Source organism: Amphiura filiformis, chromosome 1 (assembly GCF_039555335.1).
Source record: "Amphiura filiformis chromosome 1, Afil_fr2py, whole genome shotgun sequence".
Classification (NCBI taxonomy): Eukaryota; Metazoa; Echinodermata; class Ophiuroidea; order Amphilepidida; family Amphiuridae; genus Amphiura; species Amphiura filiformis.
In genome coordinates this window covers 72,095,261-72,150,664 of record NC_092628.1, presented here as the reverse complement: position 1 = coordinate 72,150,664, position 55,404 = coordinate 72,095,261, and the positions used below count along the sequence as shown (strand labels likewise).

Genomic DNA, 55,404 nt, shown 5'->3' with positions numbered 1-55,404 from the left:
AATGATGTTATGAGTGCTCTGAATTTTTATATGGTAGTAGTATCTTCACACAGCCTGCAATTGTCTTGACTTGATCAATGCCTTGCAGACATTTCTGGCATATCCAGTCATCTGAATTTATGAGCATGAACTACTTGACATAAATCTGACAACAATTATATGCAAGACATATCATATCGTATCATACAATGATTTACAACCCCAACCCTCTGCTTTTAAAAATGGCACCAACAAAATTACATGACTAGCTTTTTATTTATTTCTCATCTCGTCAAACAGACCATTCTCATTTCCACCACAGCTGCCTTTGGTAATACACATTGTCGGTATACAAGACAGCTATGATGATGAACTGGTACCCCTAGCTAGTGTGCTATAAGCATCAACAACAGCAGTGCATGCTTAGAATTTAGAGTAAATTGCATGCAGGACACTTCTAGTTTTGAATGACCAGGTTTTATGCCTCATATTTATACATTGGTTACACAAAATTATAGCTAACACAGACAATTAACTAAAAACAAAAAAGGAACGAGCATTGTTACCTGCATTTTTATAACTACATTGGTACATCATATATAGAATTTACTCTCTGAATTTTTGGATGGAGGATGGGGTTGTGTATGATAGAAATAATAGCTAGTACATAAAATCTGCTTGGAATCAAGTTTCTACTATAAACTACACAAGTTAATAACAATTATAATAGCTCAATCACATTTTTAATATGATCAATATCATCACTATTAGACATTTCTAAAAGTTGTGGAATATGCTTTTTGTGTCTATATATATGTATATATAATTCATAGGCCTAAAAATAGGATATAATTTTTGATGTCAGTCATTGAATTTCCGACAATTTTTTTCTCTGAAGGATTGTTTTTGTTTTTAGTATGCACATTTTGATTTTGTCCCTATAACAACATGTGTTAATAGACCATCAACCATCTCAATTGTTCACGTTGCAAGCTTTTGACTTGCAAATCACAAATAATTGCAATTATATTTCTGCTATTTTTAGGCCTTCTTAAAATTTCAATTCATTAAATAAAATATCATTACATGCCAAAAGGAAGAAAATGTTCTCAAAATAAAAGTTGTAACCAAAACGTGAAAAAATAATGATTATGATTACAATGATATGCCGGCAGTTTCAGCCTTTTCTATGTATACGGCAGTCCTTATCAAGACTTCCTATATTCCTAATCCCCACTTCTAGGAATCAATTCTACTGATTTGGTTAGGTCCGTTACTTTGCATCAGAACAAGTCATTCACATTGATATCTCCACCATCGCTAATTATACATTTTTTTTGTTTTTCGTTTTATGAACATAATACGCAAATTACACTTTACAAGTTGGATGTATCTATATCATAAACCATTCCAAACAGACAGACAAAAATAGGTTTTATAATAAGTCACATTCATGAAGTTCTCAATTCGGATTTGACCTGTAGTTATACTTTGATCAGTTGTAAACCACGCAGGCATCCATCTTTTAGTTCAATCTGTGCTTATAAATAAGCCAGATTAATTCAGTATTAAAGTAGACAGGTTCAATACATAACACAGCCTACTTAGCGATTTAGCCCGAGAATGTTTAATACAATCCAATGCTAATTACAACTCATCAAAGTATATTAGGATTAACTAGATTACACATGTACATGGAAATCATCCTTGTCATATTTGCCTATAAAATTGACATCACAATATGTATATATATAATATATATACTGGACATTGTCACCATTATTTGGTACTCACCAGCCAGCCACTTCATTTCCCCCTCAAAATTGGCCACAAAATTTCATTCTACCACCTTTTCGGTCACACTTGATTCATAAGGAATGTAAATTATAAAATAAAAGACAGATAAGAGGTATACTCAATATAATTTACCTAAGATATACTTGAGTGCAGTATAAATATTATTTGGTGGGTTGAACTACTGTTTGAAATGTCTTCACATTACTATATTCTAGTATCTAATATTGATTTTTTTTGTGGTGTGAACACCATTTTCTGATATTGTGCTGGGATCAGTAAGACAGTAACAAGATTTTTAGTGCAAATATGATAACTTGGGTAAACACCAAACTCAACAGATCACACACTATATGGTGCTTTTTGTTGATCTAATGCTGTAACAAGTTACCAATGCGGGGAGGGAGATTACATGACAATAAATGAAAAAACATGCAAACAAACAAAAATATCTTATGTCGTTTTACAAGTTCATTCCCAAAAGGTATAGCCTGCCAAAGCATCAACAATAACTAGCCGAGGCGCAAGCCATTTGCCACTCATAAACATGTTAGGCTTTCTATATTCCCTGATAGCTGCATCTACTACTAGGCCAAATGATGTGGTCAGTTTTCAAGTGGTCACTACTTGCATGATCACAATATCAACAAAAAGCATTTACAAAATGCATTGATTCATCGTTAAAGTTTTTGTACATCAAACAAACATGTTCCAGAAGGAAACAATATTTTACACTGATAATTCACCTTTAGTACATTTTACAAATACTACTTGACTAAATCTACAACTTTATACACTACTACTACTTCTAATACTACACTCTACAGTTTATATTTTCGCTATTATCTACTTGGAAATGTGCGTATCACGGCTGACTGTACAAAGTATCAAACCACAATTTGATCCATACTTTGTCACTTTTTTTCCCATTTTTTTTTCCAATTCACAAGAATTGATTATTTTTTTTTGTAAGAATGGATTAATTACACATAATTATGTTTATTTTCTTTGTGATGGCAAATTTGCGATACATACAGCCATGTGAAGAAATGCAGTATGGTTATAGTTAGGATGTTGACATGATTCATACAAAAAAGGAGGGAATAGGTTCGCTCCGTCTCCGAGCGTATGCACAGCCAAACTACACTTTCCGTCAAAAGTTAAGCATATCTTTGGCACGATTTCCATCGGTTTACTGAGTATAACTAGTGAGCTGGTTTATTTTTTGTTACAAATTGTTTTTTTTTTCTTGACTAAAAATCCAATAACAAAATACTGTGGATACCATTTTCACAAGTTCCACTATAATTTCTCCTGGAACTATCCAACCAATCATTTATTTCATCACTCTAAAAAGTACTAATTAATCATTGTAGTTTGCTTTTGTTTTAGATATTTCTCTCATCTGTATCATCAGTAAATTGAATAGTACCTACCTACAAGTCATTGGCATTGCCTACAGTTAGCTCGCAAATCTTATATACAAAGAGCTAACTTAAGTTTTATTAATTCATGATTGTACAAGGAAGCCTAAAAATGGTCAGGTCGGAACATAACCATTGACCTGACCATAATGCTGAATGAATGCAAGGGATTGAGCCTATGGATTTATAATGCTGGAACAAACTCCACAGATAAGAGTCGGCAAATTTGCTATATGCATAAATGTACATAGAAGCAATGAGGTCTTTGCATGTATACCAAAAATACAATTAAGTCAAATGTTACAACTTCCTTTTAATACAAGATTTCATTATGACCCACATATATGGCAGTAATAGAGGCAGCTAACTTAGAATTCTATACCTACAAACTTAATCTCTTTGTTTCTTACTAAAAATAAGTCATGCAAGCATAAGACTGCTGACAACTTACTCGGTTGTATACTCACTTATATATCTAATGTAACATCAAACCAACTCCAGTGAGTACAAAAGGTGATTACCAATCATTTGTCCAGATATCCCAAATTGACTTATCAGCGAAGTACTGAGGTAGAATTTTCTCAATACTGACTTGACTTCATTTTGAATATTTTTTGTTTGCAAGTACTTCACTATTTGCAATGATTTGTCCACTGATCAGGTGCTTTGTTTGGTTCATCATACATGTTTAGTGCTCATGTTTCGGTGATGCTGGTGTTTCCATTCATCCTATTCAACCCCAGCACCTTGATACCATTGTTATCTCTGTGACAGGTGGTATATTTGTGACCTCATCATGACCCACTCACACCCTGTGACAATATCCATCCATTCATCTCATAATATATTACATCTCTCATAATTATATACCAGTGAGTATAGTCATATCCCTCCCTCGTAAATTGGTACGACAAGTCTACTACAGATTAGGAATGACTTTTAACACTTCTTTTTTTTTTCAAACAACTTTTAGTGGCTGGTTTTGAGTGACCCAACATTGTATACACATTTTGAAGCATAGTTCATCTGATAGCTTTTATCATTTCTTTGTATAAAATATCCCAATTTTTTTTTTCACTTAAAAGATACTACTATATTCACTTCCTATATATTATTATGTTGTGTGATCACATGCCGTAATATTGTTGGCCACCAGGTGGCACACCAGGTGGCATACCTGGCATGCCCATACCGGGCATTCCTTGGGGTGGAATAGCTTGTGGGGGCATTCCCATGCCTGGGCCTGCTGTTATCATCAGCTGGGGCTCACCTGTAGATAGGAGAGAGAACCAATAACATAGTGGTTATCATTGGACAATATCATCACCAAAAATACAAGTGTGAATGAGAGAGTACAATACAAGATGTATATCAGAATGTCCTGATTCTGTGCTTATCTAAAGACTGCACAAAAAGCAACACAGCTGTTATAAATATGCCTATAGCGTCAGAACTAATAATTGTGTTCACAATATTTCAACATAGAAAGAAGGATGATTTATTTACGCGCAGCAGTGTTTTAAAAGAGAAATACTCGAATTAAAAAGTTGCAGCTATTTGTATTGATTCAGCGAAGATAATGGAGGGTGTTACGTGCCACAATGCTTGCGTAATAACCACGATCGCTGTAAACTGCAACTTTTAAATTCGGGTATTTTTCTTCAAAGGCGCTACAGTGTTGTTAATATTGAACGAAATTTGATAAATGGGGTATCAAAATCGTCCTTCTTTCTATGCGGAAATAAGTTATAGGCGCATTTATAACAGCTGCGTTACTTTTTGTGCAGACTTTATGTCTAATACCTGTGCTAATTTCTTAGAACCAAGCCAAAATTCATTATATTTCTCAATGTTAAGCAATTATCCTTTCCACAGACTAAAACAGCCTTGTAGCATTTTAAGTAATATGGTATGCAAATTGATTTAATTTATTTAAATTAATTGAATCTCATCAGCTTTTAATTAAAAACAGAGAATTTTGTGAGCGAGTACTTACCATAGACTAAGGGTTGGTTTTCTAGTGATTGCTCTTCTTCTTTCCTTTCTTTCTCAGATTCTGTTAATTTATCAACCTGTAAAACAAGGGCAACAATTTGGTTTAGTTGTTTTAATATTGTTATCACAACTGCTTATCATAGGACAAAATACAACATGTGTAGAATAATAATAATTTAAATAATCAAAGAACTTTGATGAGGTAAAAGTAATCATTAATGATATTAAAATGATAAATGAATTGCAGTAATTATTCATAGTTAATCCCAGGCTACCCACGTATCATCAACACATGCCATTTCTTGAGCTGGCTTTATGTTGTTCCCAACTCTACAGATCTCACAGAGCCAATCAGGATTACTAGTGCGCATATGTGTGAATCCCATCTCTCCTTAGTTATCTGGTTCACAAATTCAAGACACATTCACTAGGAACATCTCACTGATGCAAAAATACTTGAATGGCATATTTTTACATCTAAAAAGTTACAATATTTGAGCAAAATACCAACCCCAAAATATTTTTAGTTGTTTTTCCTACCAACAGCAAAGCTAGGCTGTATAAATAAAGGAGGCTTCACAAAACTATGCGAAACATATTTCTAGGCCTCACCTTTGAAAGATATTCTCTCATAACTTGCACCATATATGGCATGGCAAAGTCCATGATATTGTGTCGCCATGACAATTCCAATATAACATCTGGTCGCAGCAGATCGTAGCAGTTGAACAGAGTAGCGCTGAAGCATTCAAAGTTGTCTTGCTCCAAGAACCAGGCTATTAGCTCCTCAGCTATCTCGATTTGTCTTGATTCTGAAGCATATTGCATTGCATCCTGGGTAGGTAATAACAAGAGCAGAATTCAAGAATCATTTACCAAGTTAAAGAATATAACTTCATCCCCAATCAAAATCTTAATCACACACACTTACTTAATTAAATTGACAACATTTGTGAACATGTGTGTGGGCCTGTAAGAGTCAGTGATACCATTTTACAATGGTGGGTACAACATAACTTTGTACATCACTCAGTTGATCGATTGATCTTTACCTCCACAGAAGACACCATCAAATTAAATTCTGCACAGACTTCTCTTTTGACTGATATGTACCAACATTCCTTCTTAATTATGTAAGATACCAAATACCGTATTGTCTGTAACAAACACTCCCCATTGGGAATTTTAACCCGATTTTGAAGTTTTTCTCAATGACAATTCACTTCTAATAAACGCCCCCTTTTGGAAAAATGCAACACCTGGGCGTTTATTACAGACAATATGTTAGTTTTCAAACTAAAATATTAACAACCCCTCACTCACCTTGAATAATTTGTCTTTCTTGCACAGTTCCACAGCTTGCTTCCAGCGATTATTGCGCTTGTATAAGTATGCAGCAATGCGACGGAACTCTATCAGTTCATGTTTCTCTAGCTTCTGGGCAAGTGCAATGTTGTCAAAGTTGTCGAAAGCATCTATGGAGGCACGCAGGCCTTGGTAGTCTTCCTCTTCTATCAGTAAGGAGTTCAGGGCATCATTGATGGCTTTGTTGTTGTGACTCTGGACCTGTCAACATCAATGTAACCAGTAGGGTTAGCATCAAGGCCAAAAAGTAAAGGGTCCACTTAGCTTAAATGAAGATTAGAAGTGAGAATTAAGATCCTCATCATAAGATCCTCATCATGATTGATCCATGGATTGGACATGCAATTTGATTTGAAGTAATTAAGTATGCCAAATTCTACAGCTATATGATGCACACCTATCCTGCAGAAGTCCGATAATTTTCTCTCCATTGTAAGCGATGCATTATTTATCAATTTGTTCATAGTACGATATTGGTCGTTGTGTCGAAACTGACGCATTAATTACTTGTCACTTACGCAAAATTAATGCATCCAAAGTGTTCTTTAGTGCGTCCAGTATGCAAAAATGCAGCTTAGCACAAAGCCTGGTAACCAGATGAAAATTGGGTTTGTTTGAATGCAGACAATAACTGTTCTGATCAGTCAAAATCCACAAGGTGAAAACAAGGAGGCAAGATGACTCAAGTTGGAAGGAACCAAGAATTAGTTCTTCCGTAATATTTTAACATGACTGTACTCTTTTGCAAAGAAATTTTGAAAAACTTAGTTGAGCTTTCTTACCTGTCTAAGATATGGCTTGACAAGTTGTAACTGTCCCAATTTGCCAAATAGTCCTACAGCTCTGGTGTGGTCCATACGTGGAATAAGTACCGTCAGTAAATCATTCAATAACATAGGCTTGTAGTCCAGGTAGAACTGAATGGCTTTGTAGTACAACTCTATATTGGCAACCTATAAGGGGCAAATGTAACAGAATGTTATGCAAAAATGTAAAGGAATATTACCATGGCAGAGGACAAAATAGTTAAATCTTCAATGCGAGCTAATTTGTAGCTTGATCCTCAAAGGACTAAGTCAACTTAAGAAGGGGTATGCCAGTGCAACAGTAAGAGCTGACTCATCACCGAAGCTTGTGGGATCAAACACAACTTTGGCCTGTGGGTAGTGCTTCAACATAACACTTTCCATCACCTTGTGAGAAAGTTTAATGTATGGTAGTTCAGCTGTCTAAATTATATAGATAAAAACCCATTTGACCTATTGTTAACTTGAGCCCCCTGTGATAACCTTTGATAAAACCAGCATGTTTGATACTCTTATAAAAACTGTTTAGTGTTTGTAGGGTGTAAATCGTTTTCACTCTCCCACAACAAGACATTTGACTGTGCTTTAGTAAAGGGCTACATGCTTGAATACTTGCTTACCTTTGTGATAACATCTTTGAAGTGACCTTCTCTCCAGGCATCAGTAGGATGTGCCATCATGGTTACTATGGCATTATCATACTCCTCATATTTGTCATAGAGGAACACAAGCTCGGCCCACAAATGAGCTTGCTCGGCTGCACGAAGTACCTGAACAAAAACAACGGAAAGATTTGTGTTATTGGAAAAAGCTTGTGAATGCACTATGAAGTGATACATTCTCTATGATTCTCTCATCATATTCTGTCAGTTGGAGTGCTATCATAACTTGGCGGCTATTCTGTGGATTTCTTCACCCTCCCTCTGACACTGGAGTGAATGATTGTTGTTACAGTGAATGGGATAGTAAACAAAATTTGAAACAGCAGCCTCATCTTTTCATGAAAAAGTTCCAACTTGTAACATATTGTCCAGTTTAGTATTCTCTCAATTTCTGCTCAAGAAAATGTTAATCCCTTGTGTCAAACCGTAAGAATAAACTGAAAGTGTGCACTCCAATGCAAAGTTTTACTCTAGTGGCATTCCAGATCCGGAAAGTAAGAGTGATAGATGGAGCAAAAGTAGATATTTTCTAAGTTAATACGACAGAGTCATGATAAATTGTTCTCAAAATTGCTGACTACAAATATGGACACTACCTATGGAATAGGACTTGAAAAACAACCTACCAATGCTGTATTGGGGTTAATATAACTCAAGTAATAAAACTTACTTCAGGTTAAATAATTTGTTTTAAATTGAAATCTCCTTACCTTTGGAATGTTAACTCGAGACCAGAAGAGTTCCAAATGCTCTCGCATCTTTGATGGCTTGTATTTGGAATAAAGTATAGCCAACTCTGTGAACATGCCCATATGGGCTCTCTCTAGACCTAGCGCTGCCTCAAGCAGCTGAATCAGCTCCTCAAAGTAACCACGATCCTGGTAGTAATTGATTAATTCTTCTAATTCATCAGCATGCACAACTATGTGAAGACCGCACATTTGAGCCAGACGGAATTCTTCTCCATCCACACACGAGAAGCAGACCTGTGGGTGGGGACAAAGAACATGGGTACACAATGAGAAATGATGTGATGGCCACGCTTTCACCATGACAAGTTTGATATTTGTAAGAAAGCATTAACATTGAATGCTATTTGTTTACTTTCTACATAAATCATGTAAATGAATCTAATAAAGATTAATAATAGATTCTTGATGGTAAAGATAGTTTGTCACCTTATCAACTGTTTTCACTTTTGTTGCAGGTAAATATCTTTAATATGGTAAAAGCCAACAAAGCATTTTTATCATTACAACATACCATCTTTATACCTCTCATATACATTTGAATACAAGTATTACCTCACCTCTGGTATGTAATAATATCCACAACTGTAAGTAGTACACTTAAAGAGTCATTCATTTATCTTTTTCTGAAAAAGAATACAGAGTTGAAAGTTGACATACCTCTTTCCATGTGCGTGTGCTGTTGGCCTTTCGCGCACTGTCTACAGCAGCCTGGTACTCTCCCAAATGGACCAATGTTGATGCTAGTCTGCCAAAGTTGGATACATTGTTGTACAGTAGTTTGGCTGCTTCATACATGCCTTGCTCATAGCAACGGTCGCCAACCTGGAAGTAGAAAACAGTGACAGGTTTAGAAAACCACTCTTATCTGCCACAAGTTTACAATTACAGTATAAATTTATAAAAAGACTCTCCTATGTAAAAACTTTTTCAAGGCTACTGAACATCAGTGCCTCAGTTCAGTTGTACCAGAATTGTCCCCGCTTTAAAACAAGATGATGATATTCATCAGAAAACTTGGGTAAGGAAATCTGATCAACACAAATTAACTCACTTTCTGGTAAGATATTTTAAAACTATTGCTGAATTGGAACAAATGTTCAATCCATGTGCAATCATCTAATTCCAATATCATACTAAGAAACGCAAAGAGTGTAGCATTTTAGCATTTTTGCGACGGAACTTCTGTGGCTTTTCAGAAAATCAGATATCTGATCGGTAAGTCGCTTGCAAGACCTAGCGTGAAATCACAATCAGTTGACTTGAAGGCAACTTTGTCGCTACATCGCTAGCCACGACTAGACGCTCAAAGCAACTGATCATACGCTAATGATCACTAAAGATTTTTAAATCACATGCTGCAATTGCTTGTATGATATGCCGGGATTATGCCCTGAAGGATTCAAATGTCCTGATGGGATAAAAAACCCATCAACTTTGACACTTAAACCAGTTCTACAGAGTAAAGTGTTTTAATTCATGTTCTTTTCCTAAAATTATACCTGTTGAATCTGTGCATGATTTGGTCCTGAGATGAACTCCTCCATGTCAGCTAGACGTTTTGTTTTAGCAAAAGCAAACACCAACTCGGTTTCAACGAAAGCATCACGGGCCTTCTTCCTAGCCATCTGGAGGTAGCGGACCAGGTCCTCCCAGTTACCTGTGGTATAATTAAGATGATGTATTAGTACATAGTGGAGGTAAATTAAAGCAAGCAGCTTTAGACATTTTGTACTGATTAGCCACTAGAATTTGATTCTTGTGAAATAGCAAGTACTCAACCCCAACTGGTCCACGACTATGGTAAATGGGTTCACATTATAGATTTCTTTTATTTTGCTGAAAATAGGTTGATAGATAAACAGAGGCAGATTGGATCAAGAAAGATAGAAGAATTACAATTGAATAAAATTTTGACATGTCCATCTTGTCAAATGTGTAATTCCTTCATCAAACTAGGATTTTGGTATCAGGAAGCTCATATTGTTACCCCAGTAAAATTCAACACCCGAGATATGTCTCATTTAGATGTTGTGAACAAAAACGTGGTGGACTGTGGTAACCACGCCAGAAATGTATGTACTACACAGTAACAACTTTTGCTTTTCTAATCAAATCTGCTGGAGCAATACAACTAAGAATTTGGAAACACATTGTGTTTATGGTAGGCCTCAATGCAAGACAGAATACAGAACATGAAAAGATTGGACAATGAGATAACCAGGCTGGTACATACCAGATTTGTGTGTAGCTTCTACAACATCCATATACGTTGATGGATCGTCTGCTTTGATGTAAGAATCTATAGCTTCCTTCACCATGCCTGCCTTCATCTGAGCCATGGCTAGCTGACTCCATACTGCTGGCTCATTGCAACGCTCAGCAAACTCATATGCACGGTCAAGGTTCTGAATATGCTCAATCAAAACCTGTTGTGGGAAATACATTGATAATTAAGACAGTGCAGCAACAATAAAAACTCAAAGTACATCACTTGTACAGCTTACAATTAGCTTTGAAAAAATACAGAACTAAGCTCAGACTGTCCCCCACCCCTATCCTGTTGGATATTCACAATAAAAGTATATGCAAAATAGACACTAAGGTAGTTGTTGTTGAAGAACTGAAATTACTGTGATTGATATTAATCCATAGTTAAAAATGCCACTTTGGTCAATGAATATAAATGTTTGAAAGATGCTCTACCAATACACCGTAGAAGTGACGTCATAATCGGATTAACTACCATAGCAATAGATGAATACAATTTTTTAATAGACCGCCCTGCACTACAAGCAGACTGTACTAATCACCTGTGTATGTCAGCAAACATAGATTGAATACAATACCGCTCTTTTCAAAGATACTTATCTAAGTTTCTAACAGGTGCGAGTGATCAGCCTTTCTTTGACATCTATGGTTCAATGCATCGGTAGCGCGTGAACCTTGTAGTGCATGGCGGTATAGACAAAATTGTATTCATCTATTGCTATGGTAGTTAATCCGATTAACTACGTCACTTCTACGGCGTATACAGTTAGAAAGATAGATGCTTTTCTTCATTTATTTGCTTGTTTTGAATGTTAAGAGGTGACTTAATCATCTAGATTCTGAATATATCCGAATATTTGAATCTGCAGCAGGAGTTAAGTTAACACAACTGAGTTTGTGAATCAAGTAAGAAGGATCTAATGATGATTGATGATCCTACATGGAACAGAGTGTCTGTTATCTGACATCAGGGCCTCGATTTCGTCTTGGTTTGCGAGAATCAAAATCCATCATAGTCGCAACACTTACTGTATGATACAATGAGTGAAGTTGATTCTCCCAACCAAATCTTACGAGAATCATTGTGAGAATCGATTCTGTGAGTCTCGTCGAAATTGAGGCCCTGGATATGATCTCTGAAATCAACAAATACAGTACATTTCCCTTCCACTCAATCTAAGAACATTAACCCAATGAAGCACTCTCATACTAACCTGAATGGCAGATGTGTTGACATCAAATTTCTTAAAGATGGCAAAAGCTTCTTCATACAGTTCACTACCAATAGCTATGTTGGCGATATCAGGAGCATCGTAGTTGTCGAGTCGGTTGATGTATTCCATGACGCGTGTTCTATCTGCTTTGATGGCTGTCAAGATCAGCAGATTCTGAAGGTTTCTGTGGTAATAAATCAAAGCATCAGAGATGAAAATCTTGACATGAGCCTAATATTTTGAACCAGATTATTGTGTAAAACTGTATTCTTAACATTCCCTGGCTTGATTTATTCACTTTCAGGTAAGTATTGTATCCATGCAAAATGCATTGCAACTCATAATCCCTTGAAGACAATTATTATGACCAAATAATAATTATTTTCATATATTGGAACTGTCATGACAGCATAACATCATGGAATATCCAAATGAAAATAAAAACCCAGAATACTAAAGAACACTGAAAATTCTTCAATTTTGCAGCTTTTTGAAATTTACATTTCTACTCTATTTTGATTTTTGAAATGAGTTTAACAATTATCTGTGGAATTGTCCTGAGTATCCAAGGTCTTACCTGAAGAAATGAAATGAACCTACCTGTGGTCACTGAAGACAGAATTTTCCAGGACAATTTTCTCCAATAGCTCTATTAGCTCATTAGGTAAGTCAGCTGTCATGAAAGCCTTCACGGTCACGGAAATATCCTCCGGATCCTGGGTCTCGGACAATGCAGTCTGAACAACCTGTGACAATGACACAATAAGATGAACAGTTAGTCTTCTACTGTAGTACTTGAATGTTATTATTTTATCTAAAAATCTTAAGATATAATATGTTATCAGAACACTAAAGGGGCATCTTACTTCAACTTCAAAAGTCAATTTAATTTCATATAGGGATCATTAATTTCAATCTATCCAGCTATCTATGGTGACCCCAGTTACCAGGTCACTTGTGTCTGACTTAAGTTTCGTCAGCAATATCTCCCAGATTTCAGCTGCTAATGCCTACCATATATGGTTGACATAAAAAAATACTTGCAAAGATTTATCACAGGGTGGCCATTCTACGGACTTGATACACCTATTACAAAGTGGTCATGCTGACCATATTTCATCATTTCACCTTTGACCCATTAAAAAGTCACAACACGCCAAGTATTTGTTTACAATATTTAGGTATACAAATGGAAAGCATCTTACTTGATCAATAAGTTGTCTTCTGTACGGGTTATCCTCTTGCAAAACTTCAGCCCACAGCTCGATATCACGGCGACGCACCAGGTAGCGCGCCTCGCTCTTGAACAGGGAATTCTCATTGCAGACTTTGACAAGCTCGCGGTCACACTGCCCTCGTTCATAGGCAACGCAAGACAGGTGGGGATCTCGTTTCTCGCAGTATTTGCCTACCACAAGACTGTCGTAATACTGGTTCTCCCTGGAAAGTAACATCAACATTAAGAAATGGTGATTAAATGTTTTCACACAAAGATTGGCAGTTATATAACAAAGAACATAATATAGGTAATAGATGAATAAGACGCAGTAAACATGAACAATATGGTTGCTTTGCAGCAGTTGATTGATATTTCTTTGGAAATTATTTCAGAAAGATTTTATGTGCGGTAAACAACAACACACCAACTAATCACACACCGGCGACAGTACATTCGATGATGGCATGGTGGTATGATGGTCACAGCAATCATGCATCGTGTTGCTCTTTCTTGACACAGTAAATTGATGGTGTCCACGGCATGGTCGAATAAGCATTCAAAATGCCAGAAAATGATTATTTGAAGATGTTTGAAATTCAAGAGATGATCAGTGTTTTTTGTAAGTCCTGAAATGGTCTATTGAGAGATCAGCACTCCTTTTTTTTTTTAATGGTGAAGGCCCTTCTGCAATTTGACTATCAACCTGTTATACATCACTCATCCCATCACATGATTTTGACATTAGGCGCCCCCAAAAAAGGTTTGTCTCAAAGCTCACAAGTGGTTTGAAAACAAATGCGAAATGCATTTTGTTTTTTTTGACTTAATGTAATTAATTGTAAAACAGCAATAAAAGTAATAAAACTAATGTTGGTAATTTTGCGAAACACTGTCCAACCAAAACCGAAACAGCATTTGTCTAAAACACCACATTTTGCTCTAGGAGCTGACCATGCTTTCATCTCATCAACTGAAAATGAAAGTCATTGGTTGCTCCATGAAGATTGAAAGCAAGGGAGACCAAATTGAGGCACAGAAATTAAAGTTGTTTTCTTGCATTTTTTTATGCATTTTGAATTCACAACTAATCTGCTGAAATTTCTGTACTGACGCGAGCATAGTGCCACCCTTTTTTGGGTGAAAATGACCCGAAAATGGGGGGGACTTTACATGAGGATTTGCTAGTTAACAAGGTGCGATTTTTAACATTCATAACAGTGAATACCGTCAAGGTCTCCAATATTCGGCACCATAAGCTTAAAAAAGTAGTCTCACTTGAGTTGTAAAAAACTCATATTTTCCCATATTATTGGGTGGAATTTTAGCCTTACCTTCACTAAATACTATGTTGGGAATATTGTTGATAAAATATGTCCATTTCTTTGTAAGAAATGACATGCAAACTATCAATATTTTAAATTTATTTTACACCTACTCTGACACAAAATCTTGCCGTGTGTCGTGTGTGTTACTACTGTAGGCGGCCATCTTGGATTGATATCCGTCTTGTTCACTGCAAGTTTATTTTCATTGAATTGGACTTTATTTTCTCACATCATAATCCTTCAAAAATTCCAATATAATGTTTTCACGTATTCATGATTTATGTAGATCATTTTAAATATTTAGGGTTGATTTTGACAACAAATATGAGACAGAAAGTAAACAAAATCAGCGGAAGTGGCTACTTTTTGGTTTATACACAAAATAATGACAACTGATTTTCCATTTTCCAGCGAGAGTAATGTGAAAGCTTGATATTTTGTTGAATTTATATCATCTTTACAACGATGTTTCAAGGTAAATAAATAATCTAGCAATGAAAATTAAGCTCCATAGTCACAAAATTTTTTTTTTTTGAGAAAAATTCTGAAAAAAAAAAAAATTTTGAAATAAAAAAAATGTCCACATTTCTTTTTTTTCATGTCGCGCGATTTTACAAATGCGCGCGCAAGCTTTGAGACAAACCATTTTTTTGGCCTTATGAATATGTCAAAATAAACCAACCAAGCTTTGCCTTACCTTAGGAATCTTTCTGGATTGTTATTGCTGTCAATGTAAATCTTGGCTAGAGCGTTGTGAGTGGCTGGTTCTGTGCTTCCCTCGTGAATGCGAGTTTCTAACCATGGCAGCAATAACTTCAACCTGCGTGTAGCAAATAATAACAAATGGAATACATATTTAGAAATTCCTGGCCATAATCAATATCTCATCTGTATATCACTGTGTATATTTTTGTTTAAAATTTAGAGGCCAGATCATTTTCTTCTGAAAATTATCAGACTGTAAATTCTAAAATGGTCATGCTGTATTCTTCAAGTGTTTTCAGTCAGAATAACTTCTTCTATATGTAAAGGGTGGCAATTACATGCATCTCCAAGATCAAGTTTAAAAAGAGTACAATCTTAAGACCTCTAAAATGCACTTTGAGTCCTGTATAAATGTATAAATAAAGCTTCAGAATCAGTAAGAATCAGGGGTGTGATTGGTGCTTTTTGAAAAAAACCCCAAGGCAATGAAATTGCGAAGCGGAGCGAGCGAAGCGAGCGGAGCTCTCGCCTGTTGCGGCCGGGGTCCAGGGGCCAACTTAAGGGCCCCTGGTGGGAATCCAGGGGCAACGCCCGGTCAGGGGAGGCGAAGCCCCTAAAGCCAGAGGGTTTTACACACTTGAGCACGACTGGAGATGCAATTTCATGGGGTAAAATGCAAAAATGAGAAAACATTTATTATCTGTGAATACATACTTCCAGTATCATATCATTCACATACACATGAGAAATTGCATCACCATTTTGCACAGTACAGTGTGTCTATAAATCATCCAGTCAGGGTTCTAAGGAATTTTCATTTTAAAATTGGAGATTTTCTCATATCTGGAAACTGAAAATTCCGGAAATGTGACATCTCTGTTAAGCATTTAGCTCTTGGTCCAGGGCCACTCCAAAAGCGAAAAAAAAAAAAAAAAAAAAAAAAAAAAAAAATTTTTTTTTTTTTTTTGAAAAAACCGGATTTTTTTTTTTTTTTTTAATCCCAAAAATCCGGAAAAATCCGGAAAAATCACACCCCTGAAGAATTGTAAGGAGCTTCTATAACCATGTCCTATTATATAGTAAGCACATGGTCTCAAACTACCCCTATTAATCTAGCAAGGCATACAGGAAGGTAGCAGGTTATTAGAAAGAATCTGATCCTGCTGGTTAAACCTTGCAAAATTTATACCTACTATTCCATCTATGTGCATGTAGCTCGAACCCTCCTTAAAGCCATATCCCATCCCCAGGACCTCCCCTACCAACCAATGTTGATAGGCTCCAACAATGTGGATAACCATATGGCTCCAATTAACTTAGTACATTGGTCCATTAATGCGTACGACTAAAGTGTCCTAAAACTCTTTTCCATGATTGTAGATCTACTTCCACAATTCAAAGCATCGTTCAGAAAAGAAAACATCACAAACGACAATTGCATTTCTCCTTCTGATCCTATATAGTGGCAAATTGTGACCTACCTATTTCTCTTTTCTACTTCTTCTACAAGTTCATCAGTTGAGAATTGTCCTCGTACCACCATAATCAGGCTCTTGATGACGTCCTCAGTACAGTCGACATCCAGGAGCCCACCAATCACTACAGGCAGACGGGATGGGTTCACCTACACAAAGACAAGAAGAAATAGTTTCATAGTAACAATTTGATGAGAATTGTCTTTGATGGGTACTGACATCTTAAGCTATGGGGCTATAACCCAATTATGTACTCGTATCATAATTTATTAAATTAGACACACAGGTTGGCAAAACTAGTTGAAAAGCATCAGGCCATCTAAATTTTGTATTTGTAAACTTTTATTTCAGTAATTCAAAAAGCAGAACTTCTTTACCATCCCCATTCAAACCTGTATTTACAGCGAAAATAAACAATTCCATTGAATTTGATTTGAAAAATGCAACTTCCTTTTAACAATTTCCATAAAATCTTTTGTTACTTTCACTTTCCATAATGCTATGGAGTCAAAAAGATTATCACAAAATCTGTCATTTACCACTCTCTAATACTATTACATAATTCTCTATACAACTTCATAAATAATTTTCATACATGTTATAATTACCTTTTGTACATAAATCTCAATGTATTTCTGCAGATTGTTGCGATACAAGTAGAGCACCAGGTCGTGTACAAAGTCAAATCGATCGCAGACAATGATGAGTGGCAGCTGATCTGTCAACTTGGCTTCCTTCAGGAAACTCTTGACACGTTCCGGGTCATAGCAGTTGCTCTCACGACAGATGCGTTCAACCTCTTTAATCTGACCAGTCTTGCACGCAGACTGTGAAAAAATTAATATGTCATAGTTAATCAAGAAGTTCAATAATATAATGACAAAATCTCGATTTCATTGCAACTTTGTGGAAAAATTATCATATTCTTGAGAGCAGTGAATATCACAAGAATAAGTGTAGTTAAAAACACATGGGTGAAAGAAAACAAAACAGAATACTAAAAATTTCTTCCGGACAAACATGAACTCAATTTGAAGCCTCGCATTGCAACACAGCAACAAAACTAACAATTGTTGGTAATTTTGCGAAACACTGTCCAACCAAAACCGAGACAGCATTTGTCTATAACACCAAATTTTACTCTAGGAGCTGACCATGCTCTCAACTCATATAACTGAAGATGAAAGACTTTGGTTGCTCCATGATTGTAGCAAGCGAGACAGAATTGAGGTGCACAAATTACAAAGTATTTTTTTTGTGCATATCAAATTTTTGCATCTTGAATTCACAATTGACTGAAATCATTTATTACATGGACTGCAAGGATTATCCACTTTTAGTCCAAACTACACAATAAAGTGCTCAAAGATTTAAGAATGGTCTACACTTCTAGTCCAGGCTATGTATTAAGCGATCAAAGATTCACGTAAAAAAAGGATGACATGAATCTGTCAATATGTTACCTGGATATATTTGAAGTGAACATCTTGATCCTGACTGAAGTTGACAATAGATCCCAGGAAGTAGAAGAGACCCTCATAACTCTTGAAGGACTCAAAGATATCAATCAGTGATGCGGTCTGCAGCTGCTCATGGTACTTAGTGGCTACTTGCACACAAATTTGTAGGTTCTGTCGGATGTTGGCCTGCAGCATGGCCTTGAGGCACTCCAGGGAGTCCTCTACTGACAAGGAGCCAAAGTAGTTGACCAGCCACTGTGGGAAAAGAATATAAGCAAAATGATTATTTGATTGATTGAAGTTATTGCATGCAATCACTTAGTAGTTATATTCACTTAGCTTTACTATAAATACTATCAATAATTGAGAACCACAGTCATACAACTTTGTTCACTCTCACAAAAACATGCATTTAAACACTGCATAAATGCACCAATGCAAAAATTCACCCATTCAACCAGTGTTCGAAATATTTGCCTGCCCAATAGCCTATGGTAGCAACCCTTTTTATAGGCTGGTAATGTTTCTAACAAAGTTTCAATACACATCTCACATCACTTTATGATAATTCTCATAAAAGAAAATCATAACTGCATTCATGAGGCTAGAAGGTCTGCTAAATATATATTATTTGATGCAGAAAAAGTGTTTCGCATACTTGACAAATTTACAGCACCATACAGTGGGTTGTCTGCATTGAAGCTTCACATCTGAAAGCTGTAGAAGGTTTGGGATGGTAATGTTTCAGAGGCTGTTTCAGTGGCTGCTAACTTTTCGAACACAATTCTACCACTGCATACAACTACCCAGCCCCACACATGTATGCATGCACCTTTGCACACACAACATGGCTCAGATTTGACAAAAGGTAAACATTCCAGCAATTTATTAGTAATGCCATAACATCTAACAGTACAACCAGTTTACTCACTTCTGGGTTCAGCAGGTGTGTGTGTACCACTGCTCTCTTGATATCGTATAAATCTGTGTAGTGTTCCAAAGCCTGCAAAACAAGAACATGGCAAAGTGTGTCACTTTTTTTCTTCAAGCTTCAGTTTTTAAAACTTTTGCAAAATAAAATAAAAGCCAGAAACCACATTGAATTCTGTAAGTGATTAAAAAGTATAGATGACATTTTTAAAATTAAAACTTCCTCTTACAATGTTTGACAGCTTGACAATCAGTATCTCTTTAATTGTAAGGAGCTTCTATAACCATGTCCCATATTAAGTACATGGTCTCAAACTACCCCTATTAATCTAGCAAGGTATACAGGAAGGTACCAGGTTACTCATAAGAACCAGGTCCTGCTGGTTAAACCGTGCAAAATTTATATCTACTCTTCCATTTCATGAAAATAGCATGTATTTAGAGGAAACCCTTATTTCAGGAAGCATGATGGCACTACATCACTTTGAAAAGACCTTTCGCTCTGCCCAGTTTGGTGCAGTTTATGGTGTAAACCTGAAGTCTGGTTCTGATTGGCTAATTGAAGCACATCATCATCACTACATTTGCTGATCAATCTGCGTAGCATCACATAACGCAGGTATGATTTTACGCAATCGGTTGGACAGTGCGATAGATCTTTGCAAAATAGCGTAGTGTAAAAGAAGAAACTTGTGTACTTTCGACCCCCATCACTTACCCTTTGAAGAAGTCCAGCCTTCTCACACAGCTGGGCAATGTGTGCACGGTCATAGTGGGTGAACATCTGGTTGCCAAGGATAGCATCTGCCACCTGTGGTGCAGACATCAGGTTCATCTCTAGCAGACGGGTCTGTAGATGACCTTCAGCTGGCCTGTTGTTCTTGAGGGCATCCAGGAGGAATGAGGTGCATTGTTGGACCATGTTTTGCTCCATGAATACATCCACAATCTGTTGGTTTGTGAAAAAGCAAGCACATGTGTCAATGTCAAATGATAAACAAGTCATCTTGAGATGAGAACAGCAAGCATCACAAGAATAAGTGCAGTTAAAAAACTCATGGTTGTAATAAAATAAAACAAATACTAAAAATATTGTCAGGCAAACATGTCCATGAATTTCAACCATTGCAGTGAAACAGTTACAAAAATATAGAAATGTTGGTAATTTTGCGAAACACTGCCCAACCAAAACCGAGACAGCATTTGTCTATAACACCACTAATTACTCTAGGAGCTGACCATGCATTCATCTCATCAACTGAAGGTGAAAGTTGTTGGTTGCTCCATGATTCCAAATTGAAAGTTGAACAGGTGATTAAAGGTCCGTTCATACTACCACCGCATTTGCGATGCGTTGCTTTGCGATGCGGTGCGTTGTCACACCGCATCTACTGCATTGCGATATCGCAATAAAGTTAAATACATTTTAACCTGGAAATGCTACGAGTTGCGTTGAGTTGCGGCAAAAGTAATCGATATATCGGCATCGCAAAGCAACGCATCGCAAATGCGGTGGTAGTATGAACGAACCTTAAGGCATCACTTTACGATATTATAAAAGAATCATCCAACTGCATTGACATGCTTAACTTCTGATTTATGCATATGATTTAATGGGCAAAAGTAATATGTATACTTGGTGTGTTGCAACACAACAGTTTTCCAACAGCCTACAGTTGGTCATCTGCAACTTCATTATTTGAAAAGCTCTAGGTTTAGGATGGTAAAGTTGCAGTTTGAAGATGTTAAGATTAAAGAACGTCAGCTTGAATTCAATTTGAGTTTGTGTTAAAAGGCCATAATTTGTGTTCTATGGTGAAGCCTGAATATAACATGTACTGTCTCAAGTTAACGATGTTGGATTTCGCAGTGGCAGATTAGAATCAGTGTGTTTACGCCACTACATTGGCAGCATACACACAAATGGCCCTTTATGTCTGTGTATACACCCCACAGGATTAGGTTAGCTAGCAATTCGAACGTGCCACTGCAAAATCCAACATGGCGTTACTCTCAACTTGAGATGAGACAAGACTATAGTTCCTCTATCATGCACCTATTTCTGAAAGAATATGATTTGACCTAATTAAAAAGATCTACCTGTTCAAACCCAAATAGAGGTTGGATGTCACTTGTCTTCCAAGCATCCTGTTACCAATTACATAGCCATTACTTACTGAACTGATTTCAGCTAGTGGTTCTTCATCTGCCACCAGCATCTGTGCGAATCCAGAGCCTTGTTCAGGGTTCACTCTCATCACATTTCGCAGCAGGAAGATGTAGTCTGGCGTGTAGCCAACCTTCTTGGCATACAACACAATCTTCTGGAATTGACCAGTCTCGGCAAAACATTGAATCACCTGTTTTAAGATACGGACAATATAAATGATTATGTCATCCAATTATATTTTCCATTATAAAAGTGTAGGTACAGAAATTGTCCTTTCACATTCATAGAGTTTCATATTACACTCAAGATACTTTTGAGTTCCATATTACTAGTAGACCTATGCATGGGAGTTGAAGACCACAGTTTGGAGTTTATGAGACCAAGATCCACATTGAGTAGTGTAATTTCTTCTTGAAGATATATGCAAAGGTTGCACAACTGAAGATTAAGTCACCTGTTTGTGTGCTCATACACCATTCATGTCTTACCTTATTTGGTACATTAGCTCTCAGGTATACAGACAGGGCAAGAGTTGGATCATGAGCCTTGACCAGATCACCAAGCTCCTCACTACACTCAAGCTGAAAGTAATAAAAAAAAACACACACAAATACAAGTGATTATCACAGGTTTTTGGGACAAAACCCTATTTATACCAATTATAACAAATCATTTTGATCCCTGAAAATCTTTTGAGCAGAACATAAAACAGAAAGTATATTTTGAAAAAGTTTTGTTTAGTGCTTCTATCAAGATCTTTTCTAAGTTGACATGTCAGAATAAATTAAACTGAACATGATGTCAATGTATTTCTTATGGTGCAGCCTTGCAGGTTTCATATTTGATGAATGAAAAGAGCAACAACCACTGCCTATGGCTAATTTATTGCAATAGCCCCAGAATTGTGTCAACTTTAATTGCTTTGAACTTGTGTTTCATACAGTAGCCAGGAAATGTGATGAACATCAAGTTGAAGTTTAAACCAATTATTTTCTCATATTTTGTCAACATCCCTTGGTGTATATCAACATAATGCCAACATCGCATGTGTCAATGACATCACTGACAATTTACAGCACTAGAGATGCCACTTAGTACCACTCAAAAAGCCTGGAACCCGTGAAAAAGCCGGAAATGCCACATACATTTGAGGCAAAAAGGCCCGTTACAGACTGAAAATATGTGCGGAAATTTGCAAGAAAGAATTCAGGCAGAAGGGAAAGTGGTATCTCTGCAGCACCCTTAATAATTGTTATTTGTTCAAATCAAACCATTATTCAGCGATTTTATTATTAAGAATATATATTTCTTTACATCACTTTAAATAATAACCTTGCATTGTTCCTTACCTTATCTTCTTTGAGCCATTTCTCTAGCAGCTGCTTACGTCCCTGTTGGAGTACAGGACGACACAGCTCCAATGATTCATATTTGTTGAGTTGACCCTGGTCCAGCAGGATGCCAAAGTACTGCAGAAGTGGTGAGGTGCTACCAGGTTGAGCAGGCACCTGTTGGAACCTCTGGATAGTCTGAGGGGTACGCAGGATTCCCTGTAGGTAAAGGAAGAAAATCAAATGAAGGTTGGTGTTATTTTTTGAACATCAGACAAAGCTTCACATATCCTATGTTACAGATTATAATCCCCTACCAAAGAGCAATAAGAACACTGATCATTTGAGAGCTACTATTATCATTTATAATGGCCAATTTTGCAACTAATCTGTAACAGTTTAGAGTCATGAATTGCAGTCAACTATTGTTAAAAGAATAAAAAGAGCATTTGAGTGCCATGACCATGATTAGTTTATTATGCATTTTTTATAGAATAAAATGCTTGATATGGAATATTAAATTCTTAATTCAAGAAGAATTTAAAAAGTGTAAGGAGTTTCTATAACCATGCACTACATGAAGAGCACATGGTCTCAAACTACCCCTATTTATCTAGCAAGGTATACAGGAAGGTACCAGGTTACTCATAAGATCCAGGTCCTGCTGGTTAAACCCTGCATTATTTTATAATAAATCACAAAGAAACATTTTTTGCAAACAGTCTCATCTTAAATAGCTGTGCAATGTTAATTTCTAACATTATTGATGAGGAAAAAGAATCCTGAAACTTGTTAAGTGGTTTTACAAATGGTCCCTTGTAAGGCAAGACACTCAAGAACCACTACCCCACTGTAGATTAACAATACCACTTACCTTGGGTGCATTAGCAGCCACCTTGGCAGCCTCTCCATAGTTGCCCTGTGCAAACAGGTTGTTGAACTTGCGCACAAATAGCTCCTCTGCGCCGGACAAGTTGTTGCGTACGGCGATGCGCAGAGCCAGGTCTGGGTTCTGTAGCGTGTTGGTGATGTGTGGGATTATGTTTTCCTCCTCAACGCTGACAGACAGGACCTGTAAGTACACAACATTGTATCAAGATCACACACTTTCAAAAATCTTGCAGGAACTCCTGATTGTCCTTATTTAATGGTGGCAATCACGAAGGTTTATGTCCATAAGGCGATCGAAAAAGAAAACCCTGTTCTACAGGCCTGACTGACCCACATTTTGAACAAATCGGGAAAAAAAAAATTCTTGTACAAATGAATGCCGACCCAAATTTCGGAAATTTCAGGAACAATTTTTTTTGTTGTATTTTCTCAAATTGCAAATTATTTACAGATTTTGGTGGTTTCCCAAAAAATAAAAATAATAAAAAGACCGACCGACCCTACTTGAAAGGTCCGGGTTTTTTTTGTCGCCCAATGAGGATATTTATTCTTGATCAATACAATGGTTGCCTGAATTACAAATTTCTCACAGAAACTGTCAGGACACAAAAACTAGGTCAATAATCCTACCTGTCCTTTTCGGTTGACACCAATGATGCCGTAGGTGGGCTCATGCAGAGCTGTGACAAAGATAGTTTCTCCGCTGATACGATTCATGTAGATGCATGTGCCAGTCTCCATGTCGTACAAGTGGATGTATCCGTATTTGGTAATCAAGAAGATTACATCGTGTTTATTGTCAGCCTGGTGGTAAAGAGAACAAATAATGAGTATTTTGTAAATAATGCACTAACTTTGGTGTGGCTACCAAAGGCAGCACACAATGGGAAACAAGGATAGGGCTTTTATTGGTCTCATTATTTTGTCACTTTGCTGCCCGTTAAGCCTGTCATTTGGTTGACAGACAATGATGATTAAAACATCCAGAGGACTAATTGTAAATGCATAGCACAGACATATTTTATCTTTTTTATGGTATCAAATGGAACATTGGGTCACAGTAATAAAACACACAGCTGGATTTTATGGTGTAATCTCATAATTGCAGCTGAATTGAACTTGTGGTTATACTGATACTAGTATCCACGTATGGAGTTTCAATATTACCATGTACTATTTTCAGCACATGGTCTCGAACTAACACCTATTAAGCTAGCAAGGCATACAGGATGGTACCACATTACTGGTGAGAATCGGATCCTGCTGGTAGCACCTTGCACATCATCATAAACATTTCAAGTGCACACAGGGGTGTGTCTCATCTGCATCCTTAAATTATGAAACATGATGATTTGTATATTTACCTGCATTGCCACTGGGAAATCATTCTGAGCTTCTGGTGGAAAGAACACATCTACAGCTTTCTTTTGGAATGGTGTGTTGCCCTGTGGTGGAGTGCCGACCTCGATAATGTGAAGCTGTAACCAAAAACCAAATATAATGGTGAACAGGGTCAAAAATAGAAACACAATCATACACAAGTGCTAGCCTGATTGAAATCCCTGTAAGGAGCTTCTATAACCATGGACTACATAAAAAGAGCACATGGTCTCAAACTACCCCTATTTATCTAGCAAGGTATACAGGAAGGTACCAGGTTACTTATAAAAACCAGGTCCTGCTGGTTAGACCTTGCACTTCATAACTGAATTGTTATTTTACTACAAGTAAGTTTCAAAATAGGTTTAAATGTTTTATCATTACAGTCACTATAAAAATACCACTACATTACATCGCATTGAATCTTGTCTAGGTCACTGATAAAACTGAACTCAGTAAGTTCTTGTCAACAACAGTAAATCACCCATCAAATTCTTCAACACTTTTACCTTTCCTCCTGCTGTTCCACGTACACGAAGCAGAAGAGAGTTGATGGTTCTGGCTGGCCTTCCATTTTGAAGGTACCGAAGCAGGCGGCATGGCCCTCAATAGGCTGACTGACTTTGCGCTCGATGGAGTAAAGCTGCATGGCCCCTACTACTCGGTTTGCCTACAAGAATGGAAAATTGAGATACAAAGTTCAAAACTTGTTAGTTATTTGATTTAAGGTTGCTGAATTTGTTAGTAGTAAATCCATGCAGCATATTGGGGTTACTTTCCCCTTGAGATTGAAATCACTTTGAATAACAAAAGTTGATATTATCAAATCTGTTCTTTTTTTAATCGAGTCTATTAATTTTTGATTTCCATGGTATACAAATACTATATGGCTCAAAGGGAAATAAGGCAAACCATTTTCCATGAGGTACTGGCTACAAGCATATCACCCTGAACCCATAGAGTGAGGAGTGATAAGCCCATACCAAGGGAATTATAGTTGTCCTATTTCCCAGATAGAAACCATGTAGTATTTGCTTTATCACACCATACTTTGACTATGGGGATGAGGTTGTAGGAAAATAGTAAAAAATAACACACACGGGTAAACATGGGTAAATGGTCTGCGTCGTTTGCGATTGACCAATGAATTGGCATGATTAGCTTATGAATATATGAGGTGTAATAATATCTCTTATTGCTTTGATTTCACTCCACTCATAATCAGTGATTACCACTCATTCTTTATACTTGATTATGATTTTTGTTGTCAGCTTATAATTAAGATTGTCCAAATGATGAGTGGATTTCTTTCATTACTTAGCCGATTTCAATCTCTTGCAAAATAATCTGTGGTCCGACTCCAATTAACCACACAATATTTTCAACACCAGTTGTCTTGCATCACATTTTATGATGGCCATCCATCAATCAATCAATCATCTTACAAAATGCCTACTGATTTCAATCAAAGGGTACCTGTTGTTAAACATATCAATCACCACCAAAATCAGTGGAAGCTAGAACAAATCACTAAACGGAAAAGAAACAAAGCAAAAGAAATGTGGGATTTGAAACACAATCCATGGGATTACAGCGGCTGGGTGGTGGTATCAAAAATAAAGCATGCATTATTTCTATCTTAGTGTTCTCTCTGTGGAACTGGATAGTACATGTACTGGAATGTAATATCTGTTCATTGTTACAGAATTAACAAAACTGTTCAAAAGATGAGGGTTTTTTCCCCTTCAGCACAAACAAATTCAATTTTGTTATAAAACTAGACCTCATGTATATATATTGAATCCAATATCTACAACAAATTTTGTCTATGGTCACCCTCGTGGTTTATGTTGATATAAACATGTGTTGGTAGTGAACCTTAAGTAACATTTACATCACATAAAATTATGGGGGGAAAGATATAACAGCTCGCATCGTTCATCATCAAAGCTCTGCAAATCTAGGAAATTACACATTTATGATAGGATATAAATATTTCCCATGCTCATTTTTAAAAGCTCCCCTCTTAAAATGCATAATCTATTTGAACCACAACTTGAAGCATAGGATGAAGTGTTCGAAGCTGTGCAGCAATGCTGATTCGCCGTAGAAGTGAGGATGTAACACGATTAACTACCATAGCAATAGATTAATACAATTTTTGGATATATCACCCTGCACTAAAATGTTCACACAGTATTTATGCATTGAACCAGATGTCAAAGAACAGAGATAAAGACCTGGATCGAAATTCAAAAGAATATTTATATCATGCTGATCACTCGCACCTGTAAGATTAATATCTTTGAAAAGAGCGGTATTGTATTCAATCTATGATTGCAGACATACACAGGTGATGAGTGCAACCTGCTTGTAGTGCAGGGCAATATATTCAAAAATTTTATTCACCAATTGCTATGGTAATTAATCCTGTTATCTCATCACTTCTATGTCGAATATCTACTTGTGGCAGGAAGAAGGTACAAGGAATTCAATGAAATCTACGCAGATATTTTAGGGCATGTCATTTGCAAGATGCTCCCACTTTACTTGACTATGTAAAGAATGTTTTGTTACAAACATGCTGTTATGTCCCTAGTCTGTATAACAAACTTTGTTTGTACTGTCAATCTAACCCTGTTACATATATATGTACATGTATGTGTTAGTTCTGTTATTTTGTAAAATTCTCTTTCTTGTGAGCAGTAAGCATTTCAAGTGTCCCAGCCAGCAGATTTGTAAAAATAATTAGAAAACCCAACTGATAAATGTCCACAATAAGTTAATGTACAGAAGGTAAAGTTGTTTTCTTTAAACTTCCGTGGTCCGGGTACGCGCTGGTGAATTGCGATCGCGTAGAAGTGACAGGCGTACTCTCGCCGCGCCAAAGACCAATGGGTCAGCCGGCTTGTTGTCAAGTGCATTGATCAGCCAATCAGCGTGATTGTTTATTGCTTTTGTGTTTACGCTCGTGTACGCGATACGCACAGGCACGACCACGGAAGTTTAAAGAAAACAACTTTACAGCCTGCTAACAAGAACTGTAGCTGATCCATGTGTGCCAAATACAGCACATCGGGTATACATACATTGTATGCTTTCATGTGGAAAGGGGGATAACAGCATGGTTTGTCTCTCTGTGATAAATGTCAGATAATCACAGATATGTGTACAAAAGTCCCTAGTTTGTTGAAAAAAGTGTTTATAAATGCTTAGTTGATACATATTGTTATGAATTTGGTTTTTGGTAAATTCATGTTAATTGTTATGCATGCTTTATTTTTGAATTAGAGAACAAGGGATCAATGCTTCAAAAGATGGCAGCATGTCAATCTTTTAACGGTTATATTTGTCGACCGTACTGGGATGTACCGCTCGCTAACCCTGTAAGCCGCCCTCTTAGGTTACTTATTACGCTGTTATCACCTGATCTCTGTTAAAAAATGATATGCTGCACTCTATTTTGTACAGCATCGATCCCTTGTTCTCTATGTCTAATTAAAAAATAATGCATGCGTAACGTGAATTTACCAAAAGCCGAATCTGGATTTGGCTGTCTGCCGAATTCATAACGATATCATCAACAGCTTACATTGCATAATTATATTCCTGTGTACCATCTGCAATGATGGCCCTTGCATGTAGGGGTGTGAGTGTGTGTTTGTTTTCACCTACAAACATGGACTTTGGGTCCACACTTATGTAGTGAAAAACCACACATTGGGAACCATGGACGTCCACAGTCATAAGACAGTGGCAGAGGGTGCTATACAGCATATACCTTTGCATATGGGGTAGGGTCCTCTATCGTAGGTGTAATACCAGGTCCATGGTTAGTTGATTAACTTCCATAATTTAATACAGAAGTCCACGTTTGGATTATGATCTGTGTGTGTGGGTCCACGGTTTCGCTGTTAACAACCACACACACAATATGGGTCCACGGGTGTCGGTGAAAACGAGTAGGGGTGTGTGTATATCAGATTGCTTGAAAGGCAACAAAAGCACCTCAATCTGCTTATATTTTGTATATATTTGTATCCAGTTTACAGTATTAAAAAGCCATCCAATAACTCATCTCCTCACCAAGATGAACCTAACATGTTATATGTTAATATATTACAATGCATATAGTTTATAACCAACTGGTAATGTGCAATGCTGTTTCAATTGAGAGAACACCAATCTACGGTAGCATGCCGCAATCAATGCGATTATTGGCTCAAAACTATTACCTGACCAGCACCTTGACCATTGGAGGCGCCCGTCTAAAAAAAAGAAAGAAAAAAATTATCACGGGCCAATCATTAATCTGTTAGGGGAAATGAGGAAAGGAACAAAGAAAGCTGTGTGCTTGAGGTGAGGGGGAAGAAGGAAAATGACAGATGTACAGTGAAATAGGAGAAGCATCTAGTTTCAAGGCAAACAAGGTATGGCTGTGGGAGAAAAACAAACAAATTGGCCAAAATTACACACAAGGGCTATTTTCATTTTGGAATATCTGTTTATAACAAATTGCATAGACTATGCCATAGTCTATTTTTGATAAATAAACGCATGTTATTAATGTTAATCATTCAGTTGAACTCGAAATTATACTGATATTTATTACATCAAAATATATACTAGTATAAAATTGTTATGAAAAAGTTTATATAATTATAGTGACAGTAAAAGTAAAGTGTAATACGTGAGGCTTATATTATTGAATGCAACATAAATTATCATAATGTCATAATTGTATTGGCACTTCACTGAACAATTCTGATTTTAAAATCTGCAAGTTTATTAATCGCGAAATTCCAGGTTAAAATAGACTATGGACTTCCAATATTAAACGGGTTTTTGAGTGGGCAAAGTCCCTGACACTCACACTGTCAATCACACTTGTTTATCAATCAAATTTAACCGCAAGCAAATACAATACGCTGCTCATGCACTTAGTGACGCGTTCATGCAATTACACAACACAATGGCGGCAGACTTGTGTACCATGTAGTTATTAATGGTAATGATAGGTACCCGGAGGATTTAAACCATAACGAGATCTGGACGACCAATCACAAGCCAGATCCATTTAAAGATGCATTACATCATGGCCAATTTTAGTAGGCCAGATTTCCGACAATCTCATCCATAGAAGCTCATAGACAGCCGTGTTAAGCATCTCTGACCGCAATCCAATGTCAGTAGTCCACTTGGGGAGCTAACAAACAGAGGGTGTAGGGTGACTAAAAAGATCAGATGTGAAAATCTATCAATTGTGCACACATTAATTAAATCAGAGTTTTAAGCTCAAATGCAATACCCAGAGTATATGCAGAATGGGCAAGTGGACTACGAGGTAGTCTACAAATTGCATTGAGTCCTGCTTTGGCATAAAAAAATCTGATGAACACAAATTGCAAGGAAACCTCAAAACATATTTTAGGATTCCAGGATTCCATTTGGGAGTGGACACCTGCTTGGGTTCATTTAAAAAAAAAGGCTTGCCAACTGAACTGGCTAAGGATGAAGTGTGAATGCTAATTTTGAGTTATTCCATCGAAAATACAAGGATTTTGTCAAGTCAAAATTGATTCTTAATAACTTCTTTCCTAGAATCACTTTCTTGGTCACACCACCCCCATAATTTGACTAGAACTTGTTCTCCCATTTTTTGAAATGAAATTCTGCAATTTTTAAATATCAACCAACCAGAAAGTACGGAGCCAGGACAAAAAACTTTATGAATAAATCTTTATCATACCAATGCTTTAAAAATAAACAGGAACAGCTAACTTGATACAACACCAAACAGTACTCCCTTTTTCTATATCTCAAAGTGCACTAAGTAAAGTTTGCTCAAGCGTTTGGCAACAGAATCCTGGATATATCTGTTTGCTATGTAAAAAGGTCTAAGGGTCAGACTTTGACCTGATTTGTGCTCCGCACTGTCTACATGGCTGCATATCTACCTATCTATATAGCAAGTAATTAGTGTGCATGGTCACACCCCCTTATATATTTAGGTACATGTAGAAACAGAATAAGTCAATTTTAAATCATTTCTGCTTACTGATTTTCTTTTCTATGAAATCTTGAAATAAACAGAATCTAAAAATGAATGTATGCTCAAAGTTGGGTAAAATTGAAGCATGTAGGGGTTCTTTCCATTCCCTCATTCTACCAAAAAAAATTTAAAAGGAAAATATTGCATTTGTAAGAAGAATGCATTCTAGAAAATATCATTTACTTTTTGCAAGCATAATCCATTTTTTACTTTTAAAAAGGGATTACATTGTAAAATCAAAAAACCTATAGGGAAAATACACACACACACAGTAAGGTGAACAAAACAAACCTTCGCTATAGTGCAATATGTATAAATTTGAAATCTGATAAGATTTGAGTAGAGATCTACTTAAGTTACACAATGAACATATTAAATAAACATGGCTGATTACATCTGAACCAGGCTGTTACATAAATAGTGGCCAACGCTATTAAAACTATGTGCATAATTCATGATGGGTCTCTTAAGCTGGCCAAAATGCCATCACTATACATATGGGGGTAATTGACTTTCAATTCAGTCAGCTATGATGTGTAAATGATATGATTATTTGAATATGGATACAGGGTTCAGGTTTATACACTCAGGAAAATGGTCAGGATTGAAGAGAGGATGGTTGGACATGGACATGGATCTCCCCTTAAAAACAATCAATTACTGATACACTACACACTGAATTACTGAATTTTCACTAATCAACAATATTTAATTTTTTGAAATTTAAAAAAGAAAATCTTTTTTGCTTTAAATAAATCTGTGTTATCAAGCAGATGCTGATTGGACTAATTAATTAATGTACATACTGAACATAACAACTAATAGAAGCATATTGTTGATGCATAATAAGATACTTGCATAAAAGCTTTTAGCACAAAGTTATTACTACATTTTATATTTAGCTCCCCTATCTAATGTTTATGAATAATGAGACCAGAATTGTATAACTTGGGGTACCCCCTTAGAAACCAAATCTAATCAACCTAAATGTTTCTCCTCATCTGAATCGTGAACAAAACACCATTTTCTTGACTATTATTATTATTTCAGATTCGCAGGACAATATTCAAATTTCAGAGGGGGTGAAAACGTAAATAATAGCAATGTATCTTTTGCGTATGAAGCACTATATGGAAAATTAATCTATATTAGACAGCAAGGGTCTGCAGACATAATTGATCAAACATTTTTGTACATTCAGTTAAGGTACCAATAGATCATGATTCACATTTTTGGATGGTAATGGTATCACATGATCACATCGAATGAGCCCATATTAAGTGCCCACGGCCCCACGTACACAAGCTGTGCCCACTCATATAAGCTACATGCAAATCCCTCAAACAAATGGGCACGCCACAACTTGAAAACTGCATATCTCCACAAAATTATGAAATCTACATGAAATACTGGATCATGCAGATACACTTGTCTCAGTTTTGTCTTAGCACTTGTCCAGTGCCCACTGATACCCTTTGAGAGAGCCTAATACAGACACCCATATTATATGAGGGGCTTCGCAGTCCACATACTGAGCTACCATACTTGTACTATAGTCTCAGTACCAATGCTGTGACTGAAACCTTCAATCTCACCCAAATTGTTATGACGACTGATTAGATACATGTGCAAAATCACATTGCAACATCATTCTAAGACACAAGAGACTGAAGGGTTCCTTTGATACATTGATCTCCAACCTAAAAAGTACACCTGCTTCGATAGAATTGATTTATGAACATTTCCAAGACAAAAACAGGTTTCATTCTTGACTCAAAGTGAAAGTGTACCCTACATGAATGCAACAAGCCTATCATGGCTGTATCCTATCCTACTCTTGTACACACCTGTGCTGAGATACCAATGAGTAGCAACCAATTGAGTTTAGCATCTGTTCTGTAGTTGATGATCTGACAGCCGGCGAGTGTGGAGTGGCGATCAAACATTTTGACTGGTTGAGAGTCGCCTTCCATTCCCCAGTGGTACACTGTGGTGTCTGTGACCATACCGATGGTGTTGACGTTGATCCACTTCCAGAATTGTACCTCCTCGGCCATGGTGTGTGCCTTCATCTTGCTCTTCATCTCTATGTTGAAAATCTGCAAGGTTTTTCCAGCTGGAAAAGAGATGGATACAAAGGATAACACCAAATACTCTACTCTATACTTATTATATGAGTCGTACAAGATATGGTTACAAAATCTAAGTATTACTTTTTATATCCAACTGCAATGTATTCATACATATCTCTTTCTCACTACCTTTCCTAGGTTGGGGTAGGATTTTGGATGTTTCTTCGAATTTTAATGTCCTAATCTAATGTGAAATTAAGGTACATGTTCAATATCATATTTTAATCTGATATGCAATTGAGGTATCATGTATTGTCAATTTGGAAGTATCTCTGCAAACCAGTTCAAATGGCGATTCACTCAGGGATCCATGATGTCCTATAAAAAACTTGTTTCATTCGCGGCCACTCCTCATTCTTTAGACCCACTGTTTTTGTACAAATATAATCAAGTATTTTTACCCCCTCCTCAAACCAAACTTCCATCTTTTAGTTTGTTAGCTTTTCTTATTATTATTACACTTAAGATGTTGTCAAGATTTTTATTTTCTACACCACAACCATTCTTGAAGTGACTGTGTATTGCTTTTAATGTTTACACAATGCCCCAGTTCAGTCTGTGACAGTTCAAATGAGCATTTGTCTCCATGACAACATAACCATAAATTCTTAGTAAAGCACATCCTACTGGGTTATTTTAGACTATGTCAATTCTTAAAGCATCATTTAACCATATCCAATAGCATCATGCATTGAGTCTTTACATCACAGATCTATGAAAGTCAGGAAATATTAAAATGCGGGAATAGCATGCTAAGATATTAGAAATATTTAGTCTCTTGCTATTTGAATGTAAAAAATCAGATTTGTGATTTTGTAATAAATATTTAGTGGTGCACACTCATTAATGAAATTCATAATTACATATGTACAATTAATGGGTTATGTCTATTTGTGATGTCATCAATCAACAGAGCAGCATGGCCTAGTGGTTACGGTCTTAAATTTGGTCCAAGAAGTCCCTGGTTCAACTATCATGGATATTGGTACTTATTCATTTGTAACTGCCAAATGGATTTTGAGGTAAGGATGAAAGTGGTATCATTTTCTGTTTATCGTTTTCACCAACCAATAAATATTGTATCTGAGAACCAACAAATCCATTTTTATCAGTCACATGTAGTTTTCAAAATATTCTATTTAGCAAGTAAAATGGTATAAAATTGATTTGAGTTGGTGTCTCCAACTGTATCTCCTCTAGCTCTGCTTTATGTCTGACACGTCTATGAAGTTTTAATTAATAAATATGCAGATTAATTAACTATATAGGTTCAATCTGTTGTGACTCATCCACTCAATGTATGCTGATTTTCAATTATATTCTTAATTTGCATAGCATACTTGCTTGACTAATCTCCTATGAACATGAATAATAAGCAAAATTTGACCACAAACAAATGTTATAAATATAGGTATGGTATTAAATGTTTATTCTTTCTGCACATTATAATTCAAATTTAATTAATGTAAGCGACTAAGAGATATATCTATTTCTTCTAGACAACCAATTTCTTGAAGAACAATGTACCAGAATGTAATGTTCTACATGTTCATTTCAGAAATCCCTGAACTTCTAATACATGTATTTCAACCATTTTCCAAGAGCAACTGAATCAATCCCAACATGTTTAGTGAAGCAGCGTACCGACTGTCCCAAGCCATTAATTTTCCCATATCCATCACATATGCCTGGTTCAGTTACTTACTGTCTACGAGTTTAGCAAAACATTTAGCTCGTTATAACATTTTCCCACATTATTGCAAATCTATTTTCAAGTTTCTGCAGAATTCTCCTTCTTGCTTGGTGGACAATTCCTCATTATATTTTTTTTTAAATAGGTCTGTATAAATTGTATATCATTTTATCACTGAGTGCTTTCCCTATTTCATGGATTGATTATTATGCACAAGCACAGCGATGTTAATGTTTGCAGAGCCGTCCACTTACACACTTGGTCATACTACTATATCCGACTACATACACTCATCCATCTTGTCTTCGCTATATTATATGGCATGATACACTAGGGCCGATTAAGGACTAACCTTTACCCAAAAATCAATTTGAAATTTCACCTTTTCTATCATACATTTAGGTAATTCTTGAGTTTTGAATTACAGATCAACCTAAGGTTGCAAGTAGAGGTCATATCGTGTCATGTTATCCAGTGAAAAGCTTCAAGGTAAATTTGAGAATCAGAATTCATTGCTGATGGAGCTGAAACACTGGCCCACAGGCATGGACATGTAATTTAAAGCACTGATGGACGGTCTGTAATTTAATTAGTTAAAACTGTGAATCTTTACACTGCTAGGTAGTACAGTAAACCCATTTAAATTCACCTGCATTGATTTACACAGAAATGCATTCCGTGAAAGCTTTTTAAATTATCAAATGCAATGGATATGTATATTTCTAAGTCTAGATAATGGAAATTATATTATTGCAAACAAAATACTAGCATCAGTTTTAAGTGGATCAAGTAAAACTGTCCAACTCTTTTTACCATATTTATATACATTTACATGTTGACCAGAAGGTTAGAAGTATCTGTGGCAGCTGTGATGGTGGATACCAATGGATTTCCACACCATGCTTACAGCAAACGGGGGCAGTTTACAATCAAAACACAATCATGGGATCATTTCTGATATAAATAAACCAATCAAAACACAATCTTGGGATAATTTCTGAAATAAATAAACCAACGCAAAACTGGGTTTGACCTTTCAGAACTAAACCCCCAAAGGAACATGAATAGCTGCTTAAAATAACTAGTTTTAAAATCCCATTTTAAAGTTCAAATATAATCCTGTGCATTACATCCTTTCTGTGATTAATACATTTTGCACTGTAGTTAAAAATGGGTTCATAATGTTGGGGAAAAAATGACTGCTTACATGTTAGCCACAAGGGACCTTTTTTAAGCAATCTTGATGCATGGGCGTCATCACTATGCAACAGGAAAATCCCAATCATTAATTTGCAGGGTTCTAAATTGAATACTTCCACCCTGATCCACTCTTCACTACAAGCCTGGGCTTCTGTGTATAAAGCCAACTCAGCACTGATTGGAATCAAATGAGGGCTATATACACCATCCATCCATTACCTACTTTATTGGACCGGTCGGGATTTCCCTTCCAAGTGAGGTCATAGCGTGGGAATCATCGTGCATGCGGCAAGTTGATGTACATGCGCTTGATGACTTGTGCTTGGATGACACTGGCCTTCACACTTCCTCATCAATTAGATTATAAAGTTTTTTTATTGATTTATTATTTGATTTGGAATGCAGAAGTGTGAGGTACCATCACTTGTTTGTCAACATTTATAAACCCTTTTTGGCTGTCATCTACATGTAGCTGCAGTAGATGGCAAACACCTTTACATGGCCAATTTTAAAAGCTTGCTTCATATAAAGCATTGCCTTATGCTTGGTTGATGAGATTTGCTACCACCTTTATTCTCTGAGGTTTTCCCTATTAATCAAGCTTAAAAATACCAACACTGAAAACCACAATTTGCTGACTTACTTCAAAGAGTAATAATATCTTTCAAATGATTTGAGAATAGAAAAAGTTGAGAATGGTAGTATTTGCTGGAATATGATGGCAAAAAACATTATGTATTCCAAGGCTCTGTTGAAGACTCTAAATCACACTTACAAACCTTGTTCCTTTAACAACAATCCTCATGATTTTGCCAATTTGCTGAAGGAATCATTCTGGACATGGCTGCCTAAGGCTGCGATCACATAGAAGTATACTGTATACGGTATTCACTATATGCTCATTCGATCAGGCTGAGTTCACATAGTCTACTCCTACGGTGAACTCAGCCTGATCGAATGAGCATACGTCGTATAGTGAATACCGTATACTTCTATGTGATCACAGCCTAATCACTACCATAATTGGTTTCTTCTAAAGTGGTACTTTGGCTAAGGAACAATCAATACATGAATGTATACTTACCCGCGTTGCCACCAAAAATCAATAAAATAGAATAAACAAACTAACAAGTAAACAAACTAACAAGTAAACAAACAAGCAAACACATAACATACAAACCCATATTTTCTCCTATGCTTACCTTTGAGAGCAATAACTTTACTGGTGGGGTTCATGATGGCCGAGTCTGCAGAGATTGGTCTTCTGATGGGGTTGGCGGAATCTGCCAGGTCAATGATGACCACTTGTGCTTGGTCTCCCACCTTCTCCCTGATGCAGATGAACTTATCTGACTCCATGGTCAGGGTACTGAAGCCTATGTTGGCAGCATTGATGCCAAGATTTTGGAGCTGTTGAATTAAGCGAGAAAATTAATGAAAGAAGTTATTACGTGAAACAAGACAATGTTTTGATGTCAGAAAATGATTACTTTTTAAGATGTGTAAGGAATTAAATATGCTTCAACTCTGGAAAGGTAGAAAATGCAGTTTTGAGAAGGTCAAGAACTGTTAGAATATAAAACCTGGAGCAAAATGATCATCTTTTAAAATCAATGAAATATGCATGATGCATTACAGCATTGATCTAGGTCATTCAGTTCTGATTTTTTCACATATTCTTTACAGTACATACATGTATGCTAGAACAGTTTCACATTAGCTAATTGCATTTTAGGTAAACACATTAATTTACTATTATTCACCCAGTACAAAATATTTCACTTTTCAACATCTCTTACAAAATGCTACAATCTTGTCACTATAGAATTCAATTATTCTACCTCTTAAATATTTCTTTCCTCCATGGAGAGGTTCTCTATTTCTTTAGATGATATGCAAATGAGTTGAATCATGCCAGATTAGCAAAATGCATACCATGGGAATCAATATTTTCACCTCATGTATATTTTTACCAAACGTTACTTCGAGAATACAATGCAACTCTAATAAATCCAATGTTATTTGTGTATATGTGTGCGTGGGGGTGTGTTAATTATGTGTATCAGTCATTCAAGGCCACTTTTAAATAGTCTAAAAATAATTCACAATTAAATTTTGCACAGTTGAATTTTTCTGCAATTAAATCATCTGATAAATGATTGCCTTACTCCAATCTGCTTACCTACAGATTTGCATTTTGCTGCGTCTGATGATGAACTGACCAGTCAGGGTGATTAGTAACTGATCGAGTATTGGCATCAGGAAGGGTACTCTGATGGGTATTGCACTGTTATACATTTCTTACAATAATTTTGTAATAATAATAGCGTTTCATAAAGCTCAACTGCATAATGTATTACATATTGGTCAACTTTAAAATTGGATCGGTTGAGCCCATATTTATTGGTCTCACTATGAGTCCAATATTTTACAACTCATAGCGAGACCAATAAATATTGGGCGTAAAGTAGGCCTGCTAAGAATACGCGATTTTGGAGGCCATTTTTTTTTGCGATTTTTAATTTGTTTTTCGCGGATTTGGAGAGTCCCTGGACCTAACATCAAGTGCTACCATCATTTTAAAAAAAATATAAAAATTTTTTAAAAAATTAAAAAATATAAAAAATAAAAAATTGCTTAAAAAAAAAATATTTTGCAGATTTAGAGAGTCCCTTGACCTAGAGTGAAGTACTGCAATCATTTGTGGTTGATTAAAAAAAATTTGGAAAAAAGTTACCAAAAAATTTTTGTATCCAAAGTTTGTATCCAAATGGGACTAATTTGTAACTTGTGTTCACTGCATAGTCTATTGAAGATATAAAAATGCATTGGGTTTGTACACAAGTCTATATCTTAAATAGATTTTGAAGTGAACACAAGTTACAAATTGGTCCCATTTGGATACAAACTTGTAATTTTTTGTAACTTTTTTCCAATTTAAAAAAAAATAAAAAATTTTTAATGATGGTAGCACTTGATGTTAACTCTCCAAATCCGCCAAAAAAATTAATTAAAAATCGCAAAAAACAAAAAACAAAAAAACAACGCAAATTGCGGCACAAATAACGCAATTGCGTATTCTTAGCAGCCCTAGCGTAAAGCATCCAATTTTATCATTATTATGTTTTGGATCCAATATTATCACAACTTGGATCCATCAAAACATAATAATGATAACATTTGGTGCTTTTCTTGGTTGTGTACTACATGTACACAATTCTTTGTACTGTAGGCATGATATGGGAAAATACTTCAAGATGTGACATATCTATTCAAGGCATTAGAAAGAGGGGTATCTTTAGGGTGTCCAAAATGGTCAAAAATACCCTATTCTACAAAATCAGGATGTCCACTTCCTATTCACTCCAGTATAAAAATCATAATGTTAGGGTGTCCAAATTGAAAACAGGGTGTCCAAATGACACCTGGACACCCCTCTGGCTAATGCTTTGTCTCTATTACCTTCACAGCCATTATTGAAAATTATGCCCTGTGATTTGTCAAAATGCATCACATGAAAGCACATAATTGAAATGTGTTCTGATTGTTACATTGTGTAATGCAGTGAAGTGTGTACATTATATGCAGAACAACATGCAAAGGTTATGCCTACAATGCGTGATGCCACTTGCACAGTGGATACGCTTACGCACTTTACCTTGTTATAAACTCAAATATTTGGGAAATAAAGTGACATTTTCTCTTTAAATTGCACTATTTTTGCAGCAACAGATATAAAAGATAGGGCATTACCCTTTATTTCTTAATGAAATAAGTCCCAGGCTTGCCACATGGCTAAACACAAAGGAAATCAGTGAATCTATGGATGATATGAGCAGGTGCTTTACCATCCCATCAGCACATGAATACAGTCCTGAGCATCTCTCACTCATCAATATTAATCTTGAACAGAAGCCACAGGATCAGGCATATTATATACAATGTATAGATATGAACTGTAAAAATTGTCCACATTTTTAAAAATTTCTGTATATTTAATAAACAATTAAATTTTTTTTAGTACGGTAGATTATTATTCCATAAATGTACACAACTTTAATTAAGAAATAACTGTGGGTAGTGCAGGAATACAAATGTCACATGGCAATAAACCTCTCGCCCACCGGATTGTAATTAAAATGTTCATTTCAAACGCTATATTTATCACAGACTGTCAGTCACACAACACTCTGTCGGGATGGTCATGACTGGTGTGTTTGCTCTAATAGAACATCAATAATTACAACTGACTGGCTAAGACTTGTAATTATTGATGAGATGGATGGAATATAAAGCTGTTCTCATTTTAGCAATCACTTCTATTACCCAGCTATGTGAGCAAGACATGTTCAATTCAATTTATTAATCAATGCTCAATAATCAGGTGGTTCTGAAATCAATAACTTTAAATCATATTTCTACACATTTTTGAAGTCATTTTTAAAATGATGGCAACAGACAATTATCATAACCTTGGATCTGAATCTGATTTCTGAGGCAAGGGCAGGAAAAATAATAACCGAAGACAATTGCATTGGGTGCCCCATGCCTTTGCCTTGGTGCCCCTCAAAATGTGTAACTTCAGATGTATTCTTTATGTGATTGCCTTGGTGCCCTAGCACGCCTTAGCAGAATTGCCTGGCTACCCTCACGCATGCCAAAATGAACCTTTTTCCCTGCAAGGGTGTTCAAAAATATTAGCACCCCCCATTATGATAGGTAATCATACAACGTCATTGTCAATTGTCATTTTGCACCTACGTCTCTTTCATTATTATGAAGTTGTTACGTTAATGTTATTACATGTAGTTTGTTTTTCTCTTGATGATATTATATTTTATTACAGAAATTGGGAATATTGCTTGAGAAATTTTAGCAAAAATAAGGTTCTTAATATCATCCATTAAACTTATTGAACACAAACCAGCATGATCTATCAAAAATGGTTCGCCCCTGCCCTGCAGACTGAGCAAACAAAAACTATGAACAAGAAGAATACAGGTAAAGTAATGTATTATAAATTAAGTAAACCAAATTAAATCGAAAAGCAGTGAAGAAATCAAGCTCAGAATCATAAAACCTATACACATGTGTTTTACATTTTTCTAACCAGACAGCACACTCATTGAAACATTATCAAACAGAATGTGAAGCAGCAGTAGTGCTGTGCCGGCAAAATGTTTCTCTTAAAATTATGCTCGATTGTTTTTGACACTAGAAAATATATTGTCAAAGTTAATGATCACATTTCCAATAGAATTGTGTGCAGAGCATGTTAAAAAAAGACTTTTTTCCACCTTGATATACCTTTACTAGATCATTTATCTGCAAGTGATATGAAATAATATGTAAACCAAAACTAAAAGCATTAAATGTGTATATGTCTGTAATATGAGAAAAAATTACATTTGAAATATGCCCTTATAAAAAGTCAAAGAATTTTTTTCTTGAATATACTGTGTACACAGTAGGTTGTCCAAATATATTGGCACAGAAAAACTATCGCCGGAGATTTCTTCGTATATATTTTTGCCTTACAGGATATAATCAAAGGTTGGGCATGAAATAAAACCCAGTGAAACTAGTTTAAATAAAATAGATTTCATCTTGAATCTTGTGTTTGGGCTATTAAAATAACTATATTTGCAAACCATGCAGGGTCTGTGTTCACACTAAACCTGGAAAATGTATAAGGCCAGAATCACTGAAAATTTACCACAGCAAAAAAAAACAAAAACAAAAAAAACTGCTATAGATACGAGTAGTTACAAATAGCTAAATTGTAAACTTATTAGTTTCAACCTGGAGTGGAATTCAACCTTCAAAATGTTGCAGTTGTTGGGCTCTCACAAAAAATTGGAAATATTACTTGGTAATCCTTTGAACGATTTCCAACTATTTACAAAATATGTAATAATCAGATCAGGCATTCATGTTTTATGATGAAAATATGAAAAGAGTTGTCCAATTTCTTTTTTCTTTTTAATGCCCTTTCTGACAAACTGTAGTACTAATCATTTTGTGTAGCTGTAACCATGGTCTCCTCGTACTGGATATCTCAATGTTTTGCCAAGCTTCAAGGCATTTGTTGAATTGATCTCAAACTTGAGTTTACTACAACTGTATTTCATGCTGCCTGGCTTTATCATTATGCATTGAATAGTCAGGATAGTAACATGTGTAAGGTTTTGATCTTAGTACAAGTTTAATCCCAAGTGTGTAGGGTGACGTACCATGCACTGCCACTGTAAAGTGCATCTTCTATTTATTTACCAATTCTGCATATCACTGTGCATATAGCACATGCCAAGCTGTAAATAGGATGCTCAGGTGATTTCATAACATGGGGGTGTAATACATTCAACCATATCCTAGAGCATGATTAAAGTGAAAAATATGCAGTACATTATGCATGCAGTATATTTTAAATTCATTTGACAATTATTATTCACTTAGTACTAGTACTGTAACATGTAGGCTACATGACTGCAATGTATCTGGAAAAGATTAAGCTTGTACAAAAAACATTTGTAGTTTAGTTGAGCAACAGAAAATTACTTGAATTTTATTTAATTACAGTAACTAAATTTATTGTGTCTATTTAGTAATGATCAATTTCAGTAAGTCCTACTATTATCCAATCCAATGTTACCACTACATTAGTATTTGGCAAAATGAGTTCTGTACACTGATGCAATATGTACTTCAAATCTGCTACATGTATGAATTAACTCACTGCTTATAAGCAACCTTATTTTTTTCCAATTTTAATGCAATCTATGGAGAGGATGGCCATAAATTTAAAATTAATTGATTAACATTTCATTCATGAATTGTCCATGAAAATAGCATGCACCATCTATACACACACACACCCCCACCCACACCCACACACATGCCAATATTTAACTGTACGGGCAGGTCATTGTACACAGCTAGAGAACAATATTTAGTATTTGACATCACTGGCAGGCAGGCAACTACGTCATAAGCCAGTGTAGCAGCATCACAAGCTCACCCTAGAGGCAATGCAATTTCAACGTACAAGCAACTGTTATGCATTAAGATGCCATAATGCAGCAAAGTGTACAAATCGTATTGTTGATTTGTGCACAGAGAATATATTTTAGATTATCTCAATTACGTAATACGACTATTGGAAGCTACAAACAAATGGCCAGAACAACAAAATCTCTGAAATAAAATGAAACATGTGGTATGAGGGGAGGGGGGAAAGTGTAGCATTGCTTTTCACATTACTGTTTGTGATAACACTGCTTTTAGAAAGATTGGTGGTTTGATTGTAACACAATGATGTTTTGTACCTCATCCAAACATTCTTATAAGTGTTGAGTTAAATAATTTTATTGCTCCTGCCATTTGGTTTAGGGAAGCAAAATATGTATCTCACAGTGGATATTAGTAGGGCTGTCATCGACACGGCTGTTATTGACAAAGCAATTTTCCCGATTGTCCACAAGCATGAACCAATTATTGACAAAACACAAGTCATTATTTATCAAGTGGTGCAGATCATCTTTCCATTACTATCCCAATATTCTGATGCTGCATATATGGGATATTTGACTTTATTGACGTATTGCTTTGTCGACGTCGGATCTTGAGATTTGACAATTGTCGACAATGAAAGTACTTACTCGACAACAGCCCTAGTGGATAGAGCGATACAACTTCTGTGCTAACCATCAAACTACAATGTACTATGTTTTTGTTAATGTTGCTTCAACAAAATGTATTTCAGACCTAAAAAATCACTGAGGCTATGGGGAAAATATGAGCTACCAACTGAGACCCAAGTCTGCGTTTTGTATTTTAAGCAAGGGATGAGGCTATTAATCACTATAATCAGGTCATATCTTTAACCTGCCACATGTACATGTAGTACTCTTAACTGATCTTGTGATATTAAATTTGTATCTACATACTCCAAAATTCCAAGAAGTTTGCATACCTGTCATCTGACAATGACATCAAAGTCAAACACACCTTGTCCAAGGGCAATTTGCCAGCAATGATATCATGTGTTTATAATGCGATGATGCTCTTGGAACTCCCCAGGTTTTAACAATCCCTAAGGCCACTAACACAAGATCCACCATAGTTGGCAAATTTCCCTCCATGTATACAACATGTACTCGGTGCTATGTGTATAAGCATCTAGATTCTCCTTCCAGAATCTGTGGTGTAAGCCTGAAACACTTCTACATATTTTATCTGAAGATGGTGACTAGCATTTTGAGTATTTTTGATGAGTTATCTTTTTTCTAAAAATATTTGGAATGACTGTATTCTTGTTTCATAAAATATTTATGTTTCAAAACTTGAATTTTGAACATATTTACCAAATAAATCAAAACTCTCCATGGCTGGATATTGTATACAGGGACATCATACATGTACTGCACACAAAATTACTGACAACAATTGAACAAAAGACATTTCTTAAAAACACTAAAACCAAATGACAAAATCAATGGATGGAGAAATTTGTTCTGCATATTGATACCTCATTCGGCACAATGTACAACTTTATTTCACCAACCTACAGCAATTTGAATTTAGAGAACTTTTCAAAAAATGTCACAAGTTTACATTGACTTTTCCCTCAAAACACACAGATATTGAACACAGTGGAGTCAAGCTGCCCCGTAACAACAGGCAGCAGAAATCGCCCTGAAAGAGGAAATATCCAAATTTGTCACATTTGAAATTCAACCTCTTATCACTTTATTTTGTAATTTAGATTTAGTGTCTTTAAGGGGGTACTACACCCTTGGCCAATTTTGTGCCTATTTTTACATTTTTCTCAAAAATTACAGTGCATTGGTGACAAGTAAGATATGTATATTATAGGGGCAATGACTACAACTACTGCACTGAAAATTCAGCAACTCAAGACAAGTAGTTATGGCCACGCGTTTTGAACTCGCCACCCAAAAATGGTGGTTTTGTTACGCTTTTCCAAATCGAGACTCGTTCAAATTGTTATATCTCTGCTTAAACAAAAGGTATTGTAGTGTGTTTGGTGTCATTTTGTAGCTAAATGAGTGACCTAACAGACCTGCAAAGGAGAATTGTTTATCAGCTAAGATAGTGGAGTTATAATTTTTTGAGTTCAGAATGGCCGAGGTGGTTGTTGTGGCGGTGGCGGTTGTGGCGGTGGCGGTATGTACAAAGTCTATGAGAAATATAGATTTTGTGTGTGCACGTTGAATCAACTGATCATATCTTTGCATCCATATGGGCTACAGGCATGGTTAATAGCTCTTGTGAAAGGTTATTAATTATGCTAATTGTTTTTAATCATTTTGAACTCTTTATGATGTGTTTAGTCTATAAAATACAAACTTTTACGTTACAAAACTACCCGTTTTCATATTAAACACTGTAGTAAGCAATGCGGATGTCTTAAAAATCTAAAAGTTGCTGTAAATATTTAATAAGTTTATCCTATCATAGTCAAAGTATACATTTTCTGAGAGGAAATTTGATGAGGAATCTAAATATGGACTTACTTTTTCTGTATGGGTTAGGGGTAAAATGTTTCAGTTCAAAATATGTTGAATTGTAAAAAAATTTGAACATATTTTGGGACACCCTGTATTCTGAGATTACCAAACAGCTGTGATTTTTTTTCTTCCCCAGTCAGTAGGATCCCCCTAACCTCTAACCAAATCAATGTTGTTTACTTTCAGTTTATAACTGCAAGTTAGTAATAAGCAATGCATGAAGTGACCCATTTTTTATTTGGAATTTTTTTATTCCACCCTGTATAACTTCAAGGTCACCCTGTACAATGAGTTGAAATGTGTATATTTGAATTGCTTATGCCTTCAGCTTTTCAAAAATGTATACTTTTGCTAGTTTAGGGTTGATAGTTGTGTAGATATTCTAATTTGAAACTTGATTGGTGTAAAAATTCATAATATTTGTGATGTAACGCTAAGGGTGGCGAGTTCAAAACACACGGCCTTATTGATTTATTGATCAAATATTGGTTTTCCCTCATTTTTGACTGTAACTCCACAACTGTTGTCTGTGCTGAAAAAAAAATCCAGTGCAGTAGTTGTAGTCCTTGCCCCTATAATATACATACATTACTTGTCACCAATGCGCTTTAATTTGTGAGAAAAATGCAAAAATAGGCACAAAATTAGCCAGGGGTGTAGTACCCCCTTAAGAAATTGCTTTTGTTCGGATACTTTTTGTGCGCAGTAGAGATCAAATGGTAGGCTGAATTGTACCAGATGTACGTATGTACCTAGACCTACTTCCACCTAGTGAGTCACAACAAAACATTACAGATTATTTCTAACAATCTAAAATTCATCCACGTAATACTATATCAAAGACCATTCATGTGTCAATGAGGACTTTTTTCATTCAATGTTTTACCGCCTACATTATATGAACATATTTGATCAATTGAAATTCTGGACCATATCAATCTATTCAGTATTCAATGTATTATTCTGCAGGATGGACTTTGATACCAAACTCAAAAGTGCAAAAATGCTTGCAAATTCTTTATTTATTTCCCTCCAAAGGACCTGTAAATATTCTCCCTAAATTTTTATTTTAAAACACATAAAAAAGTCATTTGCAACTTTTGTTGCAGGCAGCAATGAAAAATTAAACAAAAATATTAAGAAATTTTCAAAAACCAGTATTCTAACAACCTGCTATTCATTGATGTACATGTAGCTGCCAAGTGCAAGATATAAATTTTTATTAAGCCGAAAGAAAAATGGTACATGTTACTTTTATGAATGGCACTGAGACAATAGGGTTGTAAAGTGGAAGCCAAACAGGAACCAGAAATGCCGGGCCATCTTCCAAATCACTTCCCATTTACTTTTATTTCAAGGCATTGAAATATCTTATCAATGGCTCATCAAATCCCAGGGTCTAATGATATCTCTGTGGTTTGGTTGCAGGCTACTTTAAAGCAAGGTTTGACCTATGATACACCTCTAACAGAATTGGAATGACCTGTTCTGTAACAGCCCTCCAAAGTAATCAGGAAGAGCTTAGATCTATCCTGTATTGTACAGGTTTATTTTGTAGACTAGAAAATGAAGGACATTTGTAAGCTTACATGTAAAATAATAAGTTCAGGTCAAAATACATGTACATGTAGGAGTGACTTGAGCAAGAGGGTAATGCAAACTATAAGCCTTAATGCTGAAATTTTGACTACTTCTGCATTGCAATTTAGGTCAAGACAAGTAAAATATGTTTGAAGTTCAAGGATGAGCTCAAATTATTAGAGGCACATCAAATAGTGGGCGAGGGGGCTACACTGTTACCAACTTGTATGTAACCGTACAATGTAGTGACATGATTGGTTACACAAAAATGCATGATAGCAGTTGAACTGGAGTAGCTATTGACAGGTTAAGGTCATTCCACTTTGTACAGGATCAAATTTGCTCAAATTGTGTTGAAAATCATACTTAGAATGTATCATACGGTTTCTAAAAATGTATAGTTTGATCTATCTACTATCTAGGACTGTAAAGTTATTACCAAAAAGATCAAAGGTCACATGTTGTGGCTCTATGGGGGTCAAAAATATAAAATTTTGACAAAAGAAGTGTCAAAATGTTTATTAAAAAATTGGGGGACAATTGCCAAAAACATTTTGTATCCAAAAGGGGCCTATATTCTAACTTGTGTTCACTTCATAATCTATTCAAGATAGAAAAGTGCATTGGTTTTGTACACATTTCTGTATCTTTTATAGATTCTGAAGTGACCATAAGTTATAATTACATCTGCCCCTTTTGGATACAAAATTGCAACTTTTTGGTGATTTTTCTTTAATTAAAAAAAAAATCAACCACAAATGATTGCAGCACTTGGCCTATGTCAAGGGACTCTCCAAATCCGCAACAACAACAACAACAACAACAACAACAACAACAACAACAACAACAACAACAAAATAAATAAATAAATACAAATTAAAAATAAAATTAGAAATTTAAATTTTCAAAATGTTTTTTTCCCCCAAATGTCAAAAATTTTATACATTTATACATTTGGAGCCAAAATATGCAATGTGCGCATCAAACGCAATAGTGTATTCTTAGCAGACCTACAATTACAATGTAAAGTCTGCACAAAAAGAAACTTAGCTGTTATAAATACGCCTATAGCTTCAGAACTAATATTTGTTTACACAATATTTTAACATAAAAAGGAGGAGGATTTATTTACGCGCAGTTTGATACCCCATTTGTTCAATTTTGTTCAATATTAAGAACCAAGCAACGTTTTGAAAGAAGAATACCCGAATTTAAAAGTTGCAGCTATTTGTATTGATTTGAAGTTAAGCGCGAAGATAATGGCGGATTTTACATGCCACATGCTTGTGTAATAACCATTGATGGCTGTAAACTGCAACTTTTAAATTTGGGCATTTTTCTTTAAAAGCTCTGCTGTGTTGTCAATATTGAACCGAACGGCATTGGACAAATGGGGTATCAAAATGCGTGTAAATAAATCATCCTTCTCACTATGTTGAAATATTGTGAAAACAATTCATAGTTCTGAATCTATAGCGCCATGCGTTTTGAGTTGGGCCAGTAAATAGGTGGAGATGTTACATGCGCGCGACATTTTAGGGTTCATCTTTTTAATTTTCTCAGTTAATATGCAGCCTATGTAGTTATATTTGGTGTCAAATTAAAGCTTGTGATGAGACCAATACAATAAACCTTAAAAAAGTTGTAAAAAGTTATTAACATTTGAATAATTTGCATCTAATTAGCATAATGTGCGGGTGGAGGAGGATCAGGAGGAGCAAATTTAATAAAAGTGACCCCAGGGGTCATATGATGCAAGAGGTCCATTTCTTTTTTCACATTTTTACAATTCACTTTAAACTGCATACTATAACACCATACAATCATATTCCAGGTAATTTAATTTGCTTTGAGAAGCAATTTTGCATATTTTATTTTCCGTTCGGGTTACACATTGAAGTCAATGGGAAAATATGCCTTGAAAGAGGCTGGCGCAAAATCATTTTAATTTTATTGAACCCTATGATGTAATGTATTTAAAGCTCTGACTGAGAGGAATTCAAATATGGAACTTTTAAATATGTGGGGTGAAGCTAACTTTTTTTTTAATTTGTCAAATTTTACATTTTTTCCCTAAAATACTTGGTATTTTCAGTTTCATAACTCCTTAGTGTTACACCTATGTCATTTTAAAGTGCATTTTTGGATTCCTTGGTTCATTTGCAGCCAGAAAATGTATACTTTTTTATATGTTGGGTATTATGTGAAAGATATATTCGTATCTAAACGAAAAACATGCAATTTTCATCTCGCGAAAACATGTAACGCATTACCGGCCCAACTCAAAACGCATGGCCATAGGCGTATTTATAACAGCTGAGTTTCTTTTTGTGCAGACTTTAGTATATAACCCTATGGGGTCATTTTAGGGGTCATTTTGAGGGTCAAAACATCAACACTATTTTTGGTATTCATGATTTATAGATTCAGCATGCCCAAATTACCTTGTTGGATTTGGACCTGGGAATCCAACAAGTTGCATAATCATGATAATTGGCTGGCTGAGTAGGCTGACTACAAATAATTAACATGTACTAGAACTATTTACAGCATCTGCAGGTTTGAAATTTTATTTATGATACATAATGATAAAACACTCATTCATAGCATTGTAAGCTTGGCCTACATAAATCACTGTGGGCAAAAGCTGTTGAAATAAGTTTGCCTTTCTGGGAACTATTAACGCGGCTGTGTACTCTAGACATTGTTTCTTTCGCGAAATTGAGTTTTTTTGATATGTTTGTACTTTGTTATGTTTTTTTATAAATACAAGGAATGAAAATCCAGATTTGTAAACTCCAAACGCAATATTTGAAGGATTTTATTTCACTATTCCACTCGTGTTTGAAATTGAAAAGGAAAGAAAATCTGTGTTGTACCAGCAGGTTACACGCGCGCAACAACGCATCGCGTTGCGTATCGCGCAATTTGTTAACGCACAAATACGCTACACATATCTATACGCATCTTATGGAAGCACTGATTTCACAAAAACCTAGTGGTCAAATGGCTCCGTTTTAGCTGATAAAATGTGGGTTTTTTCAAGTTCTTTCCCCGATTTAAACATCAAGTTATGAATAGATTTCGCTCAAACTTCTCAAGGGGCCATGGATTTACCAGATGTTCATGTAATGTAAGGTAGAAAAACAAAAACTGCCGCATTCTCCTGTGAGATTCGATGAAAGTACAAAATGTGACCACTTTAATCTTCTACGGCCTTTATTGCAATGTTCATTTTCTCGGTAAAATGACGATTTAGGTACACGATAACTCAATAAATACAGCATCTATAGGTAAGCAAATATGATCATCGTAAGAAGCATGATCGACTCAAGAAACAGTTTTCCCATTTTTTTATATTTTGGTCTATTTCCTATTTTAGACATCATTTTGTGCAAATAGGCGTTTGTGAATTTTAAAAAGTTCATTTTGATGCCTTATATGGTCAATATCTCAAAAAATAAGGCCAATATCAAAAAACTAAAAAAACCGTTTTTGGAATGGAGCCTCAAAATTGAGCTAAAAACAAAATAAAATATTTTGGAAAGAGTGTTTTTTTGTTATGATGTACCTACCAAATATTGCCAAAAACTCACTTTTTTGTGATTTTCTTCAAAATTGTTGTTTTTACCGCAAATCTGTATTTATATTAAGATTTATTGATGTCTCGCCTTCATAAAAATGTATACTTTTATATGTCTTGCGCGAATAATTACAAAGTTATTGCACTTTTACTACATGCATGTCTGAGAGTACACAGCTGCCAAATGTTCATGTTTGTTTTTACTAATACTAGGGTTTTTAAAGCTTCCCAATGCTACAAAAATTAAGTCAGATGTGGACATTTGTGCCTTAAAAAAACCAATTCAGCAATTTTGGTGAAAATTGCATTTCACAAGTTATCTTTATTTATTTTCTACCACTTATGAATTTCTGCCACTTCTCTCCAGTCTCTCTATCTTGTTTGTTTGAGGAGACCCTTGAAGCCCCCCTCCCGCTTTATGAGTGATATGTATTAGGCCTGCCGCCTGGCATTTTGGGGTAATTTTGTGCCCGGGTACACAGCGCATTTTTCGGGCGGGTAACCGCGTACCCGAAATTGCAACAAAAAAATTTTATTTATTTTTTCGGTTTTGTAGTGTCCCTGGACCTAAACCTAAATGCTAGGATCATTCATGGTTGACCTAAAAAAAAAAAAAAAATGCACGGTGTTTTGTGTTTACAGTCTACATTTGTGATACCAATTTTGGTAAGCTGCAGTTCGGTGATTTACACTATTATTTCACAAATTTTATCAAGTGCAGTGTGTACACTACCAGTACCAACATGAACATGCTTGAACCTGGCTTGAACCTGTTTCCAGTAACAGGATTCCTGAGTGACAGGAAGTTTTGGTTTTTGGATAAAGCATCTCATTTTACAAACAATATTTTGACTTCCATACATTTTACATACAGTGCGCAAAAGAATTAAGTACCAGTTTTTTGGCAGTTATGTTCACCCCAGCTGCAGTCTGTGGCCCTCACAGACTTAACGAGCGCGAGGCGTTCAACCGAAGCGCTTTAGCGCGAGTGCTAGTTCACCCCTGTACAGTGTTCGAAATATGCCTCAAAAAGTTACAGGCCCGCCGGGCTTGACCTTAAAAAGTTACCGCCAGCCGTGCCCGGCAACTAGATGCCAGTCAGAAAAGTTACCGCCAGGCCAAAAGTTACAGGCCAATGGCGGCTGACCGACCCTATTTCAACACTACCCCTGTATATCCTAAACAAAGACAGATATGCCATATAAATGCTTATAATTGCAATTTTTATTATTATTATTTTGATTTTGATGTTCTTTTAATAAGAATCACAAAATGTTCTGGTATGAACGGGGTTCATTAAATGTATTTTCATGACTAAATGGTTGTTTAAATGCCCGCCCCTCGGGCATAAATTAGGGGTTCATTCATAGAATTGAGGGCATGATCGATCCGCCTCAGGCATAAACAATGATCATGCCCTCAATTCTATGAATGCACCCCGTTCATACATTCCCAAACATTCAGTGATTGTTTTTCATCAAATAATAACAAAAAATAATGTGTAAGATTCTTAAAAACGCGATTTTCCTGCCTTTTTCCATACCGAAATCGTCACGCTGTAGTCGGACATGAACGTTGTTTATGCCAGGCTCTCGACCAATCATGTGGCGCCGATATAGCACAAATGTATGAACAACCGTTCATACATACATGCTATGTAACGGCGCGTGATTGATCGAGAGCCGGCATAAACAGCGTTATGCCGATGGCCCGGATGTGCGATCACGGGGTAGGGAAAAACGAAGGAAATTTACGGTTTTAATGATGTTACTTGGCATTTTTGTTATTATTTTGATGAAATAAGAAGCACAAAATGTTCTGGTATGTATGAGCAGGGTTCATTCATATATTTTTCATGACTAAGCGGTTGTTTATGCCCTCGGGCATAGCGGCCCTCGGGCATAAACAACCGCTTAGTCATGAAAATATATGAATGAACCCCTAATTTAGTCACGAAAATATGTATGAACAACCGTTTAGTCACGAAAATATGAATGAACCCCCTAATTAAATCTCAGCTAAGGGAGCGATCGTTATTGGCAGGGGGGGAATGGGTAAATTTAGGGGGGAACACAAAATTTTTGTGTGGTCTTGAGGGGGGAACCTGAAATTTTAGTTGAACCAGGATGGGGATTGTTAAATTTTAAATGGAGAAAATTGGGAAAACAAGGGGAGCGCTTGAACATTTTGAGCGGACGCGAGGGGGAACACGAAATTTGTTGTCGATATTTTTGCCAAAACACCCATTCCCCCCCCTGCCGTAAATAACGATCGGTCCCTAAGTCCCCACTATTGCCCAGATCCTGGGGGCAGGGATTGCAAATGACAGGTGCATTTAAGTCTAGACTACATTATGTATACTATGTGTGTGTGTGGTGACGAAACTTGGACATAGTCATGGACTCTACTTCCTGTATAAAATCCGAGACAAATATACCAGGCGTAAATATTTGGCAAACTTGTTGCAAGGTCCATAAGTACTACTTGTAGTAAGGATGTTCATAAAATTTTGAAGTTCAATATTTTTAGCGGAAAGTTCTTTCATTGGAAAGAGAATCAAATTACCTAAACAATAAGGTGTCAATCAGGTTTTCTAGAATAGAAAAATAGTGTCACCAAATTGCCCAAAATTTTGTGTGTGAAGTTGTGACAGCAGGCACATGCACAATGTACACTACTGTAGGCCTACTGTATGTGACCCCAGATGACCTCCTATTCTTTACTGTAAGAAAGATGTTTTGGATGGTCTTGATTTACACACAAAGTGCCGACTTGGTGGAACATAGATTGCACTATGTGATAGTTTATGAATCCAGTATTATGCCAATGGTACCAACAAGGTCCAACATATGTAGTCAACATCACATAAAGTTAGGTTTTGGTTGTCAAAAATTCATTTTTACTAGTGATTTTCCCCATTGAGTACCACAGTAAAGCCATTTTTGGACCGTACATATGCACATTCCACTTCCTATGGACGAATAGCGCCACCAATAGTGTGTGATGAGAGCCTGCCTACCATTAGTACTCTGGATCATAGTGCCAACTGCCAAGCCTCAATGAATACAAAACTACACTGTGTTTCAGAGAAGAACGGCAGTCCCTTGCTCAGATTGATTGAAGCGAAGCGTCCTGTGTTATGAGCGACATACGCGAGCTTTGTGTTCCTTCCAAGTTCAAGGGAGCTGATCTGCGCCGACCAACGTTTTGACGCACAATCAGATTATCGGTCTGTTGCTATGATTGTCAGACGATTGATTCAGTTGATCAGAAACAGAACCCCACCTCAAAATGTAAGCAACTGCCGTTCTTCTCTGACAAAAACTGTAGTTATTTAAATTTTAACAAATTTATGTTTTGCAGATTTCCTTTTACAAAATTAAGCGTACCGGTACTCTTAACTATCCAGCGTCACTGACAGTGTGCATTATTTTGCACAAGGTCTCATGCACACGCTTGACATTGCGCATATAACGTGAGGGTTAACGCTTAAAACATGTAAAAGGGATCATGCAAAAGACGACTGAAAACAGATTGATGGTTCGACTGCAGTGTCAGTACATGTTCGTTTCCCGGGGTTAGTTTATGATTTTGTTAAAAATATACTGCAGCATAAAAAAGGATTGCCTATATTACTACATTCTGCATTACATCGACTTATTGTGTGGATGGGTGGCATGTACAGGTGAATGCTTGAATGGTCATGATTGTCCTGCATACCTTCCAATCATTCACCTGCTGAAAATCAGACACACTGTCCTCTGTCTCTGATTGAACTTCAAGTTCAACTAGACCAAATACCCCACATGCATTTACCATCCATTTTAAACATCATGACATGATACTTAATAATGCTTATAATGACAAGATTGCAATAGGCCTTTAATTTTGAACTGCAAATGCCACGTGTTATATAAATAAGGGGTGTTTCTGCAGTTTAGTACACCGGCATTGGACCCAATGTCGGCGGCCATTTTAACCGGAGAGGGCGTGTATGACACACGCTCACGGGACTGATTCTACAATGAAAACCATCTCATTTATACCTACCTGTAAATGCTCCTGAAAGCGGATCGGCAAATTTGCTGCCATGATGATTTACTACGATATTTCCTCTAATACAATATGTCCTAGTTCGTGTGATTTATCTACGGTGAGTGTGTTGTTCAGAGCACTGGAGTCAACGTGACTCAGAAAATGCGGCCCACTGTGGCCGACATGAAGCAGAGAGGATGATAAGTAGTTCCGGCTATCAGTCAATCAATTTCCTGCGCCCCCTCAATTTTAGCATAATTTATATTTCCATATGCTATAAGATTGATGATTTAATTGATAGCCTAAATGTCATAATTCATTCCGATTTTCACTGGCAAAACATTTTGGGGCATTCTTCTTTTCATAAAAATCTTTAGCCATAGTGAGAGAACTATTTTAAATGTGTAAAAAAACAGTAAATCGGTTTGCCACGATTCGACCTCGTCATCATGC

At 36.1% G+C, this 55,404-nt stretch overlaps 1 protein-coding gene across 1 annotated transcript; it reads right to left on the bottom strand.

The window, feature by feature from the left end:
* Positions 1–236: 236 nt before the first annotated feature.
* Positions 237–55,161, bottom strand: LOC140152783 (clathrin heavy chain 1-like). Its single transcript, XM_072175279.1, is given in 31 exon segments — positions 237–4,467; positions 5,194–5,269; positions 5,805–6,026; positions 6,516–6,758; positions 7,340–7,510; positions 7,984–8,133; positions 8,736–9,011; positions 9,435–9,599; positions 10,277–10,434; positions 11,011–11,203; positions 12,260–12,443; positions 12,860–13,005; positions 13,465–13,699; positions 15,501–15,623; positions 16,990–17,132; positions 17,592–17,810; positions 18,447–18,698; positions 19,375–19,446; positions 20,092–20,322; positions 21,551–21,733; positions 22,032–22,124; positions 22,893–23,093; positions 23,749–23,946; positions 24,396–24,569; positions 25,130–25,243; positions 25,655–25,680; positions 25,683–25,815; positions 29,381–29,413; positions 33,045–33,313; positions 37,425–37,632; positions 54,967–55,161. Coding segments are annotated over 31 exon segments (5,076 nt in total). The 5' UTR covers positions 55,009–55,161; the 3' UTR covers positions 237–4,324.
* Between the last annotated feature and the right edge of the window lie 243 nt (positions 55,162–55,404).